Genomic DNA, 64,397 nt, shown 5'->3' on the forward strand with positions numbered 1-64,397 from the left:
CAGAGACATCACTGTGAGATTTTTTTTTTTTGGTTTTTCGAGACAGGGTTTCTCTGTAGCTTTGGAGGCTGTCCTGGAGCTCAGTTTGTAGACCAGGCTGGCCTCGAACTCACAGAGATCCGCCTGCCTCTGCCTCCCGAGTGCTGGGATTAAAGGCGTGCGCCACCAACGTCCGGCCACTGTGAGATTTTTAAGGCCCCATACTTTAGGAGTTTAGCTGTAGTTGTTATCACCACCTTGTGCAATAGATAACTTATATTTCCAATCACGAAAACAACTGGATCTTCATTTTACCAAGTGGTAATAATGGCTTAAGGTTTTTTGTTTGTTTGTTTTTTGAGATATAGCCCAGACTAACCTTGAACTCACTATGTAGCTAAGGCTGGCTTGAAATTCTTCGTCTCCCATCTCTGCCTCAACAAGTGCTGGGGTTACAGGTATGAACCACTGTAAACACAGCTTAGGTTCTAATAGCACCACAATCTTCAGAAATATTCATGGTGATATCCAGTGGTATTTCCGAGTGCATTCAGAAGTCCTTTGAAGAGTGGATCTAATCAATTCTAGAACTTCTATCTTGAAGCTATGTCCCTCAAGGTTCAGGGTTTATCACTTAACCTCAGAAGTTACACAAACAGGGCGATGTTTAAGAAATGAAACGCAGTCTTCTAGGATTAATTTGAGCAAGAGTGGGAGCCTAAGTCTGAATGCCCCACTTCCCTCATTGTGCCTTCCCTCTGTCCGCAGCTTACAGTTACTGGTGTGTCTGGAGCTCGCCTGTCTGGTGTGTGTGTGTGTGTGTGTGTGTGTGTGTGTGTGTGTGTGTGTGGTCTCTCTGTCCCTGTGTCCTGACTGTTGTGTCTGACCTATCTGTCCCTGTGTCCTGACTGTTGTATGTGGTCTATCTGTCCCTGTGTCCTGACTGTTGTATGTGGTCTATCTGTCCCTGTGTCCTGACTGTTGTATGTGGTCTATCTGTCCCTGTGTCCTGACTGTTGTATGTGGTCTATCTGTCCCTGTGTCCTGACTGTTATGCCTTTCCCTAACAAAGATCTTTGCTCCACATTTATTGAACAGTTTAGAAAACATGGCATGGAAGAGAAATGAGGGGTTCTTTAAGGGAATCATTGCCAGAGTTTTACAGAGGAAGAGTTGAACCCCAACTGACCCAGAATACACTCAGAACAGCAGATAGACATTATGAACTTATATCTGCACGTTGCTACCAACATTTATGGGATACGTGTTATTTAAGGTTGCTTTCAGTCTGTTGGCTGCTTTTAGCAAACAATGACATAACAAACGCACATATGCATTATTCTGGGTCATTGGCATAGAAGAATTCCTAATTTAAGATTCAAGCTATGAATTAGCTTAGGTTGCAAAGGCTGATTACATGGGAAATCAAGGCATAGTAAACTTGGTATATTGTTCCTTAAAGGCATGTTAGACCTAAACAGGCTAAGCTCACAGCAGGATAGCAGGTTCAATACATGATATCAGATGATCTCATGGCTATTATTAACTTGGCTGCAAGGTCTGGCAAAAGTTCTGTCTCTTTGGAGTTGAGATACACACAGGAAAATGTGTCACCGTGTCAGAGACCATCGTGGAGGAGGGACTGAAAGGGTGTGGGAGCTGGAGGATGAGGAGGAGAGCTGGGAGATGCCGAATCGTGGGCACGACGCAGCAGTTGCTGCAAGATCTTGCCGCAGTTGTGGTTAGCTGTTAGAGACCTACAAAGGATCCGTAGTCCAGCAAGGGTAGGGAAGAAAGAGAAGGCTCTGTAGGCGGGAGTAAGGAAGTCCACAGCAGCCTGAATATCAAATATTTATTTGGGGAACACTCACACAATAAAGGTAGACAGCTGCCATGGTCTTCTGGCCTGGGGGTGCAGGATGATCTCTGACCACCACTCAAGAGAGAGAGCACGCCTTTGATCCCAGCACTCGGGAGGCAGAGGCAGGCGGAGCTCTGGGAGTTCCAGACCAGCCTGGTCTACAAGAGCTAGTTCCAGGACAGGCTCCAAAGCCACAGAGAAACCCTGTCTCAAAAAACGAGAGAGAGAGAGAGAGAGAGAGAGAGAGAGAGAGAGAGAGAGAGAGAGAGAGAGAGAGAGAGAGAGCTTCTTGGCCCATAAGTAGCACCCGAGACCACGCCCAGAAAGGGCCGGTACCTCAAAAGCTATTGGCTGAATGAGTTCCAATAAGGCCTATCTCTAGTAGAGGAGCTATTGGCAGTTAATGACCACAGGAGAAGGGACAGTCACTTTTCTTTATGGGTGTGCCTACTGGTAAGGTGTCCTTGCTCCAGAAATAACCCCACATCCATGTTTGTGCAAACAACATTAGTTGAGTTCAGTGGGTTATCAAAGAAGAAAAAGAAAGAAAAGTAGGAGAAGAAAGAAGTCATTGGGGGAAAGGGAAGAAGATAAGGAATGAACAATGATAACAATATATCATATTCATATACATCAAAGAATAAATGAAAACACTTAAAAAGAAATAAGATGGGAAAAAGAAAAAAATTTATTTGACATCATAGCAATCCAATCATAGTGAACTTCTTAAGATATCTTAGGGGTCAGTCCTGTGAAAACTAGTCAAATGCTGATTTAAGAGTGTAAATATTTCTATATTTTATTTCTTTTGTGCATTACGGGTGTACCTGTGTGTTTGGCACAGTGGGCATTTGAAGTCAAAGACTACCTAGTGGGAGATGGTTCTCTCCTTCTGCCATGTGGGTTCTGGGGATCGAACTCAGGTAGTCAGGCTTGGCAGCAAGCCCCTGTGTCTCCAGAGCTACCCCATCACCCTCAGATGCTGCTTTGTTTGCAGCAGGTGAACGTCTCTGCACCCCTGAGAGAGCCACCTTGGCGTCCCCTGAACGTGTTGGTTCTGAGAGATAAGGCACAGCTTAAATTTAAATATCGTATCTTTGAAGAGTGCCAAATGGGATTACTCGCAGAGCTGAAAATTGGGCTGGCCTTTAAGATGTTTGAACTGCTCCAAGAAAAGGACTTGAAGAGGCTTTGTTAGCTTGATTATGTGTGTGAATACAGGTGCCACAGGGGCCAGAGGTGTGTGGTCTCCCCTCAAGCTGAAGTAGACACTGGCTCTCTGTGAGAGCAGTAGGCGCTCCTAACCACTGAGCCCTCTCTCCAGCCCCTAAGGCTTATTCCTAAGAGAGTATTAGCCTAGAAATATCTTTGTCTCCTTGAGGAGTTTTGTCCCCTCCTGTCAGGTTTGGTATATAGCTACCCTGCCTCCCTGTGTCAGAAACAGAGAGAGACAGAGAGACAGAGAGACAGAGAGAGACAGAGAGAGACAGAGAGACAGAGACAGAGAGAGAGAGACAGAGACAGAGAGAGACAGAGAGAGACAAAGAGAGACAGAGAGACAGAGACAGAGAGAGACAGAGAGAGAGAGATCCCTGTGGAAGGAGAGAATGGACTCCTGAAAGTTGTCCTCTAACCTTTACACTTGTCCTGCACACAGGCAAGCTCATATATACCCACCTACCTTGTGTGCACTATGGTTTGAGATACACACACACACACACACACACACACACACACTATTTGTTCAGATACTAGTGAGTCAAATTATCCAAGGTGAGGTCCTTTTCTCCATATATGAAATGAAGAGTCCTTGTCCCTGGAGTTACCTCTACTGTGTCATTTATCCCATAAGAACACAAGCCATGCTTGATCAATGGTGTCTGCCATGTCTGGGTCTGAGTCCTAGAACTATTTCTAGTTCTTGAAGTTGCTCAGGTTGTTTGTTGATAGGGAGCAACCTGTGTTGTATGTTGGTCATTAGAGGGGCTTTCTGTCACACCACACACACACACACACACACACATACACACACACATACATACACATACACATACACACACACATACACATACACACACATACACACACACATACACACACACATACACACACACATACATACACACACATACACACATACACACACATACACACACATACACACATACACACATACACACACATACACACACATACACACATACACACACATACACACACATACACACATACACACACATACACACACATACACATACACATACACACATACACATACACACATACACACACATACACACACATACACACACATACACATACACACACATACACACACATACACACACACATACACACACATACACACACACATACACACACACATACACACACGTACACACACATACACATACACACATACACACATACACACACATACACACACATACACACACATACACACATACACACACATACACACACATACACATACACATACACACACATACACACACATACACATACACATACACACATACACATACACACATACACACACATACACACACATACACACACATACACATACACACATACACACACATACACACACATACACACACATACACACACACATACACACACGTACACACACATACACATACACACACATACACACACATACACATACACACACATACATACACACACATACACACACATATACACACATACACACACACATACATACACACACACATACACACACATACACACACACACATACACACACACACACAGTGCCATCACACAGACACTCAGCACTCACTGGTCTGAAGTATGTCACTTGGCTCTCAGGGAGACACACCCAAGTTGCTAATACAGAAAAAGAGATGCAGGGAGGCCTCGCGGAGGGGATGGACTGGCCTAGCAGTCAGGAAAGCTGGCCGCCACCTGTGACTACTGAGAGGTCAGCCCATGTCTTTGAAGTTCTGCTTTTTCTTCTGCAAGGTAAGGGACTGTATTCAACCCCCAGGCATCTTGGATGCAGGTCTCTGGTTTTGGTCCTGTTGTGCCTGCTGCCTATAAGAAATCTGGGACAGATGAAGCCACTGGGAGGGATGTGGTGTTAGTCACAAAAGCAAGACAATTAGCAAGAGGCACCAGCTCATCAAAGACACCCAGGCAGGCAGACTGCCTTTCATGGTCACTGCTTGATGCCCTTTGTAGCATCAGCTGTTAGTGGCACATGAAAGCAGGTCTGTGTGCTGCTCTATTATCTGTAACTGTTCCTGGGTGGCGACACTGGGGGAGGTCACCTGCAGGCCGGTCCATGGGAACGGCCATGGGTATGGCCGTGGTATGTATGCTGGCCAGTGTTGTGGTGTGAGGACTCTGCTAACATTTTAGAGAAGATTCTAGGTCTATCAGCATTTGGACTCCCTCTCTCTCTCCCTCCCAGCCTTCCTCCCTCTCTCCCTTCCTTCCTTCCTCCCTCCCTTCCTTCCCCTCTCTTCCTTCCTTTCTTCCTTCCTTCCTTCCTTCCTTCCTCCCTCCCTCCCTTCCTTTCCTCTTTCTTTTTTGAGACAGGTCCCCCCTGACTGTCCTGGAACTCGCACTGTAGACCAGGCTGGCCTCAAACTTACAGAGATCCAAGTACCTGGGATTAAAGGCATGAGCCCCCACTGCCTGCACAAACATAGTTTTGTATGTGGTGCTGGGAATTGAACCCAGGGCCTCATACATTCCAGGCAAGCACTCTACCACTGAGCCACATCCTCAGTACTCAGTACTTCTCCACAATTTTTAAAGGTTTCTTTATGAAAAGTGACTAGATGTTTTCCACCCACTAGGATGTCATTATAAAAACAAAACCACCTAGGAAAGAGTAAGTGTTGTCCAGGAGGTAGAAATATTGAGAGAGATATTCTCTCTCTCTCTCTCTCTCTCTCTCTCTCTCTCTCTCTCTCTCTCTCTCTCTCTCTCCATTTCTGACAGACATAAAATGGTGTAGGCAAAACTAGAGAACCATAGAATGTCTCTTAAAATATTCAGAATGGGGCCAATAAGATGGCTCAGTGGGTAAGGGGGGTCCTGCTACCAAGCCCCATGACCCGAGTTTGATCCCCAGGACTTCACATGCAGGAAAGAGAAAACTGTCGCCCACAAGTTTTTTGCTGACTCCCAAGAGCATGTCATGACATGGACCTCCCAAAATAAATACATTAAAATTTAATAATGTAAAACTGAAGAATGGAATTCTCATATGGTCCAGATATATCTCTCACCTTTGGCGATATATCAGAAAGAAAGGAGAGCAGGATTTAAGATAGCCCTGTGCATAGAAAATGGGGCAGAGGTGTACAAAGCAATGCTAGGTACCTTCCAGACAGAAGCAGATCCTCTGGCACCGGAGAAAGGAAGGTCATCGCGATGTTGGTGTTATCCTGGGCTCCATCACAAGTCCCTGGCGCTCACAAATGGATAAGGCTGGGGAGATGACTCAGGGGGTAAAGCGTTTGTGGGTTAGCATGAGGATGTGAGTTCACATGCCCAGAACCCACGTAAACACGGGACACAGTAGCACTTGCGTCTGTAACCCAGTGATTCTACTGGGAGAGAGGTGGCTGATCCGGAAGAGCCGTAAAGAGCTTGCGGATCAGGTAGTTTGTCTACACAGCAGCAAACAGCAAAAGAGACTTTGTCTCAAATAAAGTGGACGCAACCACTGACACCTGAGGTTGCCCTTTGGCCTCTGTGTGCACGACCTGGCAGGAATATGCCATATGTGTGTGCGAGCATGCTTGCACGCACGCGCGCGCGCACACACACACACACACACACACACACACACACACAGGAGCGCTTGTGCTCATCCTTGAATACACACACACACAAAAGCAAAACAAGCAAACAAACCTCAAGAAACAAAACAGAAATCCTGTTGCAAATATATACAACATGGCGAGGGGTGGTGCTGGAGAGACTCAGTTAAGAGCACTTACTGCTCTTGCAGGGGACCAGGGTTCAGCTCTCGGTACATCAGGTGGTTCCCAACTGCCTGTAAGTCCTGGTCTGGGGGATCTGACATCTTCTGGCCTCCACAGGCACTGAACTACGGTGTTTCACTTACAGACAAGCAGACTTGTGTATATATATACACGTAAATGAAATTAATAAACTATCCCCAAAGAGCCCCCAGATACATGGGTGGACACTGACGGTCTTCTGCTAAGGGAAATAAGGCAGGCACAAAGGGACAGACACAGTGGGGAGTGCGATTCTGTACAGGAAGCATCAAAAGTCATCACACTCACAGACGGTAGAATGGCTACAGCCAGAGGTGGGGGAGGGGCAGGGATCTGTTACTCTTTGAGTGTGAAATCTCAGGTTTTCTAAATGGAAAAGTTCTGGGAACCTTTCCAATACAGTCATGTGAATGGAGTTAATAGAACTGAACTCAGCAGTTTCGTTAGTGTTCTTGAGACAGGATCTTAATCCTCCCAGCTGACTGCAGATTTTGCCAAGGCTGAGTTTAAACTACTTACCACACAATCTACAGATAACTTGTGCTGTGATCCTAGGCACGTACCACTGTGCTGGGCTCGAACCGAACTGCTAAGCACCGTTAAGACGGTAGCGTTTCCTAGGTGAGGTTCTTAGTGCAGTTGAAAAACAACCAGAGGCACGGTCCCCTTCCAAGTTGCTGAAGTCTCTGTACTTTGTCACATTAGAATGACCCCCATTTCTTCACTGTTTATTTCAGCCTCATTAGTAAGAGACACCAATCCTTCCAAGCATCGCCAAGAAAGACAAAATAGTAGCTAAATAAATGCAGAAGACACAGGAAAGTAGGGTGACAACAAGACTGTAATTGTGCAGGGCAGGGAGGTCTTCAGGGGACGGGCCCAGAAGAGTGGCAGGGGAACAGAGAGGAAGGACAGGGCGGAGGCCGCATGGACAGCGTGTCCTGTGAGTTCTCCTGGGTCTGCTAGGGTTGTGTGGAGCAGGGTGCATCCTTCCAGATTGTCCTCCTTCTGTTTCTGGGAGCTCTATAACCCTGCATCTTGCTGTGGGCTTAGTGTAGCTTGTGGGATGAGATACTCCTGGCTGGGATCAGCAGTCTGCAAAGGAATGGATGCCATTAGCAACTTTCCTGGCCAAATAGTATCATTTTGCTATCATTTAGTATCTTTGTTAGTTAAAAAAAAAGAAAACCTTCCAAATTGTTCTAGTTTTATTCCTGTTGTTGTGACAAAATGCCCTCAGAAAGGGTTTATTTTAGCCTATTCCAGATTGGAGTCACGGTGGTGGGAACTCAAAACCAACTAGTCACATCACACCCACAGCCAGAGGCAGAGAGAAACGGATGCATGCTCACTTTGCCTGCTAACTTGTTCTCAGTTCTGTTTCTCCTCTTATATGGTCTGGGATCCTCTGCTTAGGGAGTGGTTCTGCCCATAGTGGGCTGGATCTTCCCTTACTATGTGAAGTAATTAAGACAGTCATCTACAGATATGAACATAGGCCAAGTTAAGGTAGACAGTCCCTCCTTGGGGCTCTTTTTTCTAGGTGATTCTAGGCTGTGTAAAGTTGACACTGGAACTAACCGTCACACAAATCTATTTATATCAGGTTCTACTGTTGGACATTGATAAGATTTTTTTTGTCAAGGCCATGGAATAACTGATTCCTGGAATATGAAAAAGCATCCAAGAAACTCTACAGGAATGGATTAAAAACATTTCTCATTGGGCAAAAGCTCCTCATCACCACCTTCCTCTGCCAAGGTTAATTAGGGCAAATGACATGTGACTATGTCCTGGTCTAAGTGCCATTCAGGGAGCACAAATTCTCAGTTACAGATAGGACAGCTGAGTTTAACCAGTTGCCTCATAAACTTCAGTGGACAAGTGATGGAGAGTGACTTTTACTCTTGGATTTCAGTTGCTTGTGGTCCCCACAAAGCAAGGGGATTTCCCCCAGTGTGGTATTTTGGGCTTTCCGGATCTGTCCGTGAGCCACCACGGCTCATCGTGTTGCAAGCATGACGTGTGATGTCCAATCGACTCAGTAGAGCTCCCTCTGTTTTTGCCTGAAAGGATTAAAATTGGTTCATCCATCTGGGCTTCCAGATGGTAATGAGACCCAGCGCTGTTCTCAGGATGGCCTGGGCTATCAGGGGAAGTTGAGAGATTTAGACAGCTGATACTAAAACCCGACTGAACACTCAAGCATATTCACAGCCTTCCATTGCCACTGGCGCGAAGCTTAGCCAGCCCCCTCAGCATCACTCAGATCTTGATACGTGACGTGGTCCTCCCTGGGAAAGATACCCTGAGGGGGTGGTGTGGAGGGAGACTCACGGGGTTTACACTGAGGGCCTCGCCTGTGCCATCTGCTGTGACTTGGGTCTGGCTTGCCTTCCCTAGGGTCAGTACATCATTGGGCAGAGCCTGAGGACTCCAGGAAAGAGTGTTTGCCGTGTCTTCCTAGATGGGTGAGGAGCACGTTTACCTGCAGCTGAATGGGAGTACCATGTGCAGTGAGAGCTACATCCTCCTCAGCTCCGTCACTGTCTCGGGCTGAAAGCCAAAGGAGGGAAGGGCCGTGTTAGTGTTGAACTCACTGGGTCTAGGAGGAGGCTCGGTGCTCTTGATGCTTTGAAAGGACTATTTGGGTTGTGGCAACTATTGGAAAAAAACAACCCAAAGGGTTTGTTCGCTCATTCATCTGTTTAATTCTCTCATCTGTTGTTTTGAGACAGGGTAGCACGTGGCCTGGACTGTCTTCACACTCAGAATGCAGCTAACTGAACTCTGGAGACTCCTCCCTCCAGCTCCCAAATACTGAGACGGCCGGCAGGTGTGCACCACCACATCCAGCACTTGAAAAATTAGATCGAAAGGAACCTTTTAAACGTTTATGAGGGGAGCTGTGTGTGGTTAGAGCGCGCGTGTTCAGGAGAAGCACGTGGCTATGTAGTAATTGCAAAGGCAGGAGAGCCATCCTAACTTTCCAGAAAAGGGCCCAATCGTGGCCTGGAATGTTCTTTGTCTTGGAATAACAGTAACCTCTGGGGTCTTAGACTTTTAACCGTCCCTGCAGGCTGACTTCTCCATAAGTTTGGATTAATTTTTATTGTTGTTGTTTGAGAAGGGACCTATTCTGTAGCCCCGGTTGGTTTAGACCATCCTGTGTAATCTAGACTGCCCTCAGGCTTTTGATGTTCCTCCTGTCTCAGCCTCCTGAGGGTGTTACCATGCCCAGCTCAATTGGATTCGAATTCTAAAACTGGACATAATAAAAAAAAATCATTTCCACAGTTTGCCCAACATTGGAAGTCCTGGGTTTGATTTCCAGCAACACAAAAGGAGTACCTAAGGGCGTGCGCGCACGCACACACGCACACACACACACACAGAGAGAGAGAGAGAGAGAGAGAGAGAGAGAGAGAGAGAGAGAGAGAATTCCCTAGGGAAATAACATATTGTCATAGAATAACCACTCACACAGTTATTTGTTTAGTGACACCTACTCCATGCTTGTGTTTGGGTGTTCACAGACGTGGCTGTGTCAGTAGTGGTCACACTTAGAGGCTGCAGTGCTGGTGTTTAGGCCCTGGAGAAGGTCGGCCTGGTGTCGGCCTGGGACCCCATCTGTGTTACCTACTTCCCTTTTCTCTTTCTTGAGGTACATGTGTCCTCTCCCTGTCTGCCAAGTTCCTTTAACCATTTGTTCATGTTGCTTCCTGGTGGAAATAAAATGAAAATCTTGCTAATCATGACAGCAAGTATCTTCCATGGGTTCTTTTGTTTGTTTGTTTTCCCCCGAGACAGGGTTTCTCTGTGGCTTTGGAGGCTGTCCTGGAACTTGCTCTTGTAGACCAGGCTGGTCTCGAACTCACAGAGATCCGTCTGCCTCTGCCCCCCAAGTGCTGGGATTAAAGGCGTGCACCCGCAACACCCAGCTTGTTCTATAGGTTCTTGAGGGTGCAAATGTTGATGTCTGTGCAGAGCCCTTGGGTTGGGACATAAGGAAAGAGCGTGTGAGTTCTACTTCCTATATGATTGATGGTGGTGTAGTTATGCCTAACCCTGACAGCTTCCTCCTACTGGCATTTTCTAGAGCGGTTGAATCCTGTTGTGTAGTTGAATACTGCATGTCTTCCCTTCAGACCGAGTCCTTGGTTTAATTTTTGTAGCATCTCGGGACTCCTTTGCACCCAGCCTCTTGGCAACTAATTTCACCCTTTAGAATAGCCCAACACATCCATTTCTAGTTATTTCTCACAAATTTATCAAAGCCCTAGTTCCCTAAACAAAACCCTCAGCCACCTCATGGTAGGAAATTGAGTTGAGTGAGACTTGGCATCTACGTGAGGGAGAAGCAGGGAGTAACAACGCAATCTTCAGTTAAATGTGAAGACACTGAGTCCTAGAACTCAGGGACCTTGGTTAGGAAGCCCGTGTTTCTCCAAGCCAGGGGTGTGGGAGTCCATCTGCCTGGTGACATGCGCTGCTGTCCCTGCTAGCTGGTTATGCTTATGCTCTGATCTTTGAGGATCTCATCCTAACCTTATCTAAATCCTACCCATGGCTCAGTCTTTTCCTGTTCTATGCTAGTTTTCCTCTGTTTCTGTCTCTCTTACTTCTTCCGGGACTATAATTCTGTTTTAGGATTTTTATTCTTAATTTATTATGCACTTGCGTGTACATGCATATGAGTGCAGGTGCCTGCGGAGGCCAGGGGAGGGTACCAATCCTTTACCTGACATTGGTCCTGGGAACTGAACCTCAGCCCTCTGCCAAGAGCACTGTTTGCTCTTAAGAGCTGAACCATCACCTAGTGCAATGGAAACTCCCAGTAATCTATGAAGATGACCCCAGTTAAAACTCCTAGCAATAGGGGATTCAGAACCTCCTGTAACTAGGCAAGGCTTCCAGTAGAGGGGTTGGGACACCAAACCAGCCACAAACCTACTGACCTACAATTTGTCCTACCTCCAAAATGTGGCTAGGGTAAAGATGGTACAGACATAATGGGAGTGACCAACCAATGACTGGCCTAGCTTGAGACCCATACTATGACAGGGAGCTCACTCCTGAGAGCCAGGACCCAGAGGCAGGATAGCCCAGAGACCTACAATGGAACAACAGCAGCAACAACAACAAATAATAATAATAATAATACCGAAGAAGAAAAGAGCTGAGCTATCTCTACCCCTACCTATATTTAAAGAGTGTAGTGTGTTTTGTTGTTTTGTCCGTGTTTTTCTCTATATCTAAATAGTGCTGGATTGAACACAGATCCTCCTAGTATGCTAGGCAAGCACTGTACCACTGAGCTATATCCTCAACATTTTTGCCCTTTTTTATTTTTCACTTATTTGTGTGTGTGTGTGTGTGTGTGTGTGTGTGTGTGTGTGTGTGTGTGTGTGGGACATAGGAGAGTGTGTGCACAAGTGTGGATGTCAGAGCACAGCTTGTGGGGTCTGTTTCCTCCGTTTACTGGGTAGGTTCTGGGAGTGAACTCATGTGGTCACTCTTGGCAGCAGTGCTTTTACCCAGTGAGACATCTTACCAGTGCCTAAGAAGTGTTAAGCAGTACATTGAGGAGGACCATGCAATGTTCCCATATGTACATACATCACACAATATACAAATTAGGGAAACATATATTTCCTTAGCCATTTCTTTACGATTAAAACATCTCGAATTCTTTTTTTACTAGATTAAAAACAAACCAGATTACACACAATACTCCTTACTGTGTAGCAGCAGGCCAGAATTCCTTTCTCCTACCTAACTCTAGGTCGCACTCATTCACTGACCTTTCCTGTCCACTGGACTCCTAGGATTTCCCCATGTTCCCTGTTCCCAAGCTCTCGGGAAGAACCTTCTAATCCCAACTAGTGTGAAGTGTCTCTCTCTCTCTCTCTCTCTCTCTCTCTCTCTCTCTCTTTCTTCCTCCCTCCCTCCCTCCCTCTCTCTCTCTCTCTCTCTCTCTCTCTCTCTCTCTCTCTCTCTCTCTCTCTCTCTCTCTCTCTCAGATTCCAGTAACATATTAGAGTTACAGGAAAGAAAAGCAAGCTTCCTGTAAAAGAGCAAGCAAAACTTGTCACCTAGGGCCATTCCATTGAGTTTCCTTTGAGAAGAAAAAAGTAGGGGCTTGTGGGATGGCTCAGTGGATAAAGACATTCGGCCATAAAAGTCTGCCAACTTGAGTTTGGTCCCCAGATCCTACTGTGGAAGGAGAGAAACCAACTCCTGAAAGTTGAACACACACACACACACACACACACACACACACACACACACGCACACACGAAATAAATACAATTTAAAACAACAAAATAAAGAATTATGGAAAAAGACAATATCCAAGCAAAGCTGACACTTGTAGGGAAACCCAAAGGGTCCACTGTTTGCAGGACTAGCTTTCTGATAGCTCACTCTTTTAGACTCATTGAGCTCACTCTTTTATACTCATTGAGACATTTTCACTCTATCAGGCTCATCATTTGTCTTTGTCCCAATACTTTTGAAAGTCATTGCTCTAATATCCATTCATCCACCATACAGAAACCTGCCCACCACACCCGACTCCTTTGAAGACAGGTGAGTCTTGTTTTTTGTGTGTTTCATATTATTATTATTATTATTTAGGTTTTCAAGATAGCTCTCTCTGTAGCTAGCTTTGGAGCCTGTCCTGGAACTCACTCTGTAGACCAGGCTGGCCTCATCTACCTCTATCTGCCTCTGCTTCCCAAGTGCTGGGATTAAAGGCATGTACCACCACCGTCTAGCTGGTGGATCTTGCTTTTAGCAAGCCTGATATGAACAATATTCTATTTAATCTACAATGGCTAAGGTACTGGGATTAAAGGCGTGTACCACCACAGTCCAGCTGGTGGATCTTGCTTTTAGCAAGCCTGATATGAACAATATTCTATTTAATCTATAATGGCTAAGGCAGGTAATAACTAGAGTGGAGACTGTCCTGTCCCCAGAAGATCTGTTACTAATATTCTACTGTGTTTATGATCTCTTCAAGTCCTCAGTGGAAACAACTGGTTTAGTTAAGTTGCCTTTGATTTGGGGGGAAGGGGCTAGCTATTACTTAGGAGGGGGGTGGGTTAGTGATAACTAAGGAGAACAGTCATTCTGAAATCCACTAACTCCAAACAGAAAACAACATAGCCCACCAACCAATCAAGTTAAAGAGGCATGCATTAAGATACCATCATCCCAGATACATATAAATTAGTTAATTAAGCACAAACATAATTTATAAATGGCTTCTTCACTCATACATTTTAATTACTTCAATTATACACTGACATTTTTGCAGTATTCTTGGGTATCTTTATGATAATATTCCCAGAGCCTAACAATATGTTGAGCTTGTAAAATATTAATCAAATGCTGTGACAATACAAAGATATGTTTGTGGTTCAAGGGAAGCTCTGGAAAGACAGAAGTTGGAGGGTCAGGAGTTCAAGGTTAGCCTGAGCTACATGAGGCCCTGACTCAAAAAACAAAACAAGGGCTGGAGAGATGATTCAGATGTTAAGAGCACTGGCCGCTCTTCCAGAGGACCTGAGTTCAATTCCCAGCAACTACATGGTGTCTCACAACCACGAGATCTGGTGCCCTTTTCTAGCCTGCAGGGACACATGCAGGCAAAACACTGTATATATAATAAATAAATAAATAAATCTTTTTTAAAAAAGGGGGGGCGGGCATTGGTAGTGCACGCCTTTAATCCTAGCACTTGAGAGGCAGAGGCAGGAGGATCTCTGTGAGTTTGAGACCAAGCCTGGACCATCAAGCGAGTTCCAGGACAGCCTCCAAAGCAATACAGAGAAACCCTGTCTCGAAAAACAAAAAACAAACAAACAAACAAAAAAAAGGGTTACGAAGAACAACTGGTTTGAAAATTCTATCAATGTACAGCTGTGTGTGCACGCTCAAGTATGTTAGATTGCACGTGTGTGCATTCATGTGTGGGGAGGCCTGAGGTCAACCTTGGTTGTTATTCCATAGATACTATTCATCCTGGTGATTTTACATGTGTATCGTGTGTGTACACACATGCTTATGAGTGTGCATGCACACACACACACAGGGTTAGAGGGTGACAGAATCTTCTGGCTCCCCTCTGCTATACCTTACATATTAGGCAGGGACTATCTAACCTATGTAGCCGGCTTGTTGGTGTCAGGGGGTGGGGGGACCTCCCGGCTGTCTCTGCCTGGTGAAGACTGGCATAACGAGGCTGCCATGTCTGCCTGGCACTTTCGTGGATGCTGGGGATCTAAACTATGGTCCTCACACTTCTGGAACACGTGCTTTACCCACTGAGCCACCTCCCCAGCTCTGCCCATCATGCATTTTTGAGGCAGGGTCTCTCACGAGCCAAGATTCACCTTTGGTCAGAGTGGCTGGGCAGGGAGCCTCTTCCTGCCTCTGCCTCCTCACTACTGGAGTAACAAATGTGTGTGCCACCACACCTGGGTTTTTATATGGGCTCTGAGCATCAAATGCAGGCTCACATTTGCACATTAAGTACTTCATTGACTGAGCATTTATTCAGCCCAATATACTGTTCTTTAGGAGCGCATTTACAATATAAGTAAATCTGCTATGTTCTGATTGCATTTGCATCCAGATGTTGTCTTGTTCTAGAATTAAGTCCATAAGCTACTTCTGAGAGATTTTAAAGCCTAATCTTTGTAAAGACTTCCAGGAACTGGATGGAGTCTCTAATCCCTCTTGCTGATCGGTTCCAGCAAATCCTTTGCCAGCTCTGATTTCCCCATTTAGTAGTGGTCCTTCGGGCATTGGTTCAAGTTCATTTTACCCCATTTTTAGTTGGAGATGGAAAACAGTAGGACAGCTGCCTCCCATAGAGATGTCTTTACACTTGTGAAATTCTCTGCTAATCACCCCTTGACTCCTTTTTCTCTCAGCTGCATAATTCTGGTTTTATAAGCCCAGCGGTAAATCAAATAACAATGCCGTTGGAGCCATGGTTGCAAACAGCATGAGTCAGACGAGTTACAGGGCCACGGTGTGCCTCATGGACCAGAACAAAAACGCCATGTTTCAGGATAGAGTTGAGACAGACAGATTGGCTATGAGAAAGGTGCATAAAACTTAAAACTACCATCTCAGTTTTACTGTCCTAACCTTTCCACACAGGTGTGGTGCTAAGCCCTTTAATCATCCCTGTGGTTTTCCACAGAGCCTCCCCAAGTGCCCCACACATTTCATTAGTGGATGTTGATGTTGGAGACCGACTGATGCCGAGAACAAGGCATGGCTGTTTTCACCAGCCGCACATCTGTTTGGTTACACTAGGACTGTCACTTCAGTACACAGATTGCGCAGGCCAAGGGTTTGCTGTCCATCTACCTCCACGGGAGCCATGATAATGCTTGTGGTTTTCCAACGTGCTGGCTCTTACCTGCTGCCCTACTTGCTTTCTCTTCTTCCTACCTCGTTGTAACCCTACACTTTCTATTGCATTCCAATGACTCTTTTTATGTTTTGATAATTGTATTTTCCAGACTTACATTCTGATTCTTGTCTGTGGTCTAAGTTTTCAAGTGACTCTGCCCAATCTTGGAGGGCGATTTGCATTTTTAAAGCAAGATGTTATTGTATCATCAAATGACTCTGACAATAACTACCATCGGCAGACTATTTCCTGTTTAAAATGGAGTTTCCTCCCTTCCTCCCTTCCTTCCTTCCTTCCTTTCTTCCGCCCTCCCTCCCTCCCTCCCCCTCCCTCCCTCCCTCCCCCTCCCTCCCCCTCCCCCTCCCTCCCTTCTCTCTCTTTTGTTGTTGTTGTTTTTTTTTGTTTTTCAAGACAGGGTTTTCCTTTGTAGCCCTGGCTGTCCTGAAACTCACTCTGTAGACCAGGCTGGCCACATACTCACAGAGATCCACCTGTGTCTGCCTCCCCAATACTGGGATTAAAGGCGTGTGCCGCCATCACCCAGGTTGTTTGTTTTGCTTTGTTTTTTGTGGTCCTAGCTGTCCTGGAACTCACTTTGTATACTAGACTGGCCTTGAACTCAGAGGTCTAATTTTCTGCAGCACTCCCCCCCAGTACTGAGTGATGGGATTAAGAGTGTGCACCTCCATCACCCGGCTCAAGAAATGGATTTTTCTAATCTTGATTGGGTAGTAGGGTAGCTCTGACCAAATTAAGAATGGAACACTGCTCTCCTTACAGCACCTTGTTTCTGAGACAGTCTTCACAAGGCCTGGAGTTCATCCTGGAGCACGGGCTGGCACCAACTTTGGCACAACATTCTTGTCTCAGCTGCCCAAGTGCTGGCATTATGAGCTTGTTATACCACACCTGGAAACACTTTAAATATCTTTGTTTGTTTGTTTGTTTGAGACAGGATAGTGCCCTCCCTACAACACCGTCAACACATGTCTGACATTTGGGGGGGCATGAAATAAGGGGCACAATAAGCATGCTTTGGGATACCATGGTACTACTAGAACTTCTCTGTCTTTGGGATCACACAACACAGAAAGAAAACAGCAACCTTTAGCCCATCTTTGGATAGGAACTAGGGAAGGAATTTTAAAGAAAGACAGACTGCAATTCTCCCCCCAAACCTCAGGGATCCAATACGAAGCATCCACAACAATGCATAATTTTGCAGGAAGGATATATCTCATCAATTCCCAGCTCTCCATCAACTAAACTGGAAAGAACAAATAGATGCATTTATCCGGACAGGATTTAATATGAATGTGTAATTAACTAGAGATAACAGCTCAGAAAGGGTACGATGCACTCAAAAGGAAAGCTTATATTAAATGTTTTTGAGCCTGGCAAATATGATGTGTCCCATACAATATATAAAATAGCATCTTTGTGATGTAGTAGAAAGAAAATGGGAGAAATCAGTTATCTATTAATACACTACACTGGGCTATAGATAATGTCAGATGTTTCGTAAGAGGAATTAATGAGTTTTGATACATATCCAGATTACTGAAATTAGCCACTGTTTCCTCCAGGTTGATGTGGACCAAGCATCTTTGGTGTCATGGTTAATGTCAACCCGTAACAAAACAGACAGGTGGCTTGATTTATACATAGATAAACATGTGACCTACAAATTATCAAGAAAATGTCACATAAGCAGTTGCTTCCTGCACTAATGATTACTCATCTGAGTTTTTGCTTAAGATTCAGATTCAATGGTTTTTCCTATTTCTTTTTGTAATGGAGCCTTGAAAGATTTTTTTTTTTGAAACAGTGAACAACTGGCAAAATAGGAACCCAGAAGTTGAGCTCTGTGACTCTCATGAGTGACGAGTTCCACAGTTTTACATTTTATCCGGGCAAACTAACTTTCAGACTTAAACTTTTAAAATGCCAATTGTGTTTGCCAGACTCTACTTTTGTGCTTGATAGCCAACCTGTCTGAACTTAGCATGGCCTGATCCACTCCTAGCCTGGGGTCTGGGTAACTCATTCTATTTATTTGTTTTATTATTCGTTTTGAGACATTCATGTAGTTCAAGCTGGTCTCGAACTCTGTGTCACCAAGGATGACTTTGAACTCCTGAGCCTCTTGTATCTGCCTCTGTGCGAGCTGCCACGCAAGCTTATCACTTTAGAGTGGGTGACTGTCTTTGCCAAGCTCCAGCAACAGTCACACCTTTCCACCGAGAGCCTTCAATTCTTTTTATCTTGTTCTTTCCACATAAAGCCTATGTTTTGGAAGATCTGCTTTCCACTTGGTTCTGAAAGACTTTGTCTCTGTGCTTGACATGACTCACCAAAAGTCTGGCCTTTGTCAGGGAGATCCCTCTGGGTTCTTCTCTGCCTGCCTACTTCCCTCCCTGCCCCAGGCCCTCCGGGATGTACCTCTGGAGAGTTCCTGGTTCTCCATCCTGAAGCTGCGTTGGTAGACCGGCACCTGGCAGGCATTGCCTTGCGGAGGACACTCCTGCCTGCATGATCTGTAGAGGATGCTCAGCTCGGGGATGATGTAGAGCAGCAGGAAAACCCACGCATTGGTGACCAGGCCAATGCAGATGACGGCGTCGTCCCACTGAGGCTGCTGCTGGAGCTGAGGGTTGCCCCTCATGAGCATGGAGATCCACACCACCCAGATGATGATAGAGACCAGCACAGTGGCAAAGATGAGCCTTCCATGCTGCTTCCAGTTCTCACAGGGGCCACAGAAGGTGGCCTTGGAGACAAAGAACGTGAGGGCCATGAGAAAGAGGACATAGATGAGGAGACAGACAAAGTCCACATTGAGCTGATAGGGTGTCATGTGCACGAACATCAAACCTCTCGTCATGATGAGGGTCACATACTCTATCGCAACGATGATCTGCAACAGGCTGACACCAATAGCTATGAACAGAATTGTGGTCCAGCAGAAGGAGACTCTACCCCGGACCAGCTTCACCAGGTTGGCGGCATGAGCCAAGAGGCAGGAGAAGCAGATAGCAAAGAGAACCCCAAAGAGGAAGTAGCGAACGGGAGCGGTCCGTTGGTTGAGCTGGATGATGAAGGCAAAAGCCAGCCCGAAAAGCCCTAGCACACTCAGCAGGAAGAGGAACTGGGTGGGAAGCACGTTCCACTGGCTGCAGTCCTGCACCTTCCGCATGAGGAAGAGAAATGCTAGAAGCAGCAGTATGGTAACCACGATGCCAATCACCGCCAACGACTCCAGAACAATGCCCCATGGCCCCTCATTGTCACAGAAGAAGTAATAGTCTTCTGTGGACTTCACGCAGTCCTCATACATGGTGACTTAAAGGTAGACCTCACAAGAACAGATGTCTGGTCTCCTGTGAAAGAGATGAGGACAACCCGTGACTTTATATTCACCCAGGAGAATGACTGTTGGGAGTCCTGTCCCTCATTCTAAGTGAAAACACCTGAGTATAAGCAGGGAATGGCTTTACCAAAATAGTCACCCAGACACAGGAGAGTAACATTTTCTTTTCTTTCTTTCCTTCATTTTTTTGTTTTTTGAGACGCGGTTTCTCTGTAGCTTTGGAGGCTGTCCTGGAACTAGCTCTTGTAGATCAGGCTAGTCTGGAACTCACAGAGATTCGCCTGCTTCTGCCTCCTGAGTGTTGGGATTAAAGGCATGTGCCACTACCACCCAGCTGAGAGTAAAATTTTCTTTGTCTCTTAAAACTTGTCTAACTCCAACCTTCCTGGGTGAGATAAAGATCTGATAGGTACAAGTATAGTCTGCAAGCATAGGAATGCCACCCTTCCACACTATCTTAGCTCCATCTCTGCAGAGCGAAACCAGAATGTTTCTTCCCTTGAGGACTCTAGATACTGCATTTGAAAGCAAACAGAATCTTCTTGTCTGATTAGTGGGATTGATTGGATTATCTCCAACACGGATGCCCATCTTAAAACAGACGGGCCATCCATGTCACGGATGCCCATCTTAAAACAGACGGGCCATCCATGTCACGGATGCCCATCTTAAAACAGACGGGCCATCCATGTCACGGATGCCCATCTTAAAACAGACGGGCCATTCATGCTCTCCAGCAATTTTAATGTCTGTCTTTTCTTTCATGTTAATTTAAGTCAGCCCAACGCAACCTGTTATGTTCATCAAAAAGAAGTATGCAAAATGTCGGATTCCTTCAAGTAACTTTACAGATATTTAGGACTAAAATCCCTGACTTAATTGAGGTGGCCCAGAAAAACAACCCCAAGTTGATGCCAATAAAATAAAACAACAACAAAATAAACAAATGCATTTTTTGAACACCTCTAGCCCCATTCATTCATTGCCCTTTAGCGACTCCAAATCCATCTGGAAGGAGTGGTGATCCCAGTTCGCACTGACGCCACGGCCCTGGACCCCGGCTTACCTCCTCTGTGTCTCCTCAGGAAGCCCACGAGGCTGCAGTGGTGGTGAAGCTGTGACTGCAAGTGAGTAAGGAGGAGGCAGCTTCGGGTGCTTTAATCTCTCCTCAAATGGGCGGAAGACCTACAGGCCCTCACTCAGGTTCCAGAAGTGTCTATAAAAGGAACCGGAAGGACAGAAGGACACACCTAGTCCAGTTTCACGGCAACTTTTCTGCATGGAACCCTTTGGTGAGAGCAATTATTCCTCGTTTACTGCTGACCCAGATGCCTTGGCCCAGAGAGCTGTGACTTTAGGGAAATCGACTGTCTCCTAATGTGCTTAGGAAGCTACGGGGAGGATGCTTGCTCCCTATTTCAGGGGCTTCTCCCAAACCCTGGTTTTAACTCTAAAATTCTGTAGGGCTCCCATTTAACAAAGTACCTTGACTTTATACGGAAGGGCAATTTTACCCACCCCAGGTCTTCAAATAGCTGACAGTGGATAAAACTGTGAGATTAGGGGAAATCCATTTTCTCTGCTCTTTCTTTGTCTGAGACCCCGTCTGCTCACTGTGGATGGTCTCCTGGACAAACCATTCTTGCTATCTCCCAGGGCTTTGACTGTAGTCTCTCATTTTTACTCTCCTCAGCCTCATTAACACACTTGCTTTGGGTCTCATTGCATCTGGACATTCCTAGGTCCAGAGATGAAGGAATTCATAACTAAAGGTCGCCAGCTGATCCTGAAGTAATGTATTTAATTTTTTCTATGGTGACTTATATAATCCTACAAAATGACCCTCCAGTTTCCTTTGTGAGACTTTCCCCATACACAATCTGAAGAGCCCACGTTAGTGCACCTAATTTGGTTTTGAGATACCCTAGGACCCAACTCTACCTTTTCCATCCGACCACATTCCTCCCAGATCTTCAGATTGCATGCTTTAGCCAAGTTTGTTTCCCCAGAGTCTTGAAAGGAAATAAGACCCATTCACTCAGCTCGTCTTAGACGCTGCTTCTGTTTTGAAGGAGCCTTTACCTTTATTTCCGTGCACCTTGGTCCTCACCTAAGCCCTTCTTCTTCTAAGGTCTGCTTCATCAGATCTCCTGGAACCTTCTGGCCTTCCTGACTCAATCCAGTCCTCATTGATCACCTTCTACCAAACTCTACAATACCTAAGAATACATTCTGTTCGAAATGAAAGAAATCCCAATGTTTGGAGGAGCCTAATTTATGAGTTAATGTGTCGGTAAAGATGTAAAGCAGTAAATAATAAAGTAAATAAATGAATAACAGTGAATAAGAAATATGTCAGCATGAGCCAGGCAGGGTAGTGCAGGCCTTTAATCCCAGCACTTGGGAGGCAGAGGCAGGCAGATCTCTGAGGCCAGCCTGGTCTACTGAGCAAGTTTCAGGACAGCCAGGGCTGCACAGAGAAACCTGTCAACTTGTCGGTATGAACCTCATTTCCTTGATTAGGTTTAAGATGCTTGGGCATCAGGAGTTTCGTCTTTATTCCACAGCACTTGGCCCCATGTGGACAGAGCATCTGCCAGGTGGGCAGTTGGATGATCGGAGTGAATCTAGTATTTCTGAGAAGATACTTTTTCCACAGTGTGGCTTTCAACACGTGCTTCTTATTGGAGACCACCTGCTGAGACCTCAGGTCTTTAACAAGCCCTTGACAGGTTCGTTCTGAAACCCTTCTGTCTTAAGAGTGTCCCTAACTTTAAAGAGGACATTTCTCCTTTAAGAGAGGAACCTTCCGGGTTGGTTCATTTGCTTTCACCATCACCATTGCCCCTGTAACTGTAAGGCTAAAGCTTACAGTAAGGGAATCTGGGCTCTGCAGGGGACCGTTTGCTCATCCACAAGAACCCATCCACGCCTGGGAATCCAGCATGGGACTGATCAAGACCCCCTGAATGTGGGTGTCAGTGAGGAGGCCTAGGGAATCTATTGAGCCTTGGGCAGCAGATCAGTACCCATCCCGAGTATACACACAGAATTTGGACTCCCATCCAATAATGAGAGATGCACTCTCACCCTGAACTCTTGGAGAAGGGTCTAGGCCCTGCCCTATATGAAATGACAGACTATGGACACCCCCATGGAGGGCCTCATCCTCCCTGGGGAAATGAGGGGATAATGGGGGGTTGTGGGGGGAGGGCACGGGAGGAGGGGAGGGACCTGGAACTGACTTGTGAAGCAACCTTGTTTCTTATCTAAATTTAAACTGAAAAAAAAAAAGCAACAATTAAAAAAAAAAAAAGAACCCATCCACGCAGCAGCCCTGTGAGTGGTGGAATTGCTGGCAGCAGACAAAGGAGAAGTTTCTACTGAATCTTCCTGGTGAACTATTTTGGTGACCTCCACTTCCCCACCTGAGGGTTAGTCACAGGCCTCTCTCTTTGTTGTATGAAGAGGCCTCCTGACCTTGGGGTGGCTTGAGGCAGGTAAATGCATGGGTAATGGCCACAAAGCCCTTTGAGCACCTGAGATAAAAGGACCTGGCTTAGGTATTAATTATCGTTATTAAAAATCTAGGGTGATAGAATGGACCCATCTGCTGTTGGGCATGGAGGCCCATTTGGCCAACACATATCCAGATTACTCACACCTCATTTGTTTTGGCTTCTATGCGCTAACAGCATCAGGACAAACGGCTGAGATATGGCTTTGATGAATCGAAATGCATCGATTACAGCCAGTCCATTAAAAACGAAGACAAAACAGTCAAGAGGCCATGCGTCCTCTGCCAGAAATGGCCCTGTCCCAGGGATGGACCTGGGAGGGAATGTGAGCATTAATCTAGTCTAACTCTTCCAACAGGAGTGAGGGAACCAACACCGCCACAGGAGGAACTTAACAGTAAGGAAGCCGAGGTCCAGACAGATGAAGACAAGGACTCGAGGCGTGCGATGTCAGAGAAGGCAGCCAGGGTGTGCGAACTAAGACTCCAGGAAGAATTGCGTCTGCAGAGACTGACTGGCTGATTAGAACAGCAGTACTGTGGAGAGGTGTGAATGTTGCAGGTTCAGAGGTCAATTGCCTCGTCTTCAGCTTGCTCTAGCCCTCCGCAGCGGCCATCCTTGCCCACTTCTGTGGCAGAAGGAACGTCTTGTAACTAATAGATAAAAATCTTCTGGAATCTACTAATGCAGCATACTGCTAGCTTCCACCAACCCAAAAGCTCAGATAGCATCGTGGACCCATAGAAAAGCTCCCCCCATTTCACTCTACCCACCAATGGGTTTGAAACTTGCCTTGATTTATGACTTTGTTCGTCCTATAAAAACTTCATGGAACCGCTTTCACGTTGGAACGTGGAATCTGGGGTAACCTAAGTCTGTGTTCCCAGGCCATCGTCACTCCCAATGGATCCACAATAACCAACCTATCTCTTATTCCCTTTAAGATGACAGCTGTGGTTTTCGAATTGACAGTTTCCAACTCCCGGCCATGCTCTTGCTGTGGTCTCAGGCTGAATTTTCTGACATGTCCCACCTTTTAGGGACTCAAGTCCTTATCTAGGAATTGTGAATTGTGACTAGGAGAAAAAAAGAAAAAAGAAAAAACAACCCAGAGTGTGAGAGTGAGCCCCATGATTCTCCCCCACTGATACTAACTTGCTGCACGAGGAAAGGCTGTGACAGGGCAGATGGGTCAAGAAAGGACTGTTTGTTCTTTGGTTTGTTGTGGACATCAACATTGTACATTGTAAAAGAGAAGCCCCTCCTCACCAGGTCCCTGTGCTCGACATTTGATGGTCTGTGGTCATCATTGTGAAATTCTCAATGCCTTTGTCTTGGATGTATGTTTGGTCAATGAAGTGGAAGGGGCCATGGTGCAGTCTGAGTGTGTGTGTGTGTGTGTGTGTGTGTGTGTGTCTGTCTGTCTGTCTGTCTGTGTCTGTGTGTTTTAAAACCATCACTCAAGCCTGATCCAGCTTCCCACAGTCTCCTCCATAGGCCAGTTCTTGAATTCACTGCTCGTGCCCTGGATCAGCCAGCCTCCCGGGTCTACAGTGGAGCCTCAACTGGGTCACATGTCTGCGTGGGTTAGGTAGGGTGCTCTTGGAAAGGGCTGCTAGCATATCTGCTTCTATGCAGGACCCACATTTCCATTTTACACTGGGTCTCAGAAGTTATGTAGTTGTGCCTAGGCATCTCATTCTGATATTTTTCAAAAAATACTATATTAGTCTATATCAAATTATATCAGTGTATACACACTATGCAGTTTAATTGTATATGCTAACTAGTTGTGAAGCACCACAGCAGTGAGTCTGGACTATTAAACCATTAAAATCAACCGAGCCTCTCTCATTATGAATGTCAGAGTATTTTAAAAATTATTTATTTATATTTTATTTTGACAGCAAGGTCTTGATTTGTAGCCCAGGTTGGCCTTTCTTTCTCTCTGTATCCTCTCTCAGTCTCCAAAGTACTGGAATCACAAGTGTAGGCCACAAGACCTGGCTCTTGGGTTCTGATGTGAAAAGTTGGGAACTGGAGAGATGGCTTAGTGGTTAAGGTCACTGGCTGTTTTCCCAGAAGACACAGGTTCAATCCCCAGCACCTACATGGCAGCTCACAGTCATATGCAACTCATACGCTTTAAATAAAAAGAAATACAATCTCTTACAAAATTAAAATGAGCGCTGGTTACTCTCTTGAAGACCCGAGTTCAGTTCCCAGCATCCATGCTGGGTGAATGGCTCACAACTTCCTGTAGCTCTAGCCCTTTTCTGGTTTTGGAGGCATGGGCATACATATGGTATACACTTCTGCAGATTCAATGAAAATACTACAAAAGGAAAAGAAAGTTATTCTAATGTTTTCTCCCTGGTTTGTGACTATTACAGCCCTTCAGCGGCACTAATATACCCTTCTTTAGAGTGTGTTGGCTTTATGAAAAGAATTGTGTGTGTGTGTGTGTTCATGTGTGTGTGTGTGTGTGTTCATGTGTGTGTGTGTGTGTGTGTTCATGTGTGTGTGTGTTCATGTGTGTGTGTGTGTGCTCATGTGTGTGTGTGTGTGTGTTCATGTGTGTGTGTGTGCGTGTTCATGTGTGTGTGTGTGTGTTCATGTGTGTGTGTTCGTGTGTGTGTGTTCATGCGTGTGTGTGTGTGTGTTCATGTGTGTGTGTGTGTGTTCATGTGTGTGTGTGTGTGTGCGTGTTCATGTGTGTGTGTGTGTGCTCATGTGTGTGCGTGTTCATGTGTGTGTGTGTGTGCTCATGTGTGTGAAGCCAGGAGAAGACAGTGGGCTCTCTGGAGCTGGAGTTGCAGGTGGAGGTGAGCTTCCTGATACAGGAGCTGGGCTCCCAACTGCAGTCTCTACAAGAGCAGCGAGCACTTCCGAAAGCTGAGCCACTTCTCCAGCCCCATGGGCTACTTTATTATCAGAAGAAAGCAATAATGCGAAAAATATTCAAGCTCAGCTGCTACATGTAAAGGAATAATCTGACACTATGGAGTAAAATGTGGATCCATAAAAGTTTAATTTTACTTAAGTTACATCCTAAAAGTGAAAATGCAGATATAGGACCTTATAGCAGAGATTATTTAAATGCAATCTTGTGCAAGGCTTAACAAACATGACAGATAGCATTATTTATAATAAAATTCATAAAAAAGAAAGCTTAAGCCTTCAAAATAAAAAAGTACACCGTGGCAGGGTCATGATATCCTGTCAATGAATATCCCATTTGTTTCTAAAGGAAACATATCCAGACTTATTACTAATGTGCATGCTGTCAAACACATTTAAGGATTTCAGAAGACAGGGAAGTTTTCAAGATGGCCCTAATTATCTGACACTCTTACTGCCAAGAGGGTGGGAGTAGTCCTCCCCTCAAATCTAGGCTGCCCTTGGGCATTCGCCTATGGTCAGTACAATACAGTGGGGAGGGATGATCCAGAAATCCCAAGCAAGGTCAAAGCCTTGCAGCACCTGCACGGCGTCTTGGATTACTTGGTCACCAAATGCTCTCTCCTGGGACACAGCTGCCACGCAAGAGTTCACATTTAGTTTCTCCGGTCAGCAGTGCCAGCTGAGCCCAGCCTGCCAGCTGCAGTCACCAAAGCAAGCTTCCTGGGAAATAGTTCCCTTGCTCCCACTGGCCAGTTGAATCTCTGAGCTGAATTCATGTCCCTGTCGGCAGGAGGGACCTCTGCTTTGTTATCATGCTACCTTCCACAGAGTTCTAAAACAGCTTTGTCAAAGCCAGAGGCTTTTATCCCTATGGAAACAGATAGACCCACAGGCACCGGCATTCCCCTGAAAGGGCGTATGCTCTGAAGTGTTAAAATTGTTCTCATAAATGGAATGATTATAACTTCTGTGTGTTCCCTAACTGTTGCAACACATAGAAGGGGACACAGAGTCAGTGTGAATGAAATAATTGGACATATTGTTGTATCTTATTTTTCTTTCAGGATCATAATGGTTATTTTTTTCCAGAAGAAATAAAAACATATGAATCAAATATTCATTTTCTTTTCAAAATTCCAAGTGAGTAATTGAATTAAACTTGGTGAATAGGAAGTTACTCACTGAATTCTTACAAGGAAATGTGACCAAAAAACTCATGCGTTGTTTCAATTAATATTAATGAAAAATTTCCAGCATTAAAGTCATGACTAGCAAATCCCTGTTGATAACAACCATGCAACAATCTATTAATGTGGATTTTTGGATTTTCAACTGTGATTGGACTTTTAAAGGCTGAATAATGTCACGGAAGAGCATCTGGCCTGGTCCTCAGATATCCCGCTGAAATAAGTTTATAATCGGGTCAGGGTATCTGTCCCCTATACAGATCATGGCTAAGCTTCCATTTTGTTAGAGCTGTGATAGGAAACACATAGTTTGACAAATCTTAGCCTCTTTGATGTCTTTCTTTCCTTTCATAAGCAATGTTTAGTCCATCAGGAAATCCTGTTGGGTCAATCTGCAGACTATAAACACACTCTGGTCACTGGTCACTGCTTCAAGTGGCAAACGCCTCTTGCTCGCTTTGCTGTCACGGACCCCAGCTGGTCACTGGCTCCTGCTCCTGCGTCCCAGCTCCCATCTTGCATTTGTTACAGGGTTTCCTGACCCAGCAGCGGAGGAGTTCTCCTAAAGGTTGGTTTTGATCATTTCATCTTGTGCTTGACTCCTGGAGGGAGCCAGCCCGCTTACTACAGAACCCTCAGAGGCGTTTACAGCAGCCTTCAGTCCTTCCATGGTCTCCGCTTGGTCCTTGCATGAACTCTTCTGCTCTGTGGGCCCCTCTGCTCCCTGTGGGGCCCCTCTGGCCTTCCAGCCTCCCGTCAATCACAGAAGTTCGTCTGACTTTGGGGCCTTTGCTGTTTCCTCGGTATAGTTTTGTTTCCATCCATCTACCTGCCTGGTTGCTTCGCTGCCATCCAGTGCTGTTTTCCGTTCTCATGTGACCTCACTGGTAAAATTTATACACCGTCCTCCGCACCAGCTTCTCTAGAGCCGCGCATTCGCTCCTGCTCTACTTCCTAAAATATGACGTCATACGCTACATACGTGTCTCCTCCGCACCTGCTCTGCAAGGGTCTCTCTTGTTTGTTGATACACCTAGAGTTGGGTGGTGCGTTGGAGGGGCTGATTAAAAAGCTTGTGAAATGAACAGATGATGAGGAAATTTAAGACTATTTTAGGCCAGACAGTAGAACCAAACTCAAAACAACCAAACAAGAACAACAAAACCAGGGTGCACACTGAAGCATGGTTCACACTGAAGCATGGCTCGCAGAGACCTGGACTGGCGGATTCCACACGGTCTCATGAATTCTCACTCCCTCTAGGCACGGCTAGTGGGACAACACCATGAGTTTGTGATCCAGGAGAGGTCCCTGTGTTCCTCCCCACCCCTCATGGGTCTTCAGTCCTGAAGAAGGTCTCTACTATTCCCCGTACATCTATCCATTTTACATGAGACTTTCAAGGGCTGGAGAGATGACTCAGCTGTTTAGAGCACTGATGCTCTTCCAGAGGACCCGGGTTCAAACCCCAGCACTCACGTGGCAGCTCACAACTGTCTGTAACTCCAGTTCCAGAGGATCAGCCACCCTCAGGCAGACGTACATAAAGAAAAAAAAAAAAAAAAGAGATTCTCAGGTAATGAGACAGTTAGAGGGACTGGCTGGATGCTGATGGTACGGCAGCATGGGGGCTTGCCCGGATGAGGCTGGCCTTGCTGCCTGGGGAGGGCTAATTTCAGATTATGGCAGCATGGGGGAGACAGACGCCATCTGAGGGCATCCAGCCAATCATTTCTTCCCAGGCTGACGGTCAGCATTTTGATCTGAGTATTCAGGTGAATGTTGACTACATGCGACCCTGTCTCACACAAACAGACTAGAATGCCCAAGGCCACGTGGATGATATATATGACAGAACCATAATTTACCTCCTGGCAGTTTGGCAGCTAGGCTCACACTCTCAGCCACTTGGCAGCTGGGCTCTGGATACTCAAGGACAGTGGGTGAGGCAGGGCGTGTGCCTACAGGTGAGTGCAATGGGAGGTGGCTGGTCCTCCTGTGTGACTTACTCTGTGCTTGGTGGCCATCTCATAGTCCCTGTGTCCTTAGGGTATGTGCCCTGGATGAAAATGAGCAGCTCTGTGAACTTGGACACCCAGAAGCAGCACTGATTCCCAGTAGTGATACGATTGACTTGTCTTTATCTTCCGTTCTCTGGAGTCCTTCAGTTAGTACTAGGACCTGCTTCTGAATGTCATGTAGCCCAGGATAGCCTCAAAGGTGCTGTATAGCTGAGCATGCATTTGAACTCCTGATGCCCCTGCCTCTACCTCCCACATGCTGCACATCTCAGCATACTGGGCTAGCCTGGGGCATCCTAATGAACCCCCCAGTTCATCTGTGAATAGAAGAGAGAAAAGAGTGCCAATGACCTCCTTAGAGGATAAAATCAGGTCATTCACATAAACGAGCAAGTACCTGGGACACAGTGAATGCGGCTTAAGTTATAGCTACCAATAGCTCATTTTTTTGTTTTGCTTTAAAAAGGAAACAATTGTTTTGCCTGCATATATACATTTGTACCATTCATGTGTCTGGTGCCCTCAAAGGTCAGAGGAGGCATCAGATCTTCTAGAACTAGAGCTACAGACAGCTGTGGTAGGTCCTGGAAACCAAACCCAGGTCCCCTGCAAGAGCCACAAATGCCCTTAACTATTGAGCTGCCTCTCTGGGCCCTTGCTTTGTTTTTGAAACAGGGTCATGATGTGTAGCCCAGGCTAGCCTGGCAGCCTCCTGAGTGCTGGGATTATCTGACAGTAGTTCTTTTAAAAATTCCAATTAATCTATATTAATAAAGTTATGTACATTATGTACTGTGCACGTGTGTGTGTGTGTGTGTGTGTGAGAGAGAGAGAGAGAGAGAGAGAGAGAGAGAGAGAGAGAGAGAGAGAGAGAGAGAGAGGCTCTTATATATCCCAGGCTGTCCTCAAACTTGCTATGTAGCTAACGATGACCTTGAACTTCTGATCTACCTCCTCAGGGCTGGGATCACACCCAGTTTATGTGATGATGGGGAAGAGACCTAGGCCTTCATGAATGCTAGGCAGCTACTCTTCCAATAAAGCTACACCCCAAACTCTATTGTGAACAAACACATCTTTATGAAGCAGATGTGAGGTGGGAATTAGAAATAATAGAGAAAGTAGTTGTTACTGGAGGAATCAGGGAAGACTTTGAAGTTGCTCAAGCTGGACCTCGGGCAGGGTAGAGAGGGATGGGGGGTTCTAGCAGTGAGATCACAGTGAAGTTGGGCAGGAGGCCCAGGGGGAGCATGTTAGAGGAACCTGGTCACCTGGTGCTTTTGGAGAGTGAGGGGCCCAGGAGAGAGGAAGAGAATCGGGTGAAAAGAGGCTGGGCCTGAGTCAGGTCACAACTCAACTGATTTTTTAAGAAGATCTAGTGTGTGTGTGTGTGTGTGTGTGTGTGTGTGTGTGTGTGTGTGTGTGTGGATGTGGATGTGGATGCCCATAGGGTCCAGAAGAGGAAGTTGGATCCCATGGTGGCCGAGTTACAGGCGGTTGTGAGCTGCCCAGTATGGATGCTGGGATCTGAATTCCAGTCCTCTGCAAGAGCAACAAATGTTTCTAACCACTGAGACGTCTCTCCAGCTCCATGATGTGATTCTATCTATCTATCTATCTATCTATCTATCTATCTATCTATCTATCTATCTATCATCTATCTATCTATCATCTATCTATCTATCATCTATCTATCTATCTATCATCTATCTATCTATCATCTATCTATCTATCTATCTATCTATCTATCTATCTATCTATCTAGTTTTTGTGAAGGTGTAACTTATTCACCGCAGAGACAGAGCAGCCTAACAGTTGGCTTATGTGATGTCTCGTCAGAGTCAGCACGCCACGGTGTCATTTCTACCTTAGTAGCCTAGTTCCTATCCTGCATGTGTGGCTATTATTTGGGCCTCTCTCCATACTCTCATAGAGTGATGTCTCTATAGAAACAAAAACAGGGGAAAGGTTAGTGCCAGTTCAGGATATAAATTCAAAGGCCAAGTCTACGGCATTCACGGATACAAACCCATCGATGTGGCATGCTGTGAAACTGTAATTATTGTGCTTAAGATCAAAGAACATTACTCAGGAGTGGAGAAGCCAAGTGTAAATTGAGGAGATCTTCCCTGAATGAGCCATGACTAACTCTCTGGGCTCACCGAGGGCTTCCCTGTGTTTACGCATACAACCACCCCATGACCCCAGGACATTCTTATGTAGGCTTAAGAACGTGGCATCACGCCACAGTACACACAGGACAAATTTTATTGGACAGAGCCTGTAAAAAATGCAAGGAATATTAAGGCCACACGAAGGTGGTGGCTTCTGGGAGGTGGCAGAGCCTGTGCACACAGTTCGGAGAGCTGTAGCCCCGAGCTGTGACTCTGAGCATTGAGCCTAGAGAGGAGTTAGTTGTTGACACCTACCTTCTTCTGGTCACTGTTTCCAGGGTAGGTCTTACCCATTTAAAGTGTTAGCCACATGCTCTACACCAGCACCCCAGGGAAAGAAGTGAGAAGAGGCCAAAAGTTTTTAAAAATCAGCTTCTGGTGAGAGTAGGCAGGGACAGGACTGTTTAGTTTCTCATTTGTAGATTGGCAATGGGAAAGTCTGGTGCTGGTAGCTTCTTTTTCCTCCTCCCCTCCCCTCCCCTCCCCTTCCCTCCCCTCCCCTCCCCTCTCCTGTCCTCTCCCTCTCCTCCTCTCCCTTCTTCTTCCTCTCACCTCTCCTCTCCTTTCCTTCCTGTCACCTCTCTCCTCCCTCCCCTCCCTCTCCTTCCCATCCCTTCCCCCCTCCTTTCCTTCCATCCTCCCCCCCTCTTTTTTTCTTTGTGAGACAGTATCTCACTTTTAGCTCAGATTGAAACTCATTGTGCCTGCAGTCCAGGCAGGCCTTGAACTTGTGACAATCCTGCCTTGGCCTTACAAGTGTGTATGCCACCATGCCTGGCCTGTTTTGGGGTTTTGTTTGTTTCTTTTTCCCCTGTTTGAGATAGACTCTCATGGAGCACAGACTACACTCAAACTCTATCTTCTCAAGGCTGGCTTTGAACTCCCATTCCTCTGAAGTGCAGGGACCGCAGGCCTGCACCACGATGCCATTTTCCTTATTAAATACAGAGCTGGGGTGAACCTGTTTTGTTTTCTTAGCTCTCGTCTCTCGTGTCTTGTTTGTTCTATCACTGCTGTCTAGTCGCCCTGGGTTTTCAGTGTGGGGCAGGTGACTAAACCCATTGTCCTCCCTTCCACTGTGACTGTGCAGATCTGAGATCTGACCTCATCCATCTCACCACTCTCCAACCTTCTCTTACTTGCCCTGGGCACACACACTCACTCCTCCCCCCATGCTGAAATCACTGCTGATTGCCCTTCCAAAGTCATTCTAACACTTGGCTCATGCCTGACTTTCCCAGCTACAAAGGCACACACTCTCCTGGTTGCACACACTCTCCTGGTTGCACACACTCCCCAAGTTACACACACTCCCCAAGTTGCACACACTCCCTCAGTTACACATACTCCCCAAGTTGCACACACTCCCTCAGTTACACATACTCCCCAAGTTGCACACACTCCCCAAGTTACACACACTCCCCAGGTTGCACACACTCCCCAAGTTACACACACTCCCTCGGTTACACACACTCCCCAAGCTGCACACATTCCCAAAGTTGCACACACTCCCCAAGTTGCACACATTCCCCAAGTTGCACACACTCCCCAAGTTGCACACATTCCCCAAGTTGCACACACTCCCCAAGTTGCACACACCTTGCAGCTTAAGTTGGCCTTGGCAGCTGCTGCAACTCTGCGGTGGGAACTCTGGAAAACGCTTTTGTTTTCTCACACAATGAGACTATGGATGCAGCAGGTGCAGCTTCCTCTCCTTGGCCCTTTTCTGCCATCTTGCAACCCTGAGACAAAAAGCAAGCACCTGCCATTCAATCTACTTGTGTATTTCTTGCTGTGGGAGAAAGGGAAACCTTACCAGCATCTTCTAACACTTACTGTTCCTAAACTGTATCTCCGCGGTGGGGGGTGGAGTAGGGTAATTTAGAGACAGAGGCATTGCAGGCCTTTTTGAAAAGGTAGAGATACCATCAACAGAAAAGGAAGAGATATCATCAACAGGACCGCGAGACCCAGCCACGTGAAAATGTGACAAAGGACTCACTGTCTGTCATTCTGGCTGGACTGCAGTGGGGAAGTAGAGACCAGGTCATACAGGGCTGTGCGGGTCAGAAACGGACTTTTGGTCGTCTTAGTACAATGAGAGGGGCTTGTGTTTATTCCCTTAGCAATGAAGCCGGCCTTCCTGACCCAGCACGCACTCCTGCCTGTATTTTCTGGACTATGGACAGAATTTTTCTTCTAAAATATGATGGGGTCACATTTCCCTATTAACGCCACACGAGAACTTTTAATTTTGCTTAGGACAAAATCCAAACAGGGGCAGGAGAGGTGGCTTAGTGGTTAAGAGTTCTTGCTGCTCAGTCATGAGGATCTCTGCACCCTCTTTAGGCCTCTGTGTACACACACACACACACACACCATACATACATAAAATTCCCATCTTCCTAACTGAAAACTTTCTACACCCCGATAAGCCTCTCTGCTGATGCAGCAATCCAAATCAGACCAAATCAAAACTAATTAGCAAAAGTCCACATTTAATGAATATAGTGCTCCTGGATGGCCTCCCAGTCCCTCAGAGAGGAGACAGGAAACGGAGACCAGAAAAACCATGGGTCTGCTCTGTAGGGGACAGACTCCCACTCTGTGGGAGTGGTCTTGAGTCTCTCTGGGGGAAGGGGCCATCATTCGGCGGGCTTTCTGAGATGCAGCAGGGTTTGGAGGGAGATGGGGAGGGGCCTTGGGTAGGATTTCCACCATAACATCCCAGACTCTGAGTATACGGCTGCCAGGGGTTGGGGTGAAGCTTCCACCTCAAAACTGACATGGCCCCGTACTACCCTTCTCTTGGTCTCGGGTTCTGTGTGACAGGCTGCCAGTGGGTCTTACCTCCTCATGTGTGAGAGCCATGATGCTACTCCCAATACAGAGTGGGTGTGTATGTGAAGAGAGCGTCATATCCTGTGCACAGTGACCGAGGCAGTCAAGGCTGCAGTCAGAAGCGACCCCGGAAGCTTCCAGCAAGCTCATCATCAGCTACTGTCTCTCCTTTACTTCTCACCTGTGCCCGTCTTTCCATAACTTTCCCTACTAAGCCCTGCACAGAGCCCCTGCTGTTCCCGTAGTAACCCCAAACACTGACGGGGGGGGCTCCTGGGGGATCTTTACTGTTGACTAAGTTAGAGCTGTTGACACGGTTTGATCCTGCTGCACCCCGTGACCCCGAAGCTCACAGCCTTGCCCAGCTCAGCTCCTTCCCCCCTTTCCGCGCACAGCCTCCTCCTCCGTCTTTTCCTCTCTACAGGCCAAACTACTCATCTCTTTCATTCCCGTCTTGTTCAGCTAAGGATCCTGGACTCGAGCCTTTTCTGAGCTCATCTCATCGTACTGAATAAATGCTCCTGGTGAAGTTTCCTGCCCCCAGGGCTGGCTGTGTGTGGGAGTGTGATTTTCTTCCCATCTGCTTTTGTAAACTTCTGCAAACCCCCGAGGACCACAGCTGCAAACCCCGGCTATTGTTCACAGATGTGCTGCCTGGAAGCCCTGGTAAGTAAGTATCTTAGAGGCAGCCTCGTTCCCTGGGACCCTTGGAGGATGCGCTGCAGATCTCTAAATACAGTGGACACCATCAACAGTGCTCCATGAAGACCGTGGACCTTGTGACCGGAGAGATGGCTCAGTGGTGCCTGCTGCTCTTCCAGGGGAGTTCAGTTCCCAGCAGTCAAGCCTGGTGGCTACCGATTCCCTGCAACTCCATCTCCATTGAGTCTGATGCCTTCTTCTGGGCTCTGAGGGCACCTGCACGCACGCGCGTGCACGCGCGCGCGCGCACACACACACACACACACACACACACACATGCACTCATGCATGCACTCACGCACCCACTCACGCACGCACAAAGATAAATATTTTTTAAAGGACTATAGAACCCGGGAAATAATTAGAATTGTCTCTGCTGCTTATGTCAAAGATTTGTATTTTTGGTTTCTTTGTAGAAGAATTGCAGATAAAAGCTCATGCATAAATCACATGTTCCCTCACTAACAAAAATACAAATTTGATAATTTTTAAAAACCAGTTTTCAGTGACCCAGATGGCAGAGAAAAACGCTGCCGGGAATTTCCTGATCTGCCACAGAATTTTATAACTCAACAAGAACGACGCTGCCAGTCTTGGCTTATTTTAGAAAACCGGCTGCGAGGGGCTTTGAAGGAAAGTTGGAGCTGGAGAAGCACTGCTCCCTCTTGACCCCAAGACAGGGGGCACAGTGCACACTTCCAGGACGTCCTCAGTTCAGTGAACGGCTCCTGTCTTCACGAGCCAGACCTCGTTGCGACGTCCGTAGGGCTTCATGGGAGGGTCGTAGCCGGTACAGTAGTAGAGATCGCCCTGGTAGGTGGCTGGGGTGCCCTCCAGGGCGGTACGCAGCTGGGTGGCGTGGGCGATGTAGTCTGCTTCCTTGGCATAACCACTGAATTGCCTGAAGAGAGAAGAGCAAGGGCTGGTAAGAAAGGGCATGGTCTTACAGGAAAGGTGAGTCTTTTAGGGAGAAGACAGATGTGGCCATGGTTAGGATTAGCATGCCAGAGAGGTGAGAGCTGTGGCGGGGGAGGGGCGTGGGGGGCTGGTCCAATTCACCTCCTCTGCAAACATGCAAAGATTTGTTCTTCCCCTTGATGAGCGACACATGCAACACTGCAACCAGAAACTAACTTGGAGGACAAGGCGCAGCTAAATGTGAGCACTCCCTATGGGAGGCTGACTGTCCCAGGGCCTGTCACCCTTTTCTCTGGTTCCCCCTGCTGCCCCAGCAGCTGCTTCTCAGCTTAGCTGGTCACCAGCAGGAAGGGACGCCTAGGAAGAGCCATGGTAACCCTGTCACGGTGTGGGGGGCGGCTGTATGTCTTCTGAAGCGGGACGGCTGTCACGACTGAGCACATCCTAACAGGGACAAACGGTGGCTTCATTAGATCAGAGCTGACCAAGGCTGGCACCCAAGGATGTCTTGACAGGGACATCCAGGAAACTTTACCTGCTTTCCCCACAAAGAGGCCTCTTCTGATCACCCTCGTCTTTGCAAAGTGAGGGAAACCTTCCTTTTCTAGGGAGCAAGGACTCCTCACAGATTGGGGACCAGAGAAGCTGTCCCTTCTGGGGTTAGACTCTTCCTTCTGTCACTGCCTCCACACCACAACATCCTGCATCCAGCTCCAAATACACCACTCGACATCTGGGCTACACTGACCTCTTTATTAGAGTCAGATACACCCACATTGCTAATGAGCTTTGTGACTCAAAATCGGACTTCGCACCAGACGAGGCCAAATGATACATTATTTTTGGTGGAGTTCTTTGAATCATGCTTGGCTCTTTTATGAGCGGTTAGTCACGCTCAGCAAGCAAGCATTCAGCCTGGTGATTACACGGTCACCCAGGACTTCGTCTGCGAGGGATTGCTCATCCTAACGTCCAAACGACAGCCAAAGAACATTGGAGACGAAGCCGGTTTCAGTCGAATGCAACTTGGTTCATGCAAACTGATGGAAGGGTAGACGGCGGATGAAGACAGCTGAGATCTGCTTCACTGAGCCTCACTCGGGAAGGGAGGAAATTGGATTAGCAGACAGAAGAGAAGATTCAAGGGCTTTTCTAGCAATAAAGGCCCGTGAGACACTGGAGTTTTGTAATGTCTGTGTTTGAGAATCGCCTGTGTGAGAAAAAGAGGATCTAGCAATGGGAACATGTGTGGAAGTCTTCCCACAGCCTCTACTTGTGCCTTGATACGAAACTGTTCTGTGAAAACGGGTAATTCATGCTCTCTCAACCACCAATTGTGGGTGGGCTGGCAAGGTGGCGTAGAGGTTAAGAGCACCTATTGATCTTGAGAGGACCTGAGTTCAGTTCCCAGACCCACAGAGCAGCTCACAACTGCCTGTAGCTCCAGCTCCAGGAGATCCAATGCCCAAAGACACAAACGTACACACAGACATGCGTAACTAAATGTAAAATAAAATCGTAAAAGCAAAAATCAAAACCAAAGGGCTGCTTTTGAAGGGTCCAGAAGCATTGCTCTTCATTGCAAAATAGCTGCGTGCATGCTCCAGTCAGCCCTGCCACTTTCCAGCTCACGTCAAGGTCACGTTCTTTAGTATCTTGAATGTTTGAGTCCTTCGTTAAGGATGATGACAGCGCCAATCGTGAGAGGCGACTAGGGAAATTAAGGGAGTAGAGACTGCAGACTGCCCAGGGGAAGTGTCAGTAGTTAGGTACCACTGTGACAGTTGTCCCTTGCTGTCTATGAGGTACATATTCTGGTCCCTGCAAAACTTCTAAAATCTGCAGCTACTCAAGTCACTTATGCAAAAGATACAGTATCTGGATATGCCCCATGCGATCCTCTCATATACTCTATTTATCTATTTATTTATTTTGTCTTTGTGTGTGTGTAAGTGTGTGTGTGTGCGCGCGTGTGCATGTGTGTGAGGTGTGTGTGTGTGTGTGGGTGTGTGCAGGTTGCTTCTTTCTTTTCATGGTGTGGATTCCCGGGATTAAGCTCAGGTCGTCAGCCTTCTAGGTCAACAACTTTACCATCGGAGCAACCTCCATAGCCTTCACATAATACTTCCTAACTTAGTATCTGAATGTCTGTCATGAGTATCTGAATGTCTGTCTGTCACCATGTGACAGCTAACTTTTGTTAGCTTGGCTGGATTTGAATCACCCAGGGGGCACCCCTCAGGGTGTGCCTGTCAGAGTGTTTCCAGAGATGTCTAACTGAGGAGGGAACAAGCATGGGCAGTGCGACCTCACAGACTGAATGAAAAGGAAAGAGAAAGCGAGCTGATCACCCAAGGCACCCATTACTCTTGTCATGCATGCACTGGGACCAGATGCCCCACACTCCTGCCTCCGGCATTCTCTGCTGTGATGGGCTGCATTCCCTCTCAAACTGAGCCAATGAAAACCTTCTTTCCCTAAGCTGTCACAGCAGCAAGGAAGCCAAAACACACCGTGAAAGTCGTAGACGCAGCAAAGACTAGGAGTCAGAGACCCTCACTGGGAAAGCGATGATCTGGTAGCGGAGGCACAGGTGTCTCGACTCAGGAGGTACTGGCTACAGTCACATCGAGGAGTGATCCCAGGTGCCAGTGCTGCACGGAGAACTGAAAAGTTGCTCTCAGGGGGCTCTACGACCGCAGTGGTGACTACAGGAATAGGACCTGCCAAAGGACTCTTGGGAGTAGGAGACCCGGTAAAGAGTGACAAAGGGAATGTCGTCACTCAGGAATTCATTAAGTTCACTCCTGAAAACCCCCATGCTTCTTCACATTTATTCCTGGGTAAAACATGATGCTTGCAATAACAATAAAAGTCCCCTCTTGCCCCCTAAGATATTTGTAACAAATGAGATTACTTATTTTCTTCCTTCCACCAGGGATAAAGGGGGATAAAAGTAGAAGACTTTGATTTTTGTTATTACTGTTTTAGGTTTAAAAAAAAAAAGTCCCCTCTTGCTTCACCATAGAAACAGCTAGAAAACAAACAGGGAGGGTCATGGAAACAAGGGCATGTGCTCTCTTCTCATTTTACCAACTCACCATGGCCCCATCACAGAAAGACAAACAAGCCAGATAGCCAGGTCCTCCCAGGACCACAGCCCCTCACACAGAGGAGGCCCAGCACGGGCTGACTCAGCCTGTCACCACCAACAAGGACCTCATCCCTGCCAGTCTCAGCCTCTCCTCTGCGTGCAGGATGACAGCTCAGGGTCCACAGCTCCCCAAGTTCATAAGCATGCTTGAGTGTGCTCTAAGGAATGCTCATAAAGTGCTCCCAGCTCCCAAAAGGAAATAAAGTGCTTCGATTGTTTTTGCAAGCCTGTTAATAAGTTTCTAACTCCTTGTCTTCAAAGAAGCTGTCCTCCAGGGCACTGCATTTTATCTCACCCAATGTCACAATAGAGACTGCGGTTACCATGGAAACAAAACATACAGACGCACAGAGACACACTGATGACACACACACACACACACACACACATACACACACACACACACACACACACACACGTTTCCAGAAACAAGAGACTAACTAAAAAGACTAGGGAAGTAAGGAGGTAGCTAAGAGGTAGACTTTCTGTCCGTCAAGGAGGTCAATGTGCACACCATGTTATCTTTCAGGGTGCCGGTGACGCTAGCAGGCAGTGAGGAAGGACAAACGGACTGACTCTGAGATTGACCATCTAATGTCTAAAACTTTAAAGGTAAGAGGTCAGCACCAGTTTGCAGACAGCTGGCTGCTGTCCTCATTTTCTTTCTCCCTCTGTTACTGTGACAAGACACTGACCAAGAGCAACTTGGTGAGAAAAGGGCTTCTCTGGCTTACACTGCCACACCACAGTTCATCAACGCCACAGTCATCAACACCACAGTCATCAACGCCACAGTCATCAACATCACAGTCATCAACGTCATAGTCATCAACGTCATAGTCATCAACACCACAGTCATCAACACCACAGTCATCAATATCACAGTCATCAACATCACAGTCATCAACGCCACAGTCATCAACACCACAGTCATCAACACCACAGTCATCAATGCCACAGTCATCAACACCACAGTCATCAACATCACAGTCATCAACACCACAGTCATCAACATCACAGTCATCAACGTCACAGTCATCAACATCAGTCATCAACACCACAGTCATCCACACCACAGTCATCAACATCACAGTCATCAACATCAGTCATCTACACCACAGTCATCAACATCACAGTCATCAACGCCACAGTCATCAACGCCACAGTCATCAACGCCACAGTCATCAACACCACAGTCATCAACGCCACAGTCATCAACATCACAGTCATCAACGCCACAGTCTGTCAACACCACAGTCAGTCAACACCACAGTCATCAACACCACAGTCATCAACACCACAGTCATCAACACCACAGTCATCAACACCACAGTCATCAACGTCACAGTCATCAACGTCACAGTCATCAACACCACAGTCATCAACACCACAGTCATCAACACCACAGTCATCAACACCACAGTCATTGACACCACAGTCATCGACACCACAGTCATCAACACCACAGTCAGTCAACACCACAGTCATCAACGCCACAGTCATCAACACCACAGTCATCAACACCACAGTCATCAACATCACAGTCATCAACACCACAGTCATCAACGTCACAGTCATCAACACCACAGTCATCAACATCACAGTCATCAACATCACAGTCATCAACACCACAGTCATTAACGCCACAGTCATCAACGCCACAGTCATCAACACCACAGTCATCAACACCACAGTCCGTCAACACCACAGTCATCAACATCACAGTCATCAACGCCACAGTCATCAACACCACAGTCATCAACACCACAGTCATCAACACCACAGTCGTCAACACCACAGTCATCAACATCACAGTCATCAACGCCACAGTCATCAACGCCACAGTCGTCAACACCACAGTCATCAACATCACAGTCATCAACGCCATAGTCATCAACGCCACAGTCGTCAACACCACAGTCATCAACATCACAGTCATCAACATCACAGTCATCAACATCACAGTCATCAACGCCACAGTCATCAACATCACAGTCATCAACACCACAGTCATCAATATCACAGTCATCAATGCCACAGTCATCAACATCACAGTCATCAACACCACAGTCATCAACATCACAGTCATCAACACCACAGTCATCAACACCACAGTCATCAACATCACAGTCATCAACGCCACAGTCATCAACATCACAGTCATCAACATCACAGTCATCAACACCACAGTCATCAACGTCACAGTCCGTCAACACCACAGTCATCAACGCCACAGTCATCAACACCACAGTCTGTCAACACCACAGTCATCAATGCCACAGTCATCAACATCACAGTCATCAACATCACAGTCATCAACACCACAGTCATCAACACTACAGTCATCAACACCACAGTCATCAACATCACAGTCATCAACACCACAGTCATCAACACCACAGTCTGTCAACACCACAGTCTGTCAACGCCACAGTCATCAACGTCACAGTCATCAACACCACAGTCATCAACGCCACAGTCTGTCAACACCACAGTCATCAACACCACAGTCATCAACACCACAGTCATCAACACCACAGTCTGTCAACACCACAGTCATCAATGCCACAGTCATCAACATCACAGTCATCAACATCACAGTCATCAACACCACAGTCATCAACACTACAGTCATCAACACCACAGTCCGTCAACGCCACAGTCATCAATGCCACAGTCATCAACATCACAGTCATCAACGTCACAGTCATCAACACCACAGTCATCAACACCACAGTCCGTCAACGCCACAGTCCGTCAACGTCACAATCCGTCAACGCCACAGTCCGTCAGCACCACAGTCATCAACACCACAGTCATCAACGTCACAGTCATCAACACCACAGTCATCAACGCCACAGTCTGTCGACACCACAGTCCATCACTGAGGGAGGATGGGAACCTGGAGTCAGGAGCTGAACCAGAGGCCATAGAGACTCCTGCCTACTGGCTTGCCACCCATGCCTTACTCAGCCTGCTTTCTAATAGCACCAAGCACCAACAGCCCGGGGCTGGCACCTCCCACAGTGGGCTGTGCCCTCCCATGTCAATCATTGATCAAGAAAATGCTGAAGACCTCCCTACAGCCCAATCTAATGGAGGCAATTTCTCAAGTGAGGTTCCCTCTTCCCAGGTGGTGTGTTGGCTAGTTTTACATCAACTTGACACAAGCAAGGGTCCACTGAGAAGAACAAGCCTGTAGGGACTTTTCTTAATGGATGGTTGATAGGGGAGGGTCCAGTCCATTGTGGATGGGGCCACCCCTGGGCTGGTGGTTCTGGGTTCTATACGAAAGCAGGCTGAAGAAGCCGTGAAGAGCAAGCCACTGAGTAGCACTCCTCCACGGCCTCTGCATCAGCTCCTGCCTCCGGGTTCCTGCCCTGTGTGAGTTCCTGTCCTGACTTCCTTCAGTGATGGATTACGAGGAGGAAGCAGAAGCCAAACAAACCTTCCCTCCCCAACTTGTTTTCAGTCATGGTATTTCACTGCAGCAACAGGAACCCGAACTAAGACACCAGGTGACTCTAGGTTGTGTGGAGCTGACAAAAACTAACCATCAGCCACGTAGCAGCTATGCCCCAGGCATGAAGAGTACAGAAGAGTAACCGCCTGTCTCAGTTCACAGGGGAGAGGGATTTCACTCAAGCAGCCGGAACAAGCACTGAATGAGTGACACAGCCTTGAGCACAGAGCCCGGGCCAGAGCATGGAAGCTGTAAGTGGGCAGAGAACCTCAGCTCCGGGCCTTACTGTGGCCATCAGCTTCAATTGCTCGGTCAGAGAGATCAGATGGGAACACGATATAACTGCTGATGTGTGGGCATTTACATATGTGATCTGATCTCATCCTTACAAGCTAGGCATTCTTACGTCTGTCGCACAGACACGGAAACCACATGAGTCATATGCCATCAGTTCTACGGTCATGGGTGTTGAGTGAACTGGGACTGTAGTGTTGGTCGCCTGATAACCAACTCCTAGTTCCCAGCTCGCTCTCTCTCCCTTGTTCGCAGATCTGGGAAGGGAACCATGGCCATGCCCATGCTGGGCAAGCTCTCCAGCACCGAGCCACACCTGTTGGCCTTCCAACTTCTTTCCTTTTCTCTCTTTGAATATAGTGCCTCACTCTGTAGCCCAGGATGGCGTGATAAACTTAACTATGTAGCCCAGCTGGCCTCAAATTCACGGTGAACCTCCTGCCTCTGCCTCTGCCTCCTAAATGTTGAGTTACTAGCATGAACCACCACCACCCCTGGCTCCAAGTCTTCATTCTGCCAATGTAATTAAGATGGCGACAGTCTCACTAATGTCGCCAGTCTCTTCTGCTGTCAGTCTTTGCTGAGAATCCAGTTGTGGGGGGGGCTGGAAACAATAGTCTGGGAGGTCACCTCAGGTCCTAGTGTGAGGATAATTCTATTCCTAAAACTATTAGGAGAGCGCTTGTGAGATAGCACAGTTGGTAATGGCGCTTGTTGCTAAGCCCAGCAACCTGAGTTCAATCCCCAGAACCCATGTGGTGGAAAGAGAACCATTTCCTGAAGGTTGAATTCTGACCCTGCATGCACACCTCTACTCCAAACACGTGTGTGTGTGTGTGTGTGTGTGTGTGTGTGTGTGTGTGTGTACATAGATAGATAGATAGATAGATAGATAGATACAGTTATGCTGGTGCATACTTTTAATCCCAGCAGATCTCTTATGAATTCCAGGCTACACAGTGAGTTCCAGGCCAGCCAGAGTTACATGGTAAGAAGACCCTGTCTCACACAAAGACGTAAAAAAAGTATTCAGATAGTGTTACTTTTTTTCCTAAGGCATTTTATTTATCTAAAAAGTCTTGCTAATTAATGTATAATCTTTCTGTGGACACATCTTTATACGGCTGTAGAAAAAAGAATTTAGCCATCAACCATCCTCCCTGCACTATTTGAAATAGTGCTTCTGGGTTAGAAATAGTCCTGCTGCTTTGTCTTGTCAACCTTGCTTTCGGCACATTTGATTTATGGCGACACCATGTGGCCAACCTAGGAATAATCTCATGATAAGCTAAAATTATATGTTCAGTTATAAAACATTCATTCATGGAGCAAGGCTAAACCAATACAATATTTGGTACTTTTAGGTTTTGTTTTGGTTTGTTTGAGGCAATGTTTCACTATGTAGCCTGGGCTAGCCTTAAACTTGTAAAACTTCTAAGTCCAGCCTCCTAAGTGATGGGGTTATAGATATGTGCCGCCTTCATGTTTTTAGATTTCACAGAATTCCATAGACTAGGCTCAATTCTCCCTCCCTCCCTCCCTCCCTCCCTCCCTCCCTCCCTCCCTCCCTCCCTCCCTCCTTCCCTCCCTCCCTCCCTCTCGAGGACTCACTTTATATGTGTGTTGCGTACAGCGTGTGTTCATGTATGTATATACTGGTGTGCCTGCACACACGCGTGAAGGCCAGGGGTTAACACTGGCTGTCTTCATGATTATTCTCCACCGTTTTATGCGGTGTCTCTCACTAACCCTGGTCACCGATTCTGCTAGAGTGGCTGGCCAATGAGCACCAGAGATCTTCCCGTCTCTGCCTCCTCAGCACTGGAATTAAAAATGTGTATTGCAGCACCTGGCTACGCTGCTGGGGATCCAAACTCATGTCCTCTGGTTTGCACGGCAAGCAGCGCTATCAACCGATGTCATCTCTCTAGCCCCCAGGTAACCCTTTAATATTTGTTTATTTGTGTGCACACGTGTGCTGTGTATGTGTGTGCACGTTTGCACATGCGGAGGTCAGAGGACAACTCTGGGGAGCTGATGTTATCCTTCCACTTTGTTGAGGTAGGGGTTTCTTGTTTTTGCTGTTTTACTGTGTAGCCCAGGCTACCTTGGCTATGAGCTTCCAAATGGTTCTCCTGTCTCCACCTCCCATCCCACCGCAGGGGTGCTGAGGTTGCAGATGCATGACATGCAACTGTGTTTTCATGTGCAGGCTGTGGGGCTAATGTGTGCACTCTGAGCCATCTCTGCGGTCCTAATTTACCCTTTACCTAAATGCCCCTTTCCATCATAAGGAACCGGGCTCCTTAGAGGGTGGTTAACGCTATCTTGAGAGCAGGAAACATTAAGGTGTGCTCCAAGGCAAGGAAGATGCTGAAGCTGGTGAGAGGTGTCAAAAGAATGAAGAGACCAACGTGAAACCAAAGTGGTCCCTACTGGCCCCAAATGGGTTTGAGTATCAATGAGAATAAATCCTCAGAGCCTGACATGGTGGTACACACCCGTAATCCCTACACGCCTGTAATCCTGGGACTCAGAGGATGGAGCCTGATGTGGTGGTACACACCTGTAATCCCTACACGCCTGTAATCCTGGGACTCACAGGATGGAGCCTGATATGGTAGCACACACATGTAATCCTCAGAGGGCGGAACCTGATATGGTGGTGTACACCTGTAATCCTGGGCCTCAGAGGGTAGAGGCATGGGGATCAGAAGTTCACGGTCATCCCTGGTTACAGAGTGAGTTCAAGGCCAATGTGGGATCCTGAGACCCTGTCTCACAGTGGGAGGGAGGGGCTAGGGAAATGACTCGCACGAGATCCTGAGTTTGAATCTGCATTCCCCACAGATGCACACAGCTAGAACACCTGTAATATCAGCGTGGGGTGACAGGAAGTGGAGACAGGAGACTCCCAGGAAGCTTGCAGGTCAGCTGGCCTGGTGTGTGCAGTAGAAAAAGGACAGAGAGTCTGTCTCAAACACCAGGGATCAACACCCAAAGCTTCCCTCTGACTCTCCACGGTACACCCATCCCTACATTTATACCCACGACACAAAACAAGAAAGAACACGTGCAAGGCATCCATATGCTTAAAGTTGCATGCTTCTGTGGATAGCAAAAACAAAACACACAGACAAAATCAGAGAGAGGAAGATGTCTGCCTTCAGAAGACATCGAGGAAAGAAACCATTCTAGAAACTAGTTAAGGCAGAGAATGTGACAGCCACACATCCTGCTCTTTCTATATGACTCTGCCTTTGTAAAGCCAAACAAGAGAAGAGGGGACCCTGTGTTTGTCCACGCAGCTGATAGCCGACGTGCAGACAGAGGACATCATTTAGTAAGTCCCAAAGGGACAGGCACATAAGCAGTACCATCCACGGCTTAGCAGACAATTCCAAGGGAACCGAGGTTAGCAGACACAAGAGTTCCACCAGGGCTCAGTACCTAGAGACAGGAGCTCCCTCCAGGGCTCAATGCCTAGAGAAATAGAACCCCTACAAGGACTCAGAACCTAGAGAAACAGGAGCCCCTACAGGGCTCTGTACTTTGAGACACAGAATTCCCTATCAGGGCTTGGCACCTAGATAAATAACTAGTTTATATTATTAGAATTTAACAAATTACTGTTAACATTTAGAAGTTGTGTGGTATTATGATTATATTTTTTTAAAAAACCAGTAGTCCCATTAAAATATTTAATAGATGAAATCATATAATGCCTGGAATTACTCAAAGAAGTAATTGAGGTTTTTTTCTGAGTTATCACATGACAGAAAACTGTACCCGAGTTGACCATCCGCAGTGAGTGGCGGGTGCAAACACTTTCCCTATCTGCCGCTCTCTCTTTCACAGGTGGCTGAGGCTGTGCTCAGCAGTAGAGCAAGCTTAGAATAAAAAGTACCATAAAATATTTAGAGACAAAAACAATTATACTGTGGACGCTTGGGTGCAAAATGTCCCCACGGTATTTGAGCAGTCGGTACCCAGTTGGTGGTGCTGCTTGGGGAAATTATGAAACTTTCCTGGAGGAAAGATGTCACTGGACGTGGGCTCTACGTCTATAGTCTTGCCCCGTCCACCGTTCTCTCTCTGTTTTGTGTTTTCTGTTGAGGCTGTGGTCTCTCCGTTTCTAACTCCAGCCTCCTGCTGTCACGCATCACTTACGATTATGGTCTCTCCCCCTGGAAGCATAAGACAAGATAAACTCTTTCCTCCATAAGTCACTCCTAGCCATGGGATTTTATCACAGCAGCAGAACAGTAACCATACAGTACCGACTCATTATTTTGAGTCTGGGTGGACCAATGGTTAGAGAGTAGCCACATCTGTAACCGTGGCTACCATTGCTGAAGATGCTTGTCCTCCTCTGTAATGGTTATGTGCCTGCCATACTGGGATTTTAACAAATGGGGAGTCACCAATCACTTAGAAGAGATGTGGCTTCTGAGAGAGGGCTGGACCAAAGGATAAAAGGCACACTCTGGGACTGGGGTGAGGGGTGAACTGATTCGATTGTGTCAATCTCCACATAATTACTAGATAAAGAATGGAGGGTCACAGCATTAAGTAACTTACAAATAATGCTTAGAGAGAACTAATATGTAGCCTTTCACAGTAACCCCCGGATGTTAGTTATATCAACAGTGCTTAGGCCACGGAGGAAAGAAACTAAGCCTTAAAGAGGCTTAGTAACTTCTAAAGCACGATCTTGCTATTATGTAACAGAACTGAGACTCACACGACATAATTACAGTTTATGCTTTGCCACCTCTCAAACTGCAGGGAGGAGAATGGGCAAGACAGAGCTGGAAATGACAATGAGACCAGCAGACATCCAGGGGTGAGATTTAAGGAGGCTCTTACTTAGGCTCTCACCCTGGACTTGGGTGACTGCAGGAGTAAGTATTCCCTTACATTTTTGTGTCCTGGGTCCCTCAGTTACCTACCTTAGTCCTGACTCTGCTTAAGAGTTCTCTAAGCCTCTACACAGAGGCTGGGAAGTCTGAATGAGGACTAAAGTAGAAAGAAACTAGAAGGTTCCATTGGCAGCAGCAGGGCTGCATTCCACCTCTGTCCTCTAGGGGGCTCTGTTCACCCGGCCACAGACTGCCCACAGCAGGCGCCCTCACACTCTGGCCTTCTAAGGAATGAGTCTAGGCTAGAGCTGGGAAAGGAAGTCCCACCCTCAGACGAGGAACTGGAACAGAGAAGCCTACTGGCCACATTTGCACGGGGTGGTGGGCTTGTGGTGGACAGAAACTGTGCAGCACAAACCATTTGTGTGGTTGATTTTCATGAAGTTGGTCTTGAGCAGAACCCAACCGCCAACCTATGGCTACTACTGAGGAGGATTCTGGTCTCCTTCTGAATCTGGTTAGGAGCAGTCACACAGTGTGATCTTGACAAACAGGGAGTCACCTGTCATGGAAGAGACTTGACTTACAGGGCAGGTTAGAGTATCTTGGTGGTGGAGTAACAGCTTAGCATGCATAAGGTTGTAGGTTCCATTCCCGGCACCAAGAAAGTGAAACAAACAGAAGCAGGCAACAGTCTGCCCCCGCTCCGCTACTTTCAATAGCGAAGAAATGTGACTGTGAGAGAGTCCTGGGAACACAACCAGAAGGACAAGGGAGTGGATGTGTCCTTTGCTTAAAGGGCCACAGACCAGGGGCAAGCGGGGGGCTGGCTATTCAGCTCTGACAAACACCCCCGAGCCTTGTACATTTAAAGGGAGTGTGGGGTGTGAATCATGTTCCCCAGCTATTATATTCCTATGTATCCATGAGCCCAAACTGCGATTGACTTATATATTCCTTGATTTTCCTAAGACCCTGCTATGGATAATGCTGGTGGGTGGGTATTCATCTTAAGCTTAGGCTGGGGGTGACTGGTCCTACCTATCAACACTGCAACAGGACAAAGCATTTTTCCAGATAAACTGCAAACTCGTGTGCACTCCGGCCTGAGGAAATTAAAGTGGGTTATTGTCACGATTCAGAGTTTCTTTGCTGAAATGAACTAAGCAACAGAGAAAAGCCAACATGAACGTTCACTGAGAAGACCTGAGGAGAGGCTGCCGGCAGATGCTAAGAGGTGTCTCCTTACGTGGAATACACAGTGATGCCCTCCCGCTCCTCGATCTTCACGCTTTCGTCACTAGGAACCGGTGGGCTGCTTTGAAATTGATTCGGAATCCGGAACCAGACTTTCAGTTTCTTCTGTAGGGAGCCATCTTCATTGGGAAACACGGCAAAAGAAATGGGGACCGTCATACCCATACCGATTCCTGAAGACATCAGAACACAGAGAAGCAGGCATTAGACAGAGCCTCTGAAGGCCATGAATGTCATTTCTCTTCCAAGGCAACTTGTTTTTAATGAGCAACAAACATTTCAGGAACTAAGAATATATAAGTAGATTTGTGCTTATAAATAACTCTTACATTTATATTTTGGAGGTAAGAGTATGATGTCACTATTTTTTTATGTTTGTATGTGTGCCTTCTGAGCTTACATGTATCATTCATGTAAGTGCCTGTGGCAGCCAGAAGAGGGTGGTAGATCTCTTGGAGCTGGAGTTATAGGTGGCTGGGAACCACCATGTGGGTGCTGGGAGTTGAGCACTGGTCCTCTGTAAGAGCAGCAAGTGCTCTCCAGTGCTGAGCCATCTCTCCAGCCTTTCCTTTGCCTGGGAATTGAGTTTATGTTCTCTGCAAGAGCGCAGTTAAACAGTGAGCCATCTCTCAGCATCCATGATTGAAGAAACAAACAAACAGAAACTATTTGGTGACACATAACCAGAATGTAGATACTCCAGGATCTGCATATTCAAGAGAGAAAACACAAAATATGGGAAAGTGTGGGTAATAGGACATTCCCTGTAGGATAGTTTGCAGTTGGTCAAAACATGATGCCATACAATGCAGGTATGAGGAATTATGTTTAAAGACTGTTTAACCACAGAGTACAATGACAAAACTAGTAAAAGAGACAAAATGTGCAATATAGGAATACTCCGTTTATATTAAAGGCCCCCCAAAGGGCCTGGTGTGGCGTCACATGCCTGCAATCCCAGCACTCAAGAGGAAGGGTCGAGTTCCAGGCAGCCTGAGCTACATAGCAAGATCCTGACTCAAAATCCAAATGTTGAGGATATAGCTCAGCGGTAGAATATTTGCTTAGCACACCTAAGGCCCTGGGTTCGACCCCGAGTACTTTGAAGCCAAATGATACAAGTTTTCACTTAAATAGATACTTTAACAGTTAAGAAAAAAAAATTAGCTGGGTGATGGCTGCGCACACCTTTAGTCCCAGCACTTGGGAGGCAGAGGCAGGTGGATCTCTGTGAGACCAGCCTGGTCTACAAGAGCTAGTTCCAGAACAGCCTCTAAAGTCACAGAGAAACCCTGTTTCGAAAAAAACCTTTTTTCTTGACCTCTTACAGGTCAACTTATTTTCCAGAGCCTGCTTACTTTGCTCCAAGAAAATATTAGCATGGTTACAAATAGTTCTTTACCAACTTTCTAACTACAGCGTGAGAAATACTAAAAAATCAAACCCAGTGTCTCTATTTTCATTTTTTTTAAGACCTATAACTAGTTTGCAGGGACTCCCCAGGGCCACCAAAGTCAGAAAATGCTTATGAGTCCAATATTTTACAAGCAGGTGTGGTGGCACTTGTCTCTCAGCACTTGACAGGCAGAGGCAAGAGAATCTCTGTGAGTTCAAAGCCAGCCTGCTCTACACAGTAAGTTCCAGGACAGCCAGGGCTATGTAAAGACCCCGCCTCAGCCTCCCCCCTAAATAAATAAAGTAAATAAAAAAACTACAATTTACACTCCCATGGTGTACCTTACATGAAACTTCAGCCCAACCATTTTAGAAACCTGTCTGGAGGAGGGGCAGCCAGCGTGGGCTGCTGTGTTCCAAAACCAGGAATGGCTGAAGAGTTCACAGATCTTCAACCACCAGAGCTGAGTCTGGGGCTGCAGCACTCACAGCTCACCGGGCCTTTGCAGCTAAGAGGGCTGACAGGTTTCCAGCCTGGTGCCAGCGGCTTCCAGTCAGGTATAAAACCATGCTTTGCACGGAACTCAGCTTACTACGGGTGTGGCTGCCCATTCACCCAATCCAAGGACACAACCAACACCGTAGTGTTAAAAACAAAATAAAACAAAGAGTGTGCACCTAGCTCTGTACTTGGAAAGAACCACGAATTGGGTGACAGAGAAGACACACACTGAAAAGTGAGAGGCTGGCTGGGCTGACATCAGACGGGTCTGATAGCCGAGTTTCCTGCCGTGAACTTCCCGCGTACGACATTGGAATAGGCAGTTACGGGTGTCTGTGGCACTCCCTGATATGTCCCCGGACAACGTGAGCTCACAGAGCCCTGTCCCTCTGGGACGCTCACCCTTGTCATTGGTGCCGCCCACGTACTTCATGATCTTGGGCATGGCTTCCCGCAGAGCCTCGTCCACAGGCTTGTCTGTCACTTCCACGGTGGCAAACTTGCCCCCTTCACAGGCTCTTTCCTCATAGGAGACTTCTTCCTGGAGATTCAGGAGACACGGTGAGCGGGAACAAAGGAGCTTAAAGCAGCAAGGAACTCCCCAGAGCGGGTATGGTGACGGTATAGACAAACTCCATAGGAAGCACCATAAGAAACAGATTCTGACTTGGTTTTTTTTGTTGTTGTTGTTTGTTTGTTTTTTAGAGACAGGGTTTTTCTGTGTAGCCCTGGCTGTCCTGGAACTCACTGTGTAGACCAGGTTAGCCTCTAACTCAGAGACCCACCCACCTCTGCTCACTTTCCCGAGGCTGGAATTAAAGTCATGTGCCCCACCCCTGGCTGATTCTGAGGTTTTTACAAACGTAGAAAATCTTATAGGAAGGGATAGCGCTTGCCTGTGACTGTAGCACCTAGCAAGTGGAGACCAAACAGACGTTCAAGGTTATCCTCAGCTACAGAATAAGATCAAGGCCAGCCTGGACCACATGACATGATGTCTCAAAGCAAAACCCCTACCACCAAACAACAAACAAAAGATTGGCATTTTATGATTGATAATCTGAAGGAGCTAGAGAAGCTACTGGACCTCAGAATGCTGGAAACGCCACAAAAACGGAGCACCAAAAGATCAAAAGCTTTTGCAGGTTAGAAGAAGAGAAAGAAATAAAGAAAAGTGGGGTGCTAGAGAGGTGGTTCAGTGTGAAGAGTGTGTGTTGCTCTTGCAGAGGACCCAGGTTCAAATCCCAGCATCCATGCTGGGCAGCTCACAACTCTTTGTAATTACAGGTCTAGGGAATCCAATGCCTGTGGACTCTGGGAGTACTCAACTCATATACACATACTTAAAAATAAATGAATAAATAAATATATAAATCTCGTAAAAATCTGCTCACAGGGGGCTGGAGAGATGGCTCAGTGGTTAAGAGCACTGACTGCTCTTCCAGAGGACCCAGGTTCAAATCCCAGCACCCACATGGCAGTTTAAAACTCTCTGTAGTTCTGGTTCCAGGGGATCTGACACCTTCATACCAATGCACATAAAATAAAGTGTTTAAAAAAATCTGCTGATGTGAAAAAAAATTCCCTAGAAAAGTTAGAAGACAACGTTGCTGGGAACATACCAGAAAGAAAAGAACAACATAGGAGAAGGTGATAAGGGATTCAGCAGGAGAAGAAGTGAAGGCTGGGCTGCTCCTACATCCCCAGCACTTGGGAGGTAGAGGCAGAAGGATCAGGAGTTCTAGACCAACCTAGGCTACATGATATCCTGTCTCAAAAAGCAAAATAATAATTAAAACAAATCAAACCAAAACATAACATCCCCCCACCATGGGGGAAAGTCCTTCTGTGTATATGTCGTCTTATTGGTTGATAAATAAAGCACTGTTGGCCAATAGAGAAGCAAGATAGGTGGGACTAGGAGTCGAGGAGGATTCTGGGAAATGTAGTGAAGAGCAGAGAGTCGCCATGAGATCCCAGGAGGAGAGGACGCATGAGGCTGTGTCCTCAGTAAGATAAGACCTTATAGAAATATATTAGCAGTTATGGGTTAATAATTAAGTCATAGCTAGTCATTGAGAAGCCATAGCAAACGGCCAACAGCTTCATAATTAACACAGTGTTTTGTGTGTTATTTGGGGGCTGAGACAGCGGCCAGATGACAAATGACAGCATATGCTGGCAAGGGTGCAGGGAAGGAGGAGCCACTTACAGCGTGGGAGGATTGCAAAGTGGCTCAGCTGCTGTGGAAATCGGTTTGGGGGTCCTCAAAAAAACTAAGAGTTACCACGTGACCCAGCTACGCCACTCCTGGGAATATGCCTGATGGAACCCAGGTCAGCACACCGCAGACATCCACACACCCATGCTCATTACTGCGTTATTCACAGTTACCCTGACATGGAGCCAGCCTAGATGCCCGCCACAGAGCAGCGGGTATAGACAGCGCTCTTATTTATCTGTAAAGAAAAGGGAGTCAACAACATTTGCAGGAAAATGGATAGAAGAGGAGCTCACTGTGTTGAGAGAGAGAAACACCACATTTCCTCGTGTGTGGCATCTAAATTTAATTGTATGTGAACTGCACACACACGTGACACGCGTGTGGGCTATAGAGGAAGGAGCGGTCTAGAGAGAGGGTAGAGAGGGTGAAGACAAGCTATCTTGTTTTCTTTTGTGCAGAATCCATCTTCACACACACACACACACACTAAATAAATAAATAAATAAATACAATCAAAACAAAAAGGATCAGCTGAGCGGTAGTGGCGCATGAATTTAATCCTAGCACTCGGGAGGCAGAGGCAGGCAGAGCTCTGTGAGTTCGAGACCAGCCTGGTCTACAAGGGCTGGTTCCAAAGATGCAGAGAAAACCTGTCTTGAAAAAAACCAAACAACAACAATAACAAAACCTCAAAAACAAAAACAAACAAAAAACCCAAAAAATAAATAAATAAAAAGGATCCCAGAAAAAGTAAAGAAAAGCCCAGAAAGGAAAAAAGAAGCAAAAGAATGCATTAATGGCAGCAGTCCTCCAAAAACGGACCCCAGGAACAGCCTGACTCTAGTTTGTCTGGGAGAGGGAAGAGATAGAGGGCTGGGGTACAGCCCAGCAGTACAGTGCTTGCTGATTGTGGGTGAGGCCCTCGGTTTTATCACCAGCAACACCAGGGGAAAGAAGAGCCTATGTTCTTCAACAGCTTTTGGACTTCTTACCACCCTCTAACTCTGCTTTGTTTATTTTAGTGTTGAGAGGGAGCCCAGGGACGTGTGCGTGCGTGCGTGCGTGCGTGCGTGCGTGTGTGTGTGTGTGTGTGTGTGTGTGTGTGTGTGTGTATGTATGTAAATAAGAGGACAATCTCACATATCATTTATCAGGATCTAACTGCCTTTTTAAAATTTATTCTGGGTGGTAGTGACAAACGTCTTTAATCCCAGCACTTAAGAGGCAGAGGCAGGAGGATCTCTGAGTTTGAGGCCAGCCTTGTCTACAGAGTGGGTTCCAGGACAGCCAGGGCTACGCAGAGAAACCCTGTCTCAGAAAAAACAGAAAACAAAAAACACAAAATTTTACTTATGTGTATGAGTGTTTGCTGCATGAATAAAGTATATATGTGTACCAGGTGCAAGCTTGGTCCCCAGAGATCGGAGGACAGCATCAGGTCCCCTTAAACTGGAGTTACGGATGTTGTGAACCATCATGTGGATGCTGGAAACTGGACCAGGTATTCTAAAAGAACAGCCACTGCTTTCAGCCACTGAGGCTCTTCAGGCCCCTTGGTTGTTTTTGTTTTGAGACAGGGTTTCTTACTGGCCTGGAAGTCAATAAGTATGCATAGGCAGGGCTACCAGTGAATCCCAGGGATCCTCCTGATTTTGTCTCCCGAGTGCTGGGACCATAAACCATGTGCCACCAAGCCCAGCCTCTTTTCATGGGTTCAGGGGGTACATCATAGATCTTCACGTTTGCAAGGCTAATACTGGGACGGCTCTACCATCTTCCTAGCTCATCACTGTTTCTGATGTCAGGAAAGACTGGGTCTACCAAAGGGGAATCCAGGAGACAGCAGGTTGTCATCTAAAGGGTACAGTGCACCAAGACAGGGTTGAAACACGGCACTTAAGTGAGGCTGAGGCTCTCTGTGTGTGCTTTTCTGGTTCCAGAAGGTCACGGCGACTTACAGGAGCTTCCAGATCACCCACTGGGATGTTTATTGTTTGTTTCTTTGAACAAACCCTGTTGCAAACCTCTGGCAGATGCTGCACTCAAGACTAGACATTAATAAGATGGGAATTACGAGGAGATGGTGAGATGACATCAGAAATTTGTTTAGTTTCAGTTAGTTAGTTAGGTTTTTTTTTGTTTTTTTGGGTTTTTTTTAGACTGGGTATCTCTCTATAGCCCAGGCTGCCTTAGCTGTAATTTGCTATATAGCGCAGGTTGACCTTGAATTGTAATTCCATTTCAGTCTCTGGAGTGATTCTAATAAAGGCAATACACTACTTCTCCTGGCTACAAGCGGTTATTCTAAAATGTACCAAAATGCTGATGGCTAGAGATGCTGATGGTTAGAGGAGGGGATCATCAGAGACATCAAGAACAGCACCTTGGGGCTGGAGAGATGGCCCAGCTCAGCTCAACTCAGCGATTAAGAGTGTGGCTGCTCTTCCAGAGGTTCCAGGTTTGGTTTCCAGAACCCACAGGGCAGCTCGCAGTGGTCTGTAATTCTAGTCCGAAGGCAGGGCACGCTCAAGGTGCAGAGACATGTATTCAAGCCTAACACTCATACACATAAAAATAAATAAATCTCTAAAAATGTTTTTAAAGAACAGTAGGACCAGGAGGAAGAATGTTGAGTAAGTCGCTGTGGCTGGAACAAAGCCTGTCGAGTAGGATGTCGCAAGAGAGGAGGGTGGACAATCCCAACAGAAACCTTGGGCTGTTGTAGCAGTTTTCATAACCTTGAGCCCAGTGATGGTGAACTGAGGGCTTGCTGGTTTTGACTACTCTAAAACCAATTCAACTGACTCTGCAACGGATCACAGCTCTTGCAGGTGTGTCTGGGACTCCAGGGGATGGTCTCTAATTCAACATGGAATTCTTATTATCCTACCCCTTGCTCCTGACTCGCCTCTCCTCTCTTCAGACTCCAACAGCTAGATACTCCTAAAATCAAAGGGCTCTTGCGTGTCTGTTTATGCGATGCCTAGATGAGCAAATGGCCCATGGGCACGGCAGTTGGCCACAGGGCCCGGAGCACAGAAGGGAGCTGGCCCCGAGAAGCGGGAGTAAATATGGAGTCATCAGCAGACGGGGAGACGAAGGCCCAGAATGGGTTGAGGTGGGCAAGCAAGCCCATGAGGAGCGTCTGCAGGAATCTAACTGTTTTCAGCAACCCACTGTCTAGCATCCTTCACACCGAATGCTTGCAGTATTTATTCCTTTCCTTATATGTGCATGCATGCATGTATATGCCTGAGTGTCTGTATGCGCCATGTGTAAAGGAGCCCTTGGGGGTCAGAAGAAGGTGTCAGATCTTCTGGAACTGGAGTTATAGGAGGCCGTAAGCTGCCGTGTAGGTACTGGGAACCAACTCTGGGTCCTCTGCAAATGCTGTAAGAGCTCTTAACTGCTGAGTCATCTCTCCAGCCCCATGGCTGACTCCTTACCTAGCCTAGGTGATCGGGGCATCACCCAGCATCCCTTCGTCCTTAGAGCTGAACCCAAGAGCACCTCTATGTCACACTGCTACTTCTTTTCTTGTCTCCCCTCCTGAGACAGCGTTTTACTCTGTACGCCAGCAGGCTAACCTCACACTCACGGCAATCCTCCTGCCTCAGCTTTCAGGAATGCTGGGGTTACAGTGTGAGCCATGTCAGGCTCCTGTCTCCTTTAATGCCCACAGTGTTCCCGAGCATTCCTGCTGCTTCCTCTGCCTGGGAGATTATTCTGCTGCCTGTGTCTGCCATCCGATGAGTCCTACTCATCTAATAGGGCCTCCAACCTGGAGTTCACCCCCTCAGAGAGGGGCTTATCTAAAACAAATCCCCCCTGTGCTATCATACTAGGCCTTTGTACTTTGTAACACACTTCTTGTAATTATAATGATATAACGATACGTGCAAGCCCTACCCGCAGCCATAAGCCTGGGTCAGGACCACTGGGTCACCACTGTACCTCTCTGCATCTGTGACCACAACTTGCACATTGTTGATGACACTCTATGAGCACTTTTTGGGAAGGATGGCTACAGAGTGAACCAGCTTTACTTTATCGACGAGGACCGAAATAGTGACTACTCAATATAGGCATGGGAACCTGGTTAACAGCAGCTCCTGGGGGAAAAGCTGGGTCACACTGTCTGAGCTCAGTCCCTTGTGGGACAGCATCAGTGCTCACACCTGCCGTCTGAATCACTGGACCACCGGGAAAACTTGAGTGTTAGGATGAACATCATTTGGGACATGCCTATAATCCCGGCACTGAGGAGGCTCAGCCTGCGGCTATGTAAGACCTTGTCTCACAAAACCCAAAAAGAAAAAGAAACGAATGACTAAATATGTATATTAATCAGACATGGCGGAAGGTGGGGAGATCAGGGGTTCCATCTGGGGCCCTGTTTCATAAAGACAAAAATTGGAGATCAGAAAGTAAGGAAGAGAGAGAAAATGGAGAGAGAGAGGGAGGGAGAGAGAGAGGGAGGAGGGAGGGAAGGAAGGAAGGAAGGAAGGAAGGAAGGAAGGAAGGAAGGAAGGAAGATGGATAATGTCTAGGAAACCACCAGTTCTGTATGGAGCTCTATGTGAACGCATTTATCTAACTGGACTTCTCTACTTTTCCGAAGAACCAGCCTGCTGCGTGGACACTGTTGGTTTTCAACATCAGTCACCCCAGAGTGTTTGCTTGTTCCATGGAACGTAACGCCCTCTTTCCCCACCTCCCGTTGGCCAAGGCTCTCAACCAGATACTGGGTGGGGATCTGCACCCGTGGTCACAAACACCAATATTCAACAACCAGTGCAAACTGGGTGAGGGTCAAACTCCAAAGGCCTTACAAGAATGTCCCTTGCTCTGGGCTCTTCGAGTCCTCTAAAGGTCATTTTTTTTCTGGTCCCTGTGATGATTTTAGAAGCTTATTCTCTAACACTTGAGAAGCAAGTGTTAAGATTACTAACCCAACAGAGAACTTTCTATGTATCGATACTACTTGAAACACTTAACATGAATTCAGTCATTTATTCAATGTCTCCAACAAGCCCATGGAAGGTTAGTGCTTTAGCCTCCATTTTTACAGGTATTAGGGGACTGGAGGTTAAGTACCAGGTCTCCGTGGGAAGATGGTAGAGCCAGGACTCAAACCTAGGCCGTTGGTCCTGACATATTTGTACAGGCTGGACCAAAGGACATCACTAATTCCTATCAGACCTGCTCCAAGCATTCTCAGGACCCACCCAACTCAGACCAGAGGGCTCCCTCTTCCCTCCCTCCCTGAACAAATGAGGAGCCTGATAAGGACTGGCTAGAATCAGTCCTGAACACCTGAATGGCTAAGCCACAAGGGGCCTGTGGTGTGCTTTCCACCTGCCAGAGGTGTAGACCCAGGCCCTGACTCTGTATGTCAAAAACAAAGCTTACATGTATCTTTGAACATTTAATAAAATGTCACAAAGGCAGTGTTAGTCTCCCTTACAGTGGAAGAATCTGGCTGAGATGTTAAGTGACTTATTTTTAATTCTCCTGCCTTCACTCCTGAGTGCTGCAATGCAAATAGGCACAGCCATGCCTGGCTTAGTTCAAGTCTTAACAAAGTCTTTTGAAGTTTTAATGAGATAACTACACTGTAAGTCTTGGGTGTGAGCGGCCTGATGTGGATGCTGGGAATCGAACTCAGGTCCTCTGCAAGAGCAGTAAGTGCTCTTAACCTCGGTGCCATCTCTCCAGCCCCATAGTGTATATCTCTTATCTGCTCATTAGCCACTGGAACAGAAGCTCCATGAGGGCAGAACTCCTTGGTGGATTCACTCTGTCGCCACGCAGCTACAGCTTGGAACTCACGGTGCAGCCCAGGCTGGCCTCAAACTTGTGTCAACACTCCTGCTTCTGCCTCCTGAGTTCTGGGGTTGTGGGCATGGCCACCATATATGCAGCTTGGTTTTGTCTTTACTTATTTTCAAGATGCATGGTCCACATATAGTTGGCACAGAAAAGAGTGCTATTTGTTGCAACAATTACCTTTACATTGGAGGATTTCTCATAGAGAACTTGGCTATCTGACCTCTCTTAACTTGGCAGCTCTAGTCCTGGGAAGTCACTTGGTGGTATAGCATTCTCAACAGGCTTCAGTTTCCACCAGGCCCTGTAATCTAACCAGCCAGTCCCGCTCATTTTCATTATCTGCCTGGCTGGTGAAGACCTTTGAATGCGTGTCCCTGTGATCAGCTACTTCTTCAACTGCTCGTTCTATAGACAGCAGGGGAGACTCAGAGAGGGACAGACGGCTTGCTGGGCACCTGGATAATTGAGTCTAGTCTAGAGTTGCGTTCTGGGCTTATGTGTGAGGCTCACTGTAGTAGGTTCCAGAACTTGGTCCCCAAGTAGCACAGGCCTTTATCCAGAATTGTTACAAAGAGAGATTGCACACTTGTCAGACTGAGGCTATAGGCCAGCGGTGAAGCACAAGGCTCAGGTTCCAACATCAACAAATCAGTAATCAAACGTAGCTTAGGAGAACAATATACACCTGCAAGATTATAACTGAGCACCCAACTCCCAATTTTCAGAAAAGCAGACGCGTCGCCCACTTCAGTGTTGAGGCAAATTTGGCGGAACACAGTGATTATGTGTCCTCACTCATTTTATGCATCCAACAGGAGCAATTCCATAAACCACGAGCAGCCGTATAGCTCTGAGCCTCCGAACACGCTCTTGACTGTGGACTCCCACACACGCTGCATTGCACAGCCAAGACAGGTTGAAGGACCCCTCATGGCTCCCTAGCAGATCTGCCCGCCCACCCCCTGCCCGCCCAAACCTGCACGTCTGCAGCCCACGCCGTTTCTATTCCTTCCGTACTTGCGTTTTGTTGCTGTTTGTTTTGCTTTTCTCGCTAGGATTTTTATCAGTCGTTCTGCAGTCATTTTGTCAGTCACTCTGCAACCAAGAGTCTCTTGCAAACAAAATTGTTCAGAATGTAGCCAGGCGTGGCGACTCCTACCTGTAACCCTAGCACTCAGGAGGCCGAGTCAGGAATATTACTACAGAATTCAGGGCCAGTCTGGATTACACAGCTAGTGCCAGGCCTGCTTGGGACAGAGTGGGTCTCTGTGCTAAGAGAGGAAAAAGTCCAGGCGGCTTAGAATGCTTAAGTGGACATTCAACAGGCGGTGTCCCACTCGCCAAGATGGATCCTTTCTCGCGTCCTGCTCTGACTGAGCCCGACCCGGTTCTCCCTTCCTTCCCAGGGCCAGCGCCTGGCGGCGAAGCACGGCCCCGGTAGGAACGCAGCTTGGTCACAGTCCCACCCACAGCCCCGCAACACCGGCCGCACCCGCGCCAGGGTGGGGACGGCAGCACAGTCCTCCGGTTCTCTGCAGCCCTGCGGGCCTACCTTGCCCCCGGTACTCAGAACCTGCCAAGGCCACGTCTCTACGCTCCCGAACAGCGAGTTTCTGATCATTCCCAACATGGTGTCGCCGTAGGAGCTGGGCGATGGCGCGGACACCCAGTGACCGGCCGAGCAGGGAAGCAGGGTTCACAGGGCGAGCAGGCAGTGAGTACCCGAGTAGTCAGGCGACTGGGGCGGAGCTGCGGCGGCACAGGGCGTGGCCGGGGCGTGGCCGGGATCTCCGCAGGCCCTACCCACTGGAGAGGTCTGCAGTCTCCTGGGTGGACGCCTGTCCAGGTCTGCAGCACCTCATTCCATTCCAGATACAATATAAAAATTTATTTTTGCAACAAGGTTTCTTCGAATAGCTCTGGCTGTCCTGGAACTCACTCTGTAGACCGGGCTGGTCTTGAACTCACAGAGATCCACCTGCATCTGCCATAAAACAGCATAAAAAAACACTAAAGCCTTAAGCCACCACTTCCCAACAGGATATACTTTCTTTAGTCAACCTCTTTCTACCTCATTGCCTCGCTTAGAGTATTTAAAAGGAAATCTGTGTTTGTTATTTTGTTGACAGGGTTCTGCTATGCAGTCCAGGCTGGCCTCAGGATCCTCCTGCTTCACCCTCTGGAATGCTGGACTTGCAGTGATCTCTGTCGCTCTGGCTTCATCATCTATGGGACAGAAAACCCACTCTTAGCCAGTTCCTTACTGTTTTCTTTTCTACTGCGTTTCTTTGGTTTGCAGGGCAGGGTCTCGGTGTAGTTCAGGCTAGCCTGGAACTCACTCTGCAAACGGGGTGGTGCTGTCTTCCTGCCTCAGCCTCCCCAGAGCTGAGGATTATAGATGAGCGCCACCATAACCAGCTCTTGAGTGCATTGTATCCCCTGGGAGCTAGTCTCACAGGAGGACATCCCAGGAAGTCCCAAAGGCGGGTGCTGGGAACCGAACTCAGATTCTCTGTAAGCAGTGTGAGCTTTTAGCCACTGATCCATCTCTCCAGTCCCAACACTGTGTTTTGTTTGTTTTATTTTTTTTTTGCTTGGTTTTTTTTTTTTTTTTTTTTGGTTTTTACGAGACAAGGTTTCTCTGTATTGTTTTGGAGGCTATCGGTCCAGCCCGGCCTCGAACTCACAGAGATCTGCCTGCCTCTGCCTCCCGAGTGCTGGGATTAAAGGCATGTGCCACCACCGACTGGCCCAACATTGTGTTTTAATCTCAAATTCCACATTCCTTATCGAAATAACAGCTCGCTTGGTCATTCATAACCTAGTTGATTTTATTGCGATTTTGTGAGTACCTGTTTCTTGTTAAGTACTATACAAATATTATCTGTACTCCTGGAATCACTAACAGGTATCCACATATCCATCTTATAGTGGGGGAGAGGAATGGGCGGGAGTTAGTGAATACGATCGAAGTACAACGATGTGTGCAAATATATGCAAATGATATATGTAAAAATGTCACAGTGAAACCCATTGTTTTATATGCTATCTGTCCTGGTTATTTTTGACAACTCGATATAAGCTACGGCTGTCTGGGAAGAGGAACCTCAGTTGAGAGCATGTCTGCATCAGGCAGACGGAGAGAAAAAGAGGACACCTGGGTCAAAATGCCCAGCTTTCCAAGCCAATGAAAACTTGTGGCTTATAATATCACATTGACCCTTCAGGACCATGCCCTTTGACCTCTTGGTATCTGGTTTCTCTGAAAGGACCCTTCCAACCCTGTGTCTCTATGAACACTGGAACAGGAGCCTTTGTCCTAATGCCCTGCCCACATGACATCTGTTCACTCACCTTGAACCTGATGCCTGAAAGGGCTAAGTTGGCTGCTATTGAGCTGTGATCTGAGCCTCTGGCGTGTGAAGCTGCTGAGTCAGCTGAGAATGGGTCGCCTCCCTGAGAAAGGGAAGTGGAGCCTGAGCTAAGCAGAAGCAGTGACAATGACCATACCGATGCCCTCAAGTTTGGTGGGAAGAAATATTCTCTTTTTTTTTTTTTTATGAGACAGGGTTTCTCTGTATTGTTTTGGAGGCTGTCGGTCCAGCCCGGCCTCAAACTCACAGAGATCCACGTGCCTCCGCCTCCCGAGTGCTGGGATTAAAGGCAGAAATATTCTCACTATTAACTGCACACAAAAGGGGCTTTCCCATGTCTGGATGACAGATATTTATACATCAATGTAAAATAAATTGTTATTTAATTACTTCATGCTTTCTTGACTCTAAAATGCCACTTACCGTTAAGAGCCAATATTTTTACGTACCATCAAGAAAGAAACAAAATGTTACTAAGTAAAACTATGATATTCAATTGACTATTAAATGAACTATAATTTGATTCATAAGAGATTGCTATGTTGCTTTGTTTGTTGGTTCAACTATAGTCTCACTATGTGACCCAGGTCTTAAACTTTTCATTCTCCTGCTTTTTAGCCTTCTAGGTGTTGGGATCACAGGTGGGTATCACATGACCAGCTTGCTACATTGCTTTTAAGATTTATTTATGGCCTGGCAGTGGTAATTCATGCCTTTAATCCCAGCACTCAGGATGCAGAGGCAGGTGGATCTCTGTTTTCAAGGCTACAGAGCAAGTTCCAGGACAACCAGCCATTTCATGAAAAACCCAGGGTAGTAGTTCACGCCTGAAATTCTACCACTCTGAAGCGTGGGGCAGTAAGTTTGCTGAATGTTCAACCCATCTTGGGGGCATATAGTGAGTTTCAGATCACCCTAAACTACAAAGTGAGGCCCTGTCTCATAAACAAACAAACAAACAAACAAACAAACAAATGAGCTGACTCAGTAGCACTTGTTGTTCCTACAGAGAACTGGGGTTCAATCCCAGGTCCTTTCTCTAGGCCAGCGGCACCAGGCACACAAGTGGTGCACAGATAAACATGCAGGCCAAATATTCATACATATGAAACAAATATTCATGCATATAAAACAAATATTCATACATATGAAACAAATATTCATACACATAAAATAAACAAGTCCAAAAGATAAACAAGTAAGTAAAACTAAAAATGTTTTTTCCCTGTTCACAGTTATGTCTCCTTTCTTCCAAACTAATCTGTTAAGAATAATGGGACTTTTGGGAGCTGCCTGGAAAGATGGCTCAGCGGTTAAGAGCTAATCTCGATCGACAGTTTCATGGGTTTAAGAATAACCATGGGAATCAACCTCTGGGTGTGTCTGTAAGAACGTGTATAGATTAGATTAACTGAGTCAGAAAGAGCTACTCTATATGTGAGCGCGCCATTGCATGGGCTACGTGAAGAGAACCGGCCCAGGGCCAAAGCATTCGGTCTCCCGGTGCTTGTTGACTGTGGACCGGAAATGGTCAACTGCTCCACGCTCCGCCCCCTTCCTTCTTCAACTTGCTTACGTTAGGTATTTTGTCTCAGTAACCAGAAAAGTCAGTAGCATGGTAGCAAATAAAGATGCTGTTGGGCCAGAGCCTGGCTGCCCTTGAAACTAACGTAAGAACCTAGGGTGCAAAAAGCGAGGGTTGCAGTTGATCAGAGCAATTACTACAACGGAACCTGGGTGTATCCCTGGAAACGAGACCCAGGCAGAGACGTGAGTTCAGGAAACAAGGGGCTGCATGTGTGGGAGAGACTTTAACACGGGGAGAGTTTGGGAAAAGGTAGCTGCAAATGGAGGCTCCTGCAGTTTCTCTCTGACCTTTTGCCGGCCTCCAGGCTCTCATACTTCCTCCTCTGACGCAAACCTTAGAAACCAGAACGCCTTTCCCTACTTGAGTCATAGAAACTGGAATCCAGTCTCTCCAAAGCCAGCCACAAAGCCTGAACATGTTAGGCATTCTGTAAGAGTTTATCCTCATGCCTTCCAAACACTCATGTGCGCATCCATAGATTCGTGTCCTGCCCAGCCTTTACATGAGCTGT

The 64,397-nt window shown here is 46.9% G+C and overlaps 2 protein-coding genes across 3 annotated transcripts; both read right to left on the minus strand.

Annotated features, from left to right (window-relative positions):
- Positions 1 to 7,693: 7,693 nt before the first annotated feature.
- Gprc5d (G protein-coupled receptor class C group 5 member D) lies at positions 7,694 to 24,512 on the minus strand. 2 transcript variants are annotated; one of them, XM_013115490.3, is made up of 5 exons: positions 23,339 to 24,512; positions 20,743 to 20,892; positions 18,749 to 19,686; positions 9,359 to 9,426; positions 7,694 to 7,965 (listed from the first exon to the last, which is right to left on the minus strand). In XM_013115490.3, the coding sequence occupies exons 3-5, from the start codon at positions 19,641 to 19,643 to the stop codon at positions 7,894 to 7,896; spliced, it is 1,035 nt and encodes a 344-aa protein (XP_012970944.1). In that variant the 5' UTR covers positions 19,644 to 19,686; positions 20,743 to 20,892; positions 23,339 to 24,512; the 3' UTR covers positions 7,694 to 7,893. The 2 variants fall into 2 exon arrangements, with proteins under 2 accessions (XP_012970944.1, XP_021084498.1); XM_021228839.2 differs by lacking the exons at positions 9,359 to 9,426; positions 23,339 to 24,512 and having other exon boundaries at positions 20,743 to 22,679.
- Positions 24,513 to 35,403: 10,891 nt separating this feature from the next.
- On the minus strand, positions 35,404 to 60,673 carry Hebp1 (heme binding protein 1). The gene is made up of 4 exons (XM_005072977.4): positions 60,477 to 60,673; positions 51,271 to 51,409; positions 48,964 to 49,144; positions 35,404 to 35,924 (listed from the first exon to the last, which is right to left on the minus strand). Exons 1-4 carry the CDS (start codon positions 60,552 to 60,554, stop codon positions 35,738 to 35,740), a joined length of 585 nt encoding a protein of 194 aa, XP_005073034.1. The 5' UTR covers positions 60,555 to 60,673; the 3' UTR covers positions 35,404 to 35,737.
- Between the last annotated feature and the right edge of the window lie 3,724 nt (positions 60,674 to 64,397).

Source organism: Mesocricetus auratus, unplaced genomic scaffold, assembly GCF_017639785.1.
Source record: "Mesocricetus auratus isolate SY011 unplaced genomic scaffold, BCM_Maur_2.0 Super-Scaffold_100001, whole genome shotgun sequence".
NCBI lineage: Eukaryota > Metazoa > Chordata > Mammalia > Rodentia > Cricetidae > Mesocricetus > Mesocricetus auratus.

What these genes read in the sequence shown, in the direction of transcription:
- Hebp1 (XM_005072977.4), bottom strand. Translation starts at nt 60,554, where the DNA reads ATGTTGGGAATGATCAGAAACTCGCTGTTCGGGAGCGTAGAGACGTGG. An exon ending in GGGCGGCACCAATGACAAGG is followed by an intron (nt 49,145 to 51,270) that starts GTGAGCGTCCCA and finishes TGATGTCTTCAG; the next exon opens with GAATCGGTATGGGTATGACG. An exon ending in GGCATCACTGTGTATTCCAC is followed by an intron (nt 35,925 to 48,963) that starts GTAAGGAGACAC and finishes TTCTCTCTTCAG; the next exon opens with GCAATTCAGTGGTTATGCCA.
- Gprc5d (XM_013115490.3), bottom strand. Translation starts at nt 19,643, where the DNA reads ATGTATGAGGACTGCGTGAAGTCCACAGAAGACTATTACTTCTTCTGT. An exon ending in GAACCAGGAACTCTCCAGAG is followed by an intron (nt 9,427 to 18,748) that starts GTACATCCCGGA and finishes TTTGGCTTTCAG; the next exon opens with CCCGAGACAGTGACGGAGCT. An exon ending in GTACTCCCATTCAGCTGCAG is followed by an intron (nt 7,966 to 9,358) that starts GTAAACGTGCTC and finishes ATTCCTTTGCAG; the next exon opens with ACTGCTGATCCCAGCCAGGA.